This window comes from Ictidomys tridecemlineatus, chromosome 8 (assembly GCF_052094955.1).
Source record: "Ictidomys tridecemlineatus isolate mIctTri1 chromosome 8, mIctTri1.hap1, whole genome shotgun sequence".
Taxonomy (NCBI): Eukaryota; Metazoa; Chordata; class Mammalia; order Rodentia; family Sciuridae; genus Ictidomys; species Ictidomys tridecemlineatus.
The window spans coordinates 137,420,702-137,492,790 of NC_135484.1; the positions used below are offsets into that span (position 1 = coordinate 137,420,702).

At 45.3% G+C, this 72,089-nt stretch overlaps 1 long non-coding RNA gene across 1 annotated transcript; it reads right to left on the minus strand.

Annotated features, from left to right (window-relative positions):
- Window positions 1-34,754: 34,754 nt before the first annotated feature.
- Window positions 34,755-51,107, minus strand: LOC144366330 (uncharacterized). The gene is made up of 6 exons (XR_013425359.1): window positions 50,855-51,107; window positions 45,616-45,877; window positions 44,481-44,611; window positions 44,253-44,399; window positions 38,130-38,672; window positions 34,755-36,523 (listed from the first exon to the last, which is right to left on the minus strand). It is a non-coding gene; the product is annotated as an uncharacterized LOC144366330 (long non-coding RNA).
- Between the last annotated feature and the right edge of the window lie 20,982 nt (window positions 51,108-72,089).

A 72,089-nucleotide genomic window follows, 5' to 3' on the forward strand; every position in this document is an offset into this window, starting at 1 on the left:
GTAGTGATGATACAGTCTGACTGAATGAGAGCTTGGCCCCAAATCTTCAAAGTCACCAAGAGAACTTTCTAAGATATGGATTTATCCTCACTCTTCTTAGCAATGAACCCTGCAGTGCAGGTATCGTGTGTCATATGATATTCGACAGTCAGTCAGATATGCACATAGGGTTGATTAGAGAGTCATTCCATTTCTAGGGACAGAAAATCCCACTAGAGTGACCTAAGACAGAAGGTTATTTTCTTCTTTTAACAAGAAATTTGGAGGTGAGCAGTCACCTGCCTGATGGATTTATCAAGAACTCAGGCCCCTTCTGTCTTCTGTGTTTCCTTTATTCACCAGGTAGTTTTGTCTCCAAGGTTGCAAGACTGCAGCTGCTGTATCCAGGATCCGTATTGCTATTAATAGACATCTCAGCTGCATTGCAAACAGAAGAAGGGCAAAGGGGAAGGATATGATGATGGCAAGATGCAATTACATGCCCCAAGCAGCTTACTTCTTCAGCGAACATCCTCAATTATTTGCTGAGTTTTTGTTTTTTTTCCATCTTCCTTGTCACGGGGGTTAGGAGCCCATGCCTCTGAGCGTATAGGCTCTAGGCTATGCATGATTGCCTTCTTTTTAAGACTCATTTAAAACATCCCAGCCATGCCCTGCTGTGAAAATCACTAGCCACTGTCAATTTGCCATGTTAATAAGATAACATTAGTTTTCTAATTCTTAATGTACCATAAAACCATACATCAACTCTCCTATTAGCAAAAAACCTATCAGCAATTGGAAGGATGTTAACATTGGTACAGCGTCGTCCTTCGGTAATCTATGATATGGCTGGTATAAAATGTGTCTTGGCTTCTTGGAGAAAGTACTGCAGGCTCTCTTCACTACAAGTCTGTCATTTTTCTGAAATCCCTGAAGATGGTATTTTTCCTTATGCTGATGGCTCAACAGCAATACTGAAATGCCTGCCCAATAGTATGGCTACCATCAAGGATTCCAAGGTGGATTGTTGGGCATTTCTCTTTCTCAAACAGGGAGAAAGATACAAATGTAATTACTGACGGGACACCTTGAACCGTGTTATTATTTTGTATGTAAATACAAATATGAAACACAAATAGTTATACCTGCCTATGTCCATGCACACATGTGGTGACAAATCATAGCCCCCATTCCCAAGTAAGTAAAAAATAGAATCTTCTTTTGTTTCTCAGTGTGTTGAATTTGCATTTGGCTACTGAGCAATTAAGACACTTTGGCCTCAGTCTTTCTGAGCTTCACAGTTGCATAATGGCTTCTGAAACCTATGCAGTGGGAAGGCTTGAGGAATTACAGGAAAATCCCTTATCTAGCCATCTGTCCACACAAGTTGCCCTGGAGAATGTCCTCATTTCAGCATGAGATCTTCTTACTTTTCCCAAGTCACATTTGGGATGCTGGAATCTCTTCAGGGTTGCCCGCCGACTTAGGATGCCCTTCCCAACCTCCTGCTCTAGAATCCTGCCACCTCCTAGCACTTGTTTCTTCCCCATTCACTTCTTTTTTTTAAATCAAGGTAAATCTTTTTCTTGCCTGGAGATGGGGAAATTCTACACCTTGTATGGATTCTGGCAAGCCTTTCTATCTATGCCCCCCAATCCTCTCCCCTACTCAGGGATTTGACTTTCAGAAACTAAAATTTAAAAAAAAAATGGAGTAACATTAGGAAGACAGCTGACTCGGAGAGCCTGGCTTGCTTCCCTCCACAACCAAGAACCAGCACCCGGAGAAACCACAGCCACCTCACTGCAGTGTCTCAGCAGAGCGCTGGGGTGCAGAGGGAGTGCGTGCGACAGACAGGCTGCAGGGCCTGGACATGCACACAGTGGTCTTATGCAGAAGAGGATTAGTCATACAGCATCTGCATCCTGTCTCTTGAGATCAATGCTGAACCAAGAGAGACTTCACTCACTGGGGAAGTAGGAAGCAGGAGACCCTTGGCAGTTCCCTCCAAACCACAGGCACCTGAAGCATCAGCTGCTGGAGAAGTCTGAGGCCTTCCAGGCTCTGATCCCAGTTTGCGAAGCCACTGTGTGACAGCACCACTGCATTACCCCAGAGGAACATCCCAGTCCATGCTGTCCCCTCCCCAACCCAAGGACCCATGTAGCACCTGGGCAACTGCATGGTGCATCATTTAGGAAGCTGTGCCCATCCTTCCACACCCCTGGAAAGCACAGGGGCAGCCCACCCTGAGTGACTTAGCCTAGGGAGGCCCAAGAAAATAGCTGGGTGGCCTTACCCTCCCTCCCGATGCTCCAGGAACACCCAGGCCGACCTGCTCAGCCACCCCTGGACCCAGAGAGCAGAAAGGTGGCCCTGCTCACCCATGCTCAACCCCAGGACATAGTTAGGAAGCCCACCCTGAGTAGCTCAGCCCACAGAGGTCCACAGAAGAGATGAGTAGCACCATGCATCTCACAGGGGCCCCCAAAGCACTTGAGCAGCCTGTTCTCAAAAAAAAAAAAAAAGAACTTGTCCTACTGAGGCTCTGAGAAATAGATGCTTGCCTCTCCCCACCTAACCTCACCTCTGGAAAGCACTTGTGTTTTCATCAGCTTTTTTGTCACTGTGATCAGCAGACCTGATGGAAACAATGTAGAGAAAGAATGATTTCTTTAGAATTTTAGCCCACAACTGGCTGACTCCCCTACAGTTCTGGGCCCAAGGTGAAACCGAACATCGTGACTTGAGGCACACCCCAGTGGTCCATTTCTTCCTGCCACACCCTACCTGTCTGCAGTTACCATCCAGTTAAATCCAGCAGTAGATTAATCCACTACCAGGTTACACCCCTCATAATCTAAGCATTTTGCCTCTGAAAATTCTTGCATTATCTCACACATGAGCTTTTGTGGGGACACCTGCTATCTAAACCATAACAGTTGGAATCACTCTGAGCAAATAAGCACCCCCTAGAAACTCTGCAAAGTCACCTATCCAGAACTCAGCCATGGACAGGTCATCTTGGCCCACTGCTGTGCCCTGGCTCCAGAGCAGTTCTTAGATACGGACATGCACCCCACTCCCACACAACCCACAGAAAGCGATGCTTGCTATAAACCTCTAGCTGGGTGAACCAAACCCAGAACTGCCAGAAAACCCACCCCACCCAAGAGAGTTGCATCTCAGAAAGTACAGAATCTCACCATCCCTGAAGCTAGGCCAGTGTCACACTCTGGATCTAGAAGATCCTCTAAAGGCTCATGCATTGAAGGCTTGGTCCCCAGCGTATGGCACTATTGGGAGGTGGTGGAAACCTTAGGACGTGGTCCTAGTTGGAGAAAGTAGAACACTGAAGTTCGTCCTTTAAGAATATATCTTTTCTTTTATCCCTTTCCCTCTCTCTCCATCTCTCTTCCTGGCTTCCACGAGGTAAGACTCTACTCCATCACACCCTTCTTCCTGCCTACCAAGATACTCTGCCTCACCACAAGCCGCCACAGTGATGGCGCCAAGTGACTGGACTGAAACCGTGAGCCAATATAAATCTCCTCCTTTAAGATGTTTTTCTCAGATACTTTGTCACAGTGATGGAAAGTTGAGCAACACAGACACTGGACCTGCACAGATACTGCCTACGTTGATGAAGCTGAAGAAGCCACACAGACATACACTAAAGCACTGATCTGAAACCAAAACCTATGCATCGTGTCCAGTCAACATCCTGGACAAATAACCAACAGAAAGAAATCCATTTCCCATGAAAGTCATCCTATAAAGTTGATAAAGGCTCCTGACCCACTTGATGCACAAATACCAATGCAGGGACCCAGGATGATGCCCACAAAGGAAAACAGTAACTCTGTAGCAAGAGGACTCAGAGTAAAGGAAGGTGACACATTTCCTGATAAATATTGGGGGGAGGGAATGATTTTAAGGAAACTTAATGGGATTCAAGAAAAAACAATTTAATGGAATTAGAAAGACAATTCATGATCAGAGTGTAAAATTCAGCAAAGAGATAGAGATCACAAAAAGGAACCAGTAAGAAATCTTAAAGCCAGCGAACCTAATAAATGAAATTTTAAAAATAGCTGAAAACACCAACAGCAGAATTAATGAGGCAGGATAAAGAATTTCTGAGCTTGAAGACAGTTTTTGTGGTTGCCATTGATGTTGTTGTTGTTGGTGGTGGTGTTTGGTCGGTTGTTTTGGTAGTGCTGTCAATCAAACCCAGGGCTTCACACATGCTGAGCATGCAATCTACAATTGAGCTGTAACCATGGCCCAAAGACAGGACTCTTAAAATAATCCAGTCATATAAAAAGGGAAAAAATAAAAAGAATGAAGAAAGCCTTGAGATCTTTGAAACACCATTAAATGAACAAACGTATGTATTATGCATAGTCCAAAGGGGGGAAGAAAAGAAATAGAAAAGGCATAAAAAACTTATTCAGCAAAATAATTGCTGAAAACTTTCCAAATCTTTTGAAAGACATGGGCATCCAAGTTCAGGAAGCTCCAAGGACACCTGATAGATGTATCCAAGAAAGATCCTTTCTAAAGCATATAGTGTTCAAACTGTCAAAAGTATAAGACAAAGACAGAATTCCAAAGGTATCTGCTGAGAGCCACAGCCAAGTAGGAATGATGCATGGCAATTTCCTTGTCAGCCTACCCCATGTTGCTTAGAGGGAGGACTCTCCATTGTGGAAATGGGCTTGCTTTGGACCCAGGTCATTTGCACCAGTACTTACAGATCCCATTAAACTATGCATAAATAAAGTCTATATACTCAGCACACTGTTTCTCAAAATACAGAGCCTCCACAGGGGCTTGAGGGATGACAGGCAGCAGCAGACGCTTAGTGCCCACCCTTTTCAAGTTTACTTGAAAAATAAAGATCTGAAATAAATATGCAAACAAAACTTTCAGTTTCTTACAGGAACATGTCATTCCAAAGAGTCACCCATTTAAAGAGTTAACTTTCAAAGTTAAAAAAAAAAAGAAAAATGAAATATCAGCAGGAATTGTTTCTACAAGTTTCCTACACTAGATAACCCCTCTCTGCACCGGGTTTGCATCAACATAGCACCTGCTCACTGGCAGCAGAGCACATGGTACCTTTTCCTCTTCCTGGAGGGCACCATCACCGAAGTAGGTAGATAATCTGAATATCATCAATCTGAACTTTCAACAGCTAGGCACATGACTTCTTGTCTGCCCCAGGGAACTTATGAGAAGGTTCTAAAACTCTGTAGCACCACTTTCAGAGAAAGGAGAGATGGGGTTCCAAAAAATAAATGCTGAACAAGTAAAAACAAAACAAAAACCAGTACTTGTCCCCTTGGGCTCATGTGTGCAAGGACAGACACTGCAGTGCTAGAGAAGCTTCAGGGATCCTGGAGGGTAGGTGAAGATCCTGCATGCCTCAAGTGACAGAAGACTTTGGATCGTTGGGTAAGAGAGGTTGGAAACTCCTCCCCCAGCAAGAGTGCCTCCAGTCTGTCCCAGTGGAGGCGGATTCCTCTGTCCTTTTCCTTCCCACCCTGTGCTCACCCCCATTTTACTTCCTGTGCTTCTCCATTTTCTCCAGGGTCTATTAGAACCTGCTGGACTCTGGTCTCCGGGGTTCATAGAGGATTTGTCTGTGACAATCAGGGCTTCTTTGATGTAGTTCTGCACCCCAGACACAAACTTGAAAAGGGTGGGCACTAAGCGTCTGCTGCTGCCTGTCATCCCTCAAGCCCCTGTGGAGGCTCTGTATTTTGAGAAACAGTGTGCTGAGTATATAGACTTTATTTATGCATAGTTTAATGGGATCTGTAAATACTGGTGCAAATGACCTGGGTCCAAGGCAAGCCCATTTCCACAATGGAGAGTCCTCCCTCTAAGCAACATGGGGTAGGCTGACAAGGAAATTGCCATGCATCATTCCTACTTGGCTATGGCTCTCAGCAGGTATCAAGAGAAAAGTACCTAGTCATTTATAAAGGAACCTCCCTTTAGAATAACGCAGACTTCTTTGCAGAAACTTTACAAACCAGGAGAGAGTGGGATAATACATTCAAAGTTCTTACGGAAACACAATTGCCAACCACAAATACTATATCCAGCAAAGCTATTCTTCAGAAATAAATAAGAATTAAAGACTTTGCAAGACAAGCAACATCATGACCAACCAACTATTCCTTCAATAAATGCTCACAGGACTCTTGAGATTGGAATCAAGAAAATGCATGAAAGTTTAAAACACAAAAGTAGGGCAGACACACACACACACACACACACACAAAGGAAATCAAACCCTATCAATTAAAAAAAAAAACACCAAATCACAAATACGCAAGAGAAGAAGAAAGAAAGAAAGGTTATACAAAACAATCAGAAAAAAATTATCAGAATGACAGTTGTACATGTGTACTTCTGAATAATAAGCTTGAATGTACATTAATTGTCTCAATTCAAAGATATAGATTGGATGGATGGATTTAAAAATTAGACCCATTAATATGCTGTCTGAAAGAAACTCACTTTTCCATTAAAGACACACATAAACTAAAAGTGGAGGGATGGAAAAAATACACCACACAAAAAGAAACCAAAAGTTAGCAAGAGTAGCTATACTTTTATCAAATAAAATAGACTTAAAAACTGTAAAAAGAGACAAAGACACAGTAGAATGGTAAAATAATCATTTGAACAAGAGGACACAACAATTGTAAATACATATCCATGCAACACTGGAGCAACCAAGGATATAAAGCAAACACTATCAGATCTAAAAGGAGAGGCAGAGATAGACTCTAATAAAATAACAGATGGGGACTTCAGCACCCCCACTTTCACCAATGGACAGATTATCCAAACAAAGACATTAACGAAGAAGCACTAGAGTAAAACAATACTACAGACCAAATGGGCCTAACAGACATTTTCAGAATATCTCATCCACAGTTGTAAAATACACATTCTTCTCATCAACATTTGGAAGAGTCTCCAGGATAGACCATATGTTGGTCGATCCAATAAACGTTTTTAAAAATCCAATATCATAACTTCTCTGACCACCATGGAATAAAAATAGAAATCAGCAAGAGAAACTTTAGAAATCGTTCTAATTTCAAATTGGAAAATTTTAACCATTCTCTTGATCAATGGGTCAGTGAAAAAAGACTAAAATGCAAAACCTCAAAATATGAAACTACTAGAAGAGAATATAGGGAGAATACTTCAGGTTAATGATCTGGCAAGGAATTTTTGGATGTAACCCCAAAAGAACAGGCAAATAAAACCCTGAAAAATGGGATTACATCAAACTGAAAAACTTTTATACAAAAATAAAACAATTATTACAGAGGGAGAGAACTTTTGCAAACAATTCATCTGACAAGGGATTAATTTCAGAATATTTAAGGAACTCAAACAACTCAACAGCCAAAAAAGCAAAGTATCCAATTAAAAAAAAGTGGGTCAATGACCTGAGTAAGCATTTCTCAAAAAAAAAGAATATACAAGTGGTCAATAAGAATATGAAAAAAAGGGCTCAATCATGAGGCAAATGCAAATTAAGAACTAGGCTGAGATATCTCACCCCAGTTAGAATGACTATCATCAAAATTACAAAAGGTAGCAAAGGCTGTGGATGAGGCAGAGAAAGGGGAACTTCCAGACACTGCTAGTGGGGATGTACATTAGCCTAGCCGTTGTGGAAAAGAGAATGGAGGTGCCTCATAAACCTAGAAATAGAGCTACCATATGATCCAGCAATCCTGCTGCTGGATTTATGTCCAGGGCAATTGAAATCAGTACATCAATGTTTATTGCAGCACTATTCACAACAGCCAAGATATAGAATCAGCCTAGGTATCCCACAATGATAAAGAAAAGGTGGTATGTATACACAACGAAATACTAGTCAGCCATAAAGGAAGAAATTAAATTGTCACTTGCCGCAAAGTGAATGGAACTGGAGGACATTATATTAAGTGAAATAAACCAGATGCGGAAAGATAAATGGTGCGTGTTCTCACTTACATATGGAAGCAAAAATATGGATTTCAAAGAAGTAGTGTAGTCACTAGAGCCTGGGAAAACTGTGGGAGAGGGAGGGATGTGCAGAGGAGGGTTAATGGGTTCAAGGTGCAGTTGAAAGAAAGAATAACTTGTAATATCCTACAGCATGAGAGCATTAACTATGGCTGACAGTCATTAGCTGAATATTTAAAAATAACCCATAGAGAGGATTTTAAATGTTCCAAGGACAAAGAAATGATAAGTGTCTGAGGTGATAGATACATGAATCACACTGCTGTGATCATCATATATTGTATACATGGATTGGAATGTCACGTTGCACCCCATACATATGTACAATGACTGTGAGACCAGTTAAAATTAAAATATAATCAATTAATTAAAATGTAAAAGGCTCGTTTCATTCAGCTTTTTCTCGCTGCTGTGACTAAAGGATCCAACCGGCACCACTGTAGAGGAGGATAGGTTTATTCAGGGGTTCATGGTTTTAGAGGTCTCCATCCATAGCCCGCAGGCTCCCTTCCTTAGGGCTCCAGGTGAGGCTGAGAATCCTGGCAGGAGAATGTGGCAGAGGGAAGCAGCTCATGATCAGAAAGCAGGGAGTCCACTCACCATATACAAATACATACCCAAAGCCATGCCACAATGCCTACCTCCTCCAGCCACACATCTCAGTTACCACTCAATCAATCCCTATCGAGGGATTAATTCACTGATTGGGTTAAGACTCTCACAACCCAATCATTTCTCCTCCGAACCTTCTTGCATCGTCTCACGAGTGAGCTTTTGGGGGACACCTCACATCCAAACTATAACAAGGCTCATAGATCATTTCTGTTCTAAATGACACATCCCTCCCCTCAAACAACAAAGTGTCAGTGAACCACCTTTCCTAAGATAAATATGTCAAACTATATTCTCCTGACACATAGTCTACAGGTATATATGTTGTGAGTAAGTATGTGCATATCCTGGTAAAAGTTTATGTCTGTTCTATCAGAAGACAAAAGGCTTTAATTATGAACTGTTTCTATTCATTGATTTTGCCTCTTACTTTGTCTTCAGAAATTGGAAAAGTAAGATATATCAAAGTAATATAAATCTTACATTAGCCTGCTCCCGAAGGTCCTAATTGAACAGAGATTTAGGTTATATTAAGAAACTCACACACAAAAAATAAACAGGAAATTGCAACAATTCAGAAGTGTCTACGGATGTACTTCAAATAGCATATGGTAATATTGAGCAGGGAGACTCATAATAATTAACATTTGTAAATTGCTTTCCATTTTACTTGCATGTATAATTTAATTTGATACAATAGCTCTGGGAAGTACGGTGTAATTATTATCTCCATTTCATAGAGGAGGAAAAAAAATGCAATACCCAAATTAAGTAATTTCTCCAAATTTACACAATTAGTCAATGGGAATTAGAGTGGAGGTGGTTCCTAGGAAAAGTCTGTCCAAATTATAGACTCCAAGAAGAAAATGAAATATAGAGAAGTTATCGAAGTATATCACATAGAGATCTACTTTACATAATTGAATGTTTTGTGTAAAGCTTTGGATTGGTAAGTTGCATTGTTTAATGTAGTGCCTCTAAATCCAATTTAATCGGGATCTCCCATGGGGTGAGTCCCAGGGATCAGTATTTTTTTTTAAAGTTCCCTCGGTGATTCCAGTAGGCAGCCAGGTTTGGAAACCACTGGGTTTTGTCCCTATAGTTGTTATTTGTTGCTATCTTGTCACTTTGCTACTTAAGCAAAAAAGGGCTATGCAGAGCGGCTGAGGGAGAGAAAATCAAACGGATTCAAGAAAAAGAAAGGAGAGGTTGAAGAGAGTAAGCATTCAGAGCTGAGGGACAGAATAAACAAAATAAAATATGTAAGGCTCAGCTGTTGTCTTAAAACCTCTAAAGAAAATTTTAGAATTTATTCCTAATATATTAATGTTGAGAAGTTCTGTTTAATTTTAAGTTTTCTATAAAAGGTTTTATTGTATGAAATAGAACTTCTAGGGCTGGGGGTGCAGCTCAGTGGTAGAGGTAGAGCGCTCTCCTGGAATGCTCTAGGCCCTGGGTTTAATCCCCAGTATCTCAAAAGTTGGGGGGGGGGGAAGATCTTTGTATTTTTCCATCTGTATAATAGTAATTATATTTATATAACATATAAGCATAACAGTATGGTGAGTAGAATTTGACATTGTCCAGAACCCTTTTTCATTTTGATTAAAAAATGTCCTATTTTTTAAAAAAATTAAGTCAATTTGGAAAGTCGTAATGCACCTCTAGTATAGGACACAGAGAAAAATCCGTGATTTTGTTTTCTATTGATAATTTAAGAAATAACTAAGCTTATAATAAACTAATGCAAACTTTTTAAATACTTCAAAATATTCTCAGCTCCTCTTGTCTCAGTTGTCCACAAGGGTAGAAGTTCGAGAGTAGTGTTCAGTGTTTGAGATGGCTGGAACAATAAGCTATTTACTTCCCACAGAAATTTATAAGCTAGAGCCAAATAAAAGTGGTTCTGACATTTAACTAAAATGCAAAGTGGACCTTTTTTCATTCTCCACAGTACGATTAATTAATTATGACTGATTAATCTCCTGAACGTGCACATTTCGGTGTAGCGATCACACTTCCCCACACTCTTAGCACACCTAGTGTTAGTGGACTTTCACTTTTTTTTTTTTCCTAATTTGATGAAGTGAACACAGAGAAACATGAAGACAAGGAAATGTCAATAAGAATTTAAGGAGATAAACTTCTTAATAGTGGGAGGATAAACTATGGAGAAAATAGCACGCCATATAGCTGTTAAATTCAGTACATCTACCAGCATCAATAAATTAAAATATTACACCTGATATGGAGCCACAAAGTTGCAAAAAGGGTATATCCAACATGATGCCATCACTGATAAGTTTTAAAACATACAAAGCACTTCCCCTTTATGAAGCAATGCATATGTAGTAAGAACACTGAACTGCGCATGGGAAAACACATTGGGACTTCCAGTGGTTTCCTAGGGTGGCAGTTGAGGGGAGTTGTGAGATTGGGACTTTAACTGTTCTCAAAGCCTCTTGTTCCCTATCACATGACAAAAGGCATGCATATAAAGTAGATTCCAAAATTTTAATATATTTAAATCTTAATGATGGGTTACATGATCTTCCATACTTCTGCCTTTGTTTCAAAACACTTCAGATTTTTTAATTATTCAAAAAGCAATGAACACACTTTGCCAGAGAGGATGAAAAAGAGTATTTTTGTTGAAAGTCGGCTCAGGAAAAATATAGAGATGCAAATAAATAGGACAAGATCCTTCTCTAATTCAGCTTTCAATGCGTGGCCAGATTAATTTTTAAAAAGTAAAGCTCCAATCATGCAGTAGTTTGAAAACACAAAGTAGATATAAATCTCTCAACATGAATTGATTTGACAACTATTGTTCTGAATTTGAAAAAAAAATAAAGATTAATGATAAAATACAGAAATATATGTATGTGTGTGTATATATATATGTATTCTAAATTTATATGTATTAAAATATATAGTAATACATATATGTACATACATATATCACCTTATCCTTTGTTTATAAAGATTTAAACAAAGGGATTCTTCATTTCCAGTTATGTTGGCGTAGGGAGGGTATGAGACTCTCCCTCTCGCTGTAACAACTAAAGCAGAGGAGTAAACATATAGAGACCAAGCAACAAATAATAGCCAGATAACTGTAAGCTCAGTACTTCCTGGAGATCACAAAGGAGTGGGAGACACTGGTGTTTCGATAATCCATGGTGGAGTGGTAACAGTTGTCTGGACATTCAGTACACACCCTGAGACGGGTAGAGACAGGCGTATCGAGCCCTAGAGGAAGAGCTACTCTAGACTTGCCCTAATGAAGCTTAAAAACAGTCCTGTAACAGTTCAAGTTGATTTGCCAATAGTTTAATGACCTGACACCACAAAACTCGATGCTCTTTGAAAGAAGACAACAAAGTTCACCCCTTTGAAAACCTAATAGCACATTGATCCACTCTAATAAAAAATACTAGACAAGTGAAGAGGCAGCAAATGAGAGCCATAACTTGGAGGGAAAAAAAATCAATAGAACCAGAACCAGAAATGGTATCAGTCATGGCAATAGCAAAGGCTTTAAAACAACAGTTATAAATATGCACAAGGATTTAAAATAAAATACAACGTGAGATGTAGAGAAATAGGATATAGAGAAGAAGAGACAAGTGGGATTTCTGAAGCTAAAAAATACAGTATCTGAGGTTAAAAAAAATACTCTATAAGCTTAACAGCGGATTAAATAGTACAAAAGAAAAGATGGATGAACTTGAAGAAATAGCAGTAGAAATTGTCCAGCACAAAGTACACAGAGAAGAAAAGACCCAATAAAAATAGCAGAGCCTCAGAGACATATGAGAGCAGAGCAAGTTATTTACTATATGTGTAATTAAATCCCAGGAAGAGGGAGGGAGAAAAGGAATTTGAAGATGAAATAGCTGACACTTTCCATATTTGGTGGAAATCATAAACGCACAGATCTAAGAAACTCAATAGACCCCAAACAGGAATCTACTCAGAAGGAGGTCCCATAATTTGTGACTCTGGCACCCGGCTTACCACCTGATCTGATTCCTCTATTGAGTAGGCAGCTAATAGGGTCACATGTGACCCCCTGGGAAAAGATGGCACCCAGAGGCCTGGCTGGGCTCACAGTGTGGGGGAGAATATTGGGACCTGGTCACAGAATTTTGCAAATAAGAAGATCATCAGAGAGATCTGGGACGACATCAAGTTGAGAAATAAAGAGTCCAAAGCATAGCTTCCCTCGTTCCCTGAGTGAGGGAAGAAAAAGCCATCAGAAAGAGCAGCCAGATTTCCTGAGCTGGTGGGTTTGTTGATTTCTATTTGGGCAAGACAGCTGCGTGGCCATTTGGGGTCAGAAGCATCACAAGGGTCTTCCCGACTTCTCACAGGAGCAAGACAGAATGGTGTTGTTTGTGACTCAGTGTGAAAGGTTCCCTTTGAATTCTGTTGCTTCAGTCAGCTCATGGGGGGCCCTCCTCTTTTTATCCACTGAAATGTAAATATTAGCCACGTAGCACTTCCCCTGCAGTAAACTTGACTCTGCCCGTCCTTTCCAAATCTGTTTCACTGATTAACAAATCACTTCTGCTTGGAAAGTCTCCCTACAGGTGTTTTCTCTCTGGGGGTTCTTGGAAAGGGAGAAGGGAATGTTCCTTGCATTTAAAACAGGTTGAGGCATTTTAAATAGCGAGGGAGTTAGACCTTCTGCAGGGATAATATTTGGATGGCCAGAGAAACGCCTGGGAAATTAACCTTTACCGAGAATCTATATTAGAGCTTAAAAAAAATCAGAACTTACTTTTTTCATAACATTATCCTGATTTCAAGACTTCATTTCTCTATCAAATATATAAAATAAATGCCAAACAAAATAAAATAAAAATCATCTATAATGTCACTTCCTGATGATCATTACTGTCAACATCTTGGTTTATATTTTTGAAGATCAATTTTGAAAATATATATAAAATTAAATTAGGATTGCAGTTAATAGACTTTTTGCAAACAAAATCTCTTCCTTAATCATGAAAATGTTCCTCATTCATTCAATAAATATTATTTCTTTTCTCCCACAAAATTACAATCTTGCTCCACACATTCTTTTAGCCACTCCATTTTTATCTTAATAATATATGACACATATTTTTCCCAGGTGACTCATTCATTCATCCATTTGCTAAAAATCTCAATAACCACTGCAAGATAACTTTGCCTTAGTTTTATTCATAATTATGTCTGGTTTTTTTTTCTCTTTTTCTTATTTTGCTGGCTAATTATAATGATGAACATGTTTGTTTTGATCATGGCTTTAATAAGAATGTCTTAAGGTTTCAGATAAATGTCTGCCAGCTTGAGGACATAATCTTTATTATGTTAGCTGTCCTTTTATGTCTCTTTTTTCTGGGAGGTTACTTAGTTATGTATTTACTATCTGTTTTTAACTAATGAGTGTTAAATTCCGTCAGGTTTCTCTTCAGCACCAATGGGGAGATGGGGGGAGGGGCGCTGGAGTTGGGAAGGTCAGCGGAGGAGCTGGGTCATTGGTCCGTAAGAGAGGCCTTGGGACTACAGCACCAGATGTCAAAAAGGAAAGAAAAGGAGCCCTGCTCCCGATACAGCAAAGGAGACGAGAGAGAGGGAGACGCAGGGATGCTGCAAGGTTGTGAGCTTGGGTTCCTGGGAGGCCAACACCAGGGGAAGCCAGCAGGAAGAGTCAGCTTGATGGGACAGATAATGCATTGAAGACCGAATTCCAGGCACGAGATGCATTCACGTACAGGTGTCCAGCTGGCCAATGAGAACCTGGTTCTTCGAGAACAAGAAAGAGGAAACTTTCCTGCATAACGGTGCATCAAGCTAACAAGAGGACATGGAATGGCTGAGGGGGACATATAGGTTAAAAAACACTGAATCTGAAAAAGGAGAGGTTCTGAAAAAGGAGTGGTCAGTGTGTTCATTCTCTGGATGCTTCCGCGCTGTTTGACAGGCACAGGGATAGGAAAAGTGGCTTGGTTTGGGAGTCGTGGGTTGAGCAGTTTAAACTCGAAAACAAAGCTTTCTGTTACAGGAGACAGAATGGTCAAGGTCCACAGGAAGAGGAGAGCGCGCACTCATGAGCCAGCTGGACCTCTGCTCTGCAGTGGGCAGTGAGCACTCTGCTGGGAGAAGGGGATGAGGCCAAGGTGAGATGGGAGGAAACCGGAAACAAGCTGCTGGGGTAGGAGAGGAGCAGGGAATTGACAAAAGAATGAAATCCAAGTCCACGGATTCTGAAAGTCCAACGCTGCAGCGCAATGGAGTCAGAAGTTCAGTTTCTACCTCTTAACTCTCTCCAGGAGGGTTTGGCAATGTGGGACTTTAGAGGGAAGGAACAGAAGGAAATCTGATGGGAAGCCACTTCATGTTGCCACTCAAGGCTCCCAGCCACCTTGTTAGTCAGGCACACGATGAAGCCCTGTTTTACAAAGGAGGCTTAGCAAGGTTGGCTTCTTCACCCTCACAACCACCTTGTTAGACGGGCACTGTGCACTCATTTCATAATAGATGGCAAAAGAGGGTGTTATGGTCGGCATGTGTCCCCCCAAAGTCTGTGTGTTAGAAATTTTACCTCCAATCCAAGAACTGGGAGGTCAGTGTGACTCTCTCCTGCCTCCTCTATCCACCGGGCTCTCCTTGCCCTTCTGCCTTCTGCCATGGGATAGCATGAGGGAGAGGACACAGAGATCTGAACCCAGTTCCTTTTGACTTCCCCAGTGCCTAGGTTGTTACTCTTACTCACTCAGTTCTCTCTTTTTTTTTTTTTTTTACTATTTTAATCACTGTTTGTGGAGTCTTTGTAGCTGCTTCAGCTAGATTAGGTTCATACACTATATTCTGGAGCAGATTGATCAGTGTGTCTTTATTTTGTTTGGACTGGAATGTTGCTAAGTGCTGTACCTAGTTCTTCTTGCAGGTGATCTCTGCCCTTGTTTACAGCAAAAGTCATTCACCTTGAGAGACTGGAAATCCTGGAACTCTTTCTTCCCTCTCAAAAATAGGTGTTGTTTTGCACATGACCCTTCTTCCTCCCACAGCACGATGAAGCTTGCCTCATTTTCCATTATAAGCTCGGCAATGGCTACCCAGGAATTCTTTGTGTCACCTGCAAGCTGGAAGATTTAAGCATATGTAATTAGAACTCAAAGGTGAGTCTCTCTTTGAGGAAGAAAATCCCAGGAGTAATAAATCCCCAGCTGTGTGGTTCCTGTGAGTCCAAATTAAAGAGCCATGAAGCCATCCTCCGGGATTGCCCAGATACACAGTGTTCAACAAAGACTTTGAAAACCCATCTGGTGGTGGACGTCACAAGTGACCAATGAGCCCAGCTGCTTGCTTTTTAGGTAACTTGAAAGAAAAATTGGATGGTCTCAGTCAGAAAGCACCAGTAACTCTGAGGAGCCAGGAACAGCCATTATAAGAGGAGAAGAATCTGGTGTCTCCTAGAGATCACCTGGAAAACAAACAAGAGATCTGCAGGGACAACCAGCTCACAGAACAAAGATCTGAGCAATGTGAATTAGCCAAGGGCAGGGTCAGAGGCCCAGACCGAAAACCTGTTTATCAGGGGCTTACACAATATCAGGTTATGTACTTGTTTCTTTTGTTTTTCACATAAAAGAAGCCCCAAGGCTAAAGTGTTGGTTTTGTGACATTGCTGGGGCCCTCACTACCTGCTCTATGGTCCAGCTGCTAGAAGGAAGGGCAGAAGGAAGACAGGACTTCTGCTTAAATCTCATTAGTCACTCGTGTCCGCAAGGGAGACTGGGAAATGTAGTTTCCAACTGAGTATATTGTTGCCTTCCATAAATTCAGATCCTGTTACTGGAGAAGAAGATGAAGATGGTGTTAGGTATCTCGTTTCCATCAGTGCCCCATATCAGGATTCCAGTAAATCTCATAAACTTGCAGCCGTATCCTGGAGACTAGTCAGTCCAGATAAGTGAATGCTCATTTTCATTGTTTGGGCTCTGGGGAGGCCGTGCGGACCTCTCCCTCAGCACACATGGCCACCAGAGCAGACATTACCACGACCCCCAATAGTCCTGACCAGTTAGCACAAGTCCAAAGACACTGAGGTCAGCTCTGTGCTGCAAAATGTCTCCTCACCCCTTTCCATTTGGATCTTTCTCTTGTACCTTGCAAAGCCAGGAAGCTCAGTCCTGGAGGGCAGCAAGGGATTCTCCTTGAGTTTGGCAGCCTGACACTCATTGATGCTGATGACAGCCAGGAAGCAGAACTCTAACAATATTCCTGGTCTCCCTCATGTACCCTTCATCAGAGACACCTTAATTGTGCTAGTCTTTTCCTGCTGCTAGCAAAACCCCTCAGAGTTAACAATGTATAAATAATGGAAGAGGCTGGGATATCCAAGAACAGGGCACCAACAGATGTGATGTCTGGTGGAGGCTTGCCCTCTGCTTCCTAGATGGTTCCTCGTATTGTGTGTTCACATGACAGAAGGGGGAAAAGGATGAGCTCACTCCATCAGTCCTTTTATAAGGGCACTAATTCATCTGGGAGTGCAGATCCCTCATGCCTAATCACCTACTAAAGGCGCTGCCTCTTATTGCTAGTGCATTGGGATTTCGACACGATCTTTGAAGGGATGCAAGTATCCAAATCCTAGCAACATCTAAACAAGCAATGATTAAACATCACCACCTACCAAGCACTGTGCTTGGTGTGGAGTCAATAGAAATGAATATTTCTCTTCTTTGGAATTCAGAGAGTAGCACAGACAGGTGGGTAAACAATAGGTTAGAGTACGAAGTGGGTGCTCCAATAGCATAGGAAAGGAGCCCAGGAACTGCAGGAGTCACTAATTGCACCCAGGTGGATCTCAATATCTTACCTGGGCATACCTGGGCATGTCATAAAAATGCAACTTCCTGGGTTTCATCACTGGGTTTCCAACATTATCCATTCAAATTTCACATCTACATCAACAGCTCCAAGTTTGTCTTAGGCATCTACCCCCTTTACACACACACACACACACACACACACACACATACACACACACACACACACATAATCCCAAGCAATGCTGATGGGGAAATGGATCCCATGCTGAGAAATCCTGCTGTAAGAGGGAGGTAGGAGTGAATGTGTGAGAGAAAAAAGGCTCAGAGGTGATGATTTGTGAGTAAATAGTGAGGGTGTTCTAGCTGGAGGGAACCTCGTGGGCACAAAGGCCCAAGAACCAAGCCATATATTCTTAGGAGTTTGTGTTGCAAAGATTAGGCTACTTTCCTGTTGGAAGACTTGACGGATTTCTACATCTAACAAGTCCTCCATCTTGTCCTGGCTGATTCCAGCAGGCTGTGTAGCCTGCTTCCCAAGCAAGGGAAGATGAGGAGTAGCCTCTCCCTGGAGCCCCAGGGAGGCATTCAGTCCCTGCCTGGGCCAGCAGCTGCCTGTCACTCCACTCACCCATCTCATATCATCACCAAGCTGGTAGACTAAGCCAACGTTCCTCCAACTGGACACACATTTTCCTGGGAAACCTCAAGACTTTCCAAATGGTGTCCACGTGAAGCTAGTTATAAGGGTACCCGTGTCCATAGATATCCTTTGCTAATATTAATATGCTTGAAATGAGCCTATGTGCACAAGACACCTTTTCTCATTCCATAAAAGAAAGGTCCACCCCTCATCCGTCTCAAGCTTGCTTCGGTGCTTGGCTTCAAGAGGGAACAAGGAACAATCAGATAAATTAAAATTAATGGCAAAGCAGGGCCCTTGAGCTCATAAGAAGAGCACATTGGCCCACAGGGCTCATCATTCAAGATTTCCAAAGCAGCACAGGGCTGTGATGCTGATCCTTTCAAATGTAACTGGAATTTCTGCAGAACAATTGGATTTTTCAAAATGCAATAAATCAGGCACACCACACACACAAAAAAAATTTTACCTGATGGCTTTCAGATATGCCATGCTTTATGGAGTAATGAAAATCTATTTTATCAAATAGTATTATGAAGTAAGTGTTCCAATTAGAGTCAATTCTCATTTATTTCATATATAAATACAATGTTTAACATTTCCCGTCTCCTATCTGTAAGAAATAAGTTTCCTTAACTTTGGATGGGAAATGTTAGATGTCAGCTTTAAAATATGTGCATGATCACACAGATTTTTAAAATTCTTTCACAAGACGCATAAGGAAGCATTTGAGAACATGGAGAGGGTAGGACACTTGCCATGAAGGATCAGAGTTGTTTTTGCAGTCGTGTGTCACTTAGCAATGGGAATATGCGCTGAGCACTGGGTCGTCTGGCAATTTCACCATCGTGTGCAGATACTGAGCGCACTTACAGACCTAGATGGCGTAGGTCAATCATGCAGCACAGTCTCTCGATGCCATCAAGAGACAGCAAACATGAGATGGACGAGGCTGCTGCCAGCATCCCAGAGCAAACTGTAAGCGTGCTTATAAGTGGGAGGATGTTCCAAAACAATAGTGAAAAGTAGAGCGTGGTAAATACATAAACCAGTAACATTGTTGTTTATTATCCTTACCAAGTGTGATGGAGGGTACATAGTTATATGTGCTGTACTTCAGAGGACTGGCGATGCAGTAGGTTTGTCTCAACCAGCATCACCACAAACATGAGGAAAGCAGGACACTATGACATCACCATGGCTGCGAGGTCACTAGGCGATAGGAATGTTTTTGCTTCATTTTGCTCTCGTGGGGCACACGGCTATTTCAATTCGACATATGTTAAGTTCCTATTCCGGGCCAGGCACAGTGGACCTTCCTTAGGATAAGTGCATCTCTCTGTGCTCAATAAAATCTTCAGTCCCCTGACAATGGGTCTCTTGTTCCCAGACGGCTCCGCCGCCAGCCTCCTACAGTAAGAAACTCATACATCAAACTCCAGGAACATAAGTTGTGACTTGCATGGGAAGTTGTCTCAAGAGGGCAGCATGCCCAGTCACACATTTTAGGCCTCGAGTTCTCTGTTGACTGGTACATGAAGAAACAGAAACGCAGGACAGGCTGCAGTCAGGGCCAAGTGGTTAGCCCAGGCTCATGGTCTCAGCGCTGGGCATGTGTTCCCTGGCAGCGGCCAGCGATCCAGAGTCAGGATACAACAGAGCAGGTAAAGTTTATACAGAGTGGAGGACACGCATGTGCTGGGAGTGCATACTCAAGCATGTCACCTCCAGAGGAACGAGAGATCCACAAAGTGTGGGTTTACACCATGAGCCCAGAGGTCAAGGTGGAGCATCATCCATGAAGCCACGTCGGAGGAAAGCTGAGTTTGAATGATGGATGAGATGTGAACGCTCGGAGAGAAGCAGAGAAGCTGCCTGATCACAGTCAATCAGTCAGACATTTATGGAGCAGCTGGTCTGTGTTCAGTGCTGCTCAGGGCTTGGAGGACTTGGGGGATGTGGGCACAAATTTGATAAAAAGGAAACCAGATGCAGACAAAGAAAAAATTCAGATGGTGATGCCAGGTAGTGTAGGTGGAGAGCTGTGTCTGCGGTACAGCGCGCATCCAGGAATTTGGAAGGCAGAAAACACAGCGGATCAGATGGGCCAGAGGTCAGGGGTCAGGGTCAGCTTTGCACAGGGAAAAAAAGCTGAGAAGGGACTAAGAAAGGTAAGAAGATGTGGACGGGAGAGCACCCTGGGTTGAAAGGACAGGAGCCCAGGCCTGGGGACAGAAAGCCTGTGTGTGTTGACAAAACAGAGTGCAGATGTGAACTGTTCAAAGGCAGAATAAGCCTGATGCTAGCAGGAGTCGCTCTCTCAGTGAGCAGAGATTTCTGAGGCCCCTCCTTACCACAGACCGCAGGGATGAAGTGAGGAAGACAGTCACTGACCCTCACGGAGCTCGTGGAAGTGGACGAGATATTGACCAAGAATCAGGACTGCAAGGAGGGCTGGGAGAAGCAGGTTCAGGCGACCACAGAGCCCATCAGGGCCTCCACCCTGACCTGGGAACCAGAGGAGTCTGGTGAGGTTAAAAGAGAGACTTTGGAAAGTCAGATTATGTCAGAGGAGGGTCTCAAAAGCCAAAGAGAAGCAATTTCTGTGTAACCCCAGTGCTTTCTGCATGGTGTACATGAAACCCTAGCATGTAGGGGAATGACTACCAGGATGCATGAACTGGCAGTTTAGAGGGAGAGGAGGCAAGAGAGCTAGTTGGGGGGATGCAAAGAGGATTTAGGAGGGACATTACACAGCCTGCATGATTGGGCTCTGAGCCCACGGGAAGGACAAATGCATGCGTGCGGTTGATTTCTTAAGGAAAGACTTGCACCCTAGTTGCATAGACCCATCTAGTTGTCACTGTTGGCATTCTTCCAAGGCCCCAGTGTGTGGTGGGGGGAAATACATGGATACACATACACACACATACATACACCTATAGTATATATATAAATATATGGAAAGCAAATATGAGACAATATTATCACTTTTTAAAGTATAATCACATTTCCCATATATTCATATATTATTACTTACTTCTTTCTCTTTCTGTTCTTGCTTTCTTTGTGCAAAGTGGTGGTACACAAGTGTACTTCCAGCTCCTCAGGAGGCTAAGTCAGGAGGATCACTTGAATCCGGGAACTTGAGGCCAGCCTGAGCAACACAGCAAGACCCCTTCTCAAAGAAGGTACTAAACTGAAATGTTCCAGTGTGAGTAGGTCTGTTGCATTCAAAGCATTCACAACCAGCCCTAAAACCACAGCCATTGGGGTCTCTCCTCATTAGGGAAGGCAGGTCCAACTGCACAGAGAGGAAGTACAAGAGCCTGGGTCGGGCCTTAAGCTGCTCAGGCATCTGACAACCCCCGGCCGTTGGGTGGCATTTATTTAGGTCAGGGCTTAGAAAACCCATGTGTTTTTAGGTAGCTGTTTCCAGGGAACATCTGGGATGTGTGAATAAGTCATCTTCAGCAAAACAAAGTACAGCTCGAGTGAGACCCTGTGTGCCAGTGGCGGGCGGCAGTGCGCTCCGGGCCAGCTGGCGGCTCTGGGCAGAGGTTCCAGCCCATTCGCGGGGATCTCGCCGAGGAGTCCGCGCGGGCGGCAGCCGCCCTGCGCTCTGAAGGATTTGTTCCTCCAGGACTTGGAGACAGTCTGTCCCCGTCAGCTCAGTCGGCCTGAGGCCGGTGCCAGGAAGACGGAGCTCGCAGGTTTGAGGCAGGAACGGGTCCACTCGCTTTGCACAGAGGGAAACTTTGTTCCCCCCTGGCCGACTGCGCCCCCAGCCTGGACGGCGTGTGTGGAACGCGAGCCAAGTGACAATCGTGGCGTTCTTCCTGGGAAAAACCGCAGTGAGTGCACCCGCCCTGCTGCACCGTGGGTCGGAATGTCCCCCCCGCCCACAGAGAACATTGAGGCGAATTTGCAAACGCGTCGGTCGTCTGCAAGGGCTGCAGTCTGCCTCCTGCAAGCCGTGCTGGGAAAAGAAAAGAAAAAGAAAATGCAATTTTACTTTCGGAAGGCCACAAGACTCACTGGTCTTGGACCCTGGGGGAGCCAAGAGTTGCTTCCCAGCTCCATGGGAGATAATCAGTGGGGTTTTTTTTTTTTTTTTTTTTTGAGAAAAAGGAAAAAAAAAAAAAGGATTATTGCTTTGCTAGCAAATGAGAAACACAGGGGACTCCTGTTCTAAGGATCTGATTCTTCCTATCAAAGGGAACGGGAGGCTTTTAAAGAGATGATATAAAGGCTACATTCAACTCTGCTGAAGTTGTAATCCACTTGTTAATTTGGAAGATAGATAATCATTTCTGAGCTCAACTGGTACCAACCCCAAAGTCTGAATTACTTCATTCCTATGGTGGGTGTGTACTCAGAACAGATAAATTTGCCTAAAATGGGGAAGAAAAGTAATTGTGTTTCACCTGAGATGAGGGCCAGGGAGAGATTAGAGAGGAAGAGAAAGAAACATGTCCGTTTTTAAAGTAAGTTGCCTGAGGGGCAGCAAAGACTGTATTCAAAGCATAAAGTCGACCACTGTTACGTTTCCCCACTGTAGATTTCTACATTCCATTTCTATGGAAAAATGAGAGACGACATCTCCAAACTGCTTCCTGCTGAAAGGGGGCAAAGTTGGGGGAAGTAACCCAAAGTCCTTGTTCTCTGTCAGGTGGCGCAATGGACAGTTAAGGGTATTCAGCATCAGAGCAGTTCAGAGGTCCACTGTGACTGATGGCAGGTGATTGGACAAAGGATACACCGTCAGGGATCATGCTAAACCAACAGTAAATAAGAGAGCAAAGCATTACTTTCTTGAGAACAATTAGCACAAAAGCAATTAATATTTCAGCTAGTGACTGAAAACCATGAGGACAGCAACTCTTACTCTTATCAGCTAAAAATAGATCAAGTTTATCAATGCAGGAGGTTAGGAAGGTGTGTGGATCCATGAGATCAGACTCAAATTAACTCAAGCCAAATTTGCAACTCTGGAGTCCTCTGAAATCATTATTATTAAGTACTCTTCACACAAGAATTCTTCCTTTATAGCCTCCAGCTTTACTTACTTTTGGTAGGGCTGACACAAGTGTACCTCTTAAGTTACATTAAGAAAACCATTGTTTTTCCTTTTAAATGTTCATGTAGGACTGCGCTTTTAAGTTGTACTCTCCTGCTAGGTGTTTAAGACCAAGTTGGTCAAAACTGACCTTGTTCCTATCTATTTTTAAGGGTCAGCTGAGGGCTAGAATTGTGGCTCAGTGATAGAGCACTCACCTTGCATGTGTGAGGCCCTAGGTTCAATCCTCAGCACCCCATAAAAAATAAATAGATAAATAAAGGTGTTGTGTCCAACTACAACTAAAAAATAAAATATGTAAAAAAAAAAAAAAAAGAGTCAACTGAGATTCTTCAGAGATCACTCTTGCAGACATGTGTGAAGCCTCTCGGCTCCTTTAGCTTTCCTCTACCAGTGGTGCCATCTTCCAGGATGGGTCAAGGTCCTGCTGACCATACATGGTTTCTCCTGGAAGCTTCCATTTCCAATGAACCTCGTCTTTGCAGAGTGTGCACTGGTTGGCTTCCTGTTTTCTAGAGTCCTCTCGATCTCCCTGATCAGCAGATGGGGATAATCAGTGTTTGATGTGAAGAGTCTACGAGTCCAAGAGGGAACCTCAGGAGCCTGCTGGATGCAGAGCGCTCCTTTCACCACGTGCACACAAGCCAACAGGAACAGCACCACGAACGAGGGTGGAGGGTCTCCACAGTGGCTACTCAAAAGCAAATGCTTATTAGTCATCTCTAAAATACTCAGGGCTCATCCAAGTCTCATTCTTCCCTGCTTACTGCGACCTTAGATTGGACCATTGAATGGAGGCTCACCATTGATAGCAGTTCTTTGTTCTTTTTAGGAAATTTAAACCCGGTGAGGTGGTGCATACCTGTAATTCCAGGGGCTGGGGAGGCTAAGGCAGGAGGATCGTGAGTTCAAAACCAGACTCTGCAAAAGCAAAGTGCTAAGCAACTCAGTGAGACCCTGTCTCTAAATAAAATACAAAATAGGGCTGAGGATGTGTCTCAGGGGTTGAGTGCCCCTGAGGTCAATCCTTGGTACCCTCCCACCACCACCTCCCCCCAAAAAGAAATTTAAAATGTGTGTGCCATGTACGGCCAGGATGATTAAATTTCAGAAGGTTCTCTGTCTACCTATGGGAAAAAGAAGACCTTTAATTGTAGTCTGGCTTTGTCTTGTTTGAGCTAAGAATGAGATACAGCTGATTCCGGGTTCTCCACTGGTGCAAAGAACTTACATCGTCACTGAGGGTACACTCATCTAAGCCAGACCACTCTCCACTTGAAGACCCTCTGTGTTGCCACAATTAAGTCTACACCTCCAAATGACATCAGGCTATGGTTTTAATTGTTTTACTAAGACAACATCAATCATGATGTAAACACATTTTCACTTGTTTTACCGGCACCTAGAATTCTTTCAATGACATTTCCTATTCTGTCTCCAAAACTCATCTATCTCATAAGATCCGACTTTCTGGACTCCAAGCTGAAGGTGTAGGGGTGAATAGGAAGAGCAAAAGGGACAAATAAAGCATAAAATCAGGAAATTTGAAGAAGAAAAAGAAGGTCCATGAAAATCCTTTGCAAACCATCTTCATTACCAAATACTTTCCAGATTCTTGGAAACATTCATATCAAAACACCAACAAAAGTATTTACAACCGATATTTAATGGTTTGGCCGAGCTGATGTTCAACAAGTTTTTGACCCACAAAAATGTTAATTTCACATGGTTCAACTTATACTAAGACCTTATCAGATTAATGGCCCTAGATTTTTAGTCAAAAATGCAAATGGCTTTAAACATAGGAAGATGCATAATTTTACCAATGATCAAATAAATTCAAATAAAAAGCAACCAAAATACCCGTTGTCATCTATCGTGAACAACAGAGATGCTTATAGAACGTGACTGTCCAATGCTTGGAAATCAAGCGTCCCCTTACAGTACAGAGGGAATGAAAATTGGCACAACCTTTTTGGAAAGCAAATAGACAGTAATGTAATAAAAATAGTAGAATTTCCAAATGTTCAATTCTTTCTTCTAGTAATTCCAGTTCTGTGGACTTATCCTAGAAAAATATAAGGGAAAACTGTTCTATCCAAAGATGTGCATTGCAATAGCCCTGACTGCAAAAACTTTGAGGCAAACTCTGCATTCAACAATAAATTAAGTCATGTTTAGAAGCAAGGAAAGTGGAGTTGAACCAACATATGTACAAATCCCTCTTTGGCCAGTTAATAATTATGTGATGTTAAACAAGTTACTAAAACTCTGAACCTCAATTTTCTTATCAATTGACACAAACGTTGAAACTAATTCGTACCTCATTGGACTGCTATGAAGATGACATGGGGCAAGCTCTAATTTTTAACAAATAACCATGGAAGGAAATATATGTAAACTATTAGAACTGTATCTGGAATGCAGAACATATCAGCTTTCCTGTGTCATTATTATTTGGTCATCCTTGATAGTATACAGCTAGTTAATGAACATTTAATAACATAAAAATATCTATTATACAGTGTAAAAATCTAAATAAATCTAGGTTGTATGTAATTACATAGAGATCATGGTCTAGATTCTACAATCTATGAAAAAAAATAGAAGTCAAAATTTTGGTGGGTGCAGTGGCACATGCCTGTAATCCCAGCAGCTCAGGAGGTTGAGACAGGAGGATGGTGAGTTCAAAGTCAGCCTCAGCAACTTAGCCACTTAGAAGCCTAAGCAACTCAGCGAGACCCTGTCTCTAAATAAAATATTTTTTTAAAAAAAAGGGCTGGGGGTGTGGCTCAGTGGTTAAGCACCCCTGGATTCAATACCCAGTACCTAAATAAATAAATAAATAAAATTAACTGGGATTGTCTGGGTCTTAGAACTAGGGTTGGGTTTCCTATGACCTTTGTGTCATTTCCAACTTTGCTGATTTTGTATTATGAATTTGTGTTGTGCTTATCCTTGAAAAAGGATAAAGAGTGTTTTCTAAAAGACTTTACCAGCCTGTGGTGTTTGGCCTCCAGACACAGCAGGTAATTGTTCCTATCTGTGGCTTCCAACCTGGGATGGAAGAGGAAGGAGGGAAGCAGTGGAAGGAGGACCCACAAGGATCTGGAGCCCCTGGCTGTGGGTCACAGAGCTCATGCATTACCAGCTACGGTGGCCACCAGGAGTCACACAGAAATGTGGGGCGCATGAAATGAGACCAAGGCTTCACTGTGGAGGCCAAAAAGGAACACCTCCTTCCTCCCTCTAGGTCGGTACACCGTGGTTGGTTGTCTGTTGAGTTCTCTGATACTCCTCTGGACCCCTCTCCTGCTAGTGGTTGGGTGGAATCCTTTGCTGAAATACTCCGCCAGTACTTACCCTTGTTAGGGGTTGAGTTTTAGCCTCTCAGAACACCTAGGCTGGATTCCTAACTCCCAGAGACCTCATACAAAGCCACTGTAGACATAATTAGCTCAGGGGAGGTCATTAGGTTGGATCCTGACCCAATGAGACTGATGTCCTTATAGAAGAGGACATTTGGACACAGAGACATGCAGAAGGAGGATACATTCCCCACTCAGGGAGGATGCCCTGGAAAGATTGGAGTTATGCTGCCCAAGCCAAAGAGCTAGCAGCTGAGGGGCTTGCAAAAGACACCTCCCAGTGTCCTCAGAGGGACCTGGGACCCTCTCACGGCTTGATTTCCGACGTCTCTGAGACAGTAAAGTTCTGCTGCTGCATCCATTCGGTGTGTGATAGTTATTACCGCAGCTCTAACTACTATAACAAAACATACCCCTCTCTGTCATGCCTTCCTCCCACCCTCTCTTTCAATGACAAAAGTGAAAGCCTTCTAGACAAAATAGGAGCGTTCTGCTATGGTCCACGGCAGGCCAGTGCACAGCGCCCTCCCCGGGGGCCCTATGTGATCAGCGATTCACGGTCCAACGATGTTCACCTTCTGGTGGGAATGCAGTCACTCATTTGCTTAATGACAGAGGCACATTCTGAGAGATGCATCATCAGGCAATTTCATCATTGTGTGAGCATTGCAGAATGCACTAACACACAGCCCAACGGTCTAGGTCACTCCCTCACCGTGGCCTCTTGATGCAATCAGAGGGCACAGTAAACACAGGATATCTGAGGCTGCTTCCCACCTAACACAGCACACTGTTTTATGGTAACCTTTTGTTAAGTGGGAAGAGTACACTCTAAAAATACCTAGGGGCGGGTGGTATCCTAATGCACAAGCCAGCAACAGAGTCGTTCATTATCATTGTGAAGCACGAGGCACTCTGCATCATTGTGAATGCTGTCCTTTTATATACAACCAGCACTGAAGGAGGTTTGTCTCCACCAGCATCATGAACACGTGAGTTACACTTTGCAGTATAATGTCACACCAGCTGCGACATCACTAGGTGATCAGAATTTTCCAGCTCTGTTTTAACACTTGGGGAGCACCTTCCTGTATGTGGTCCACCACTAACTGAAACATGGTGTAATGCATAACTTACTCGGTCACCTGGGGACGCTCTTTGTAAACTCCCACATCTGTTGTCTAGATGCCCGTTTATAAGAATCTCCAGATACCTTCATGGAGTGGGTGTTTATCCCAGGCACCCCAAAAGCAATGACAAAAGTAAACGTCCGTGTGACATCAGTAAGAACACAATCTTAAGTTTTTATTCAGGTTAAATTATAAAATTCCCCTGGATGCCAAGTCCCATGTGTGGCCGAACGGTTTAGAAATTCACTTCTCAAATCATGTGAAAGTTTCCAAACTCACAGGAGCCCTTGCTTAGAAGGTTTGATTTTGTGATGGGCAGAATGTTGGGTCCCCTCAAAATGTATCTACTGAGACCCTAACCCACTGGGAGGTGGCATTTGGAAATGGGGTTGGGGGGAGTAATTAAGGTTAAATGAGACCATAAGGATTAGGCCAATAGGGATGGCCCTCTTATAAGAGGATAAAGAGACAACAGAGATCTCTCTCTGCCATGTAAGGGACAGGAAGAAACCAGCCATACGCAAGCCAAAAGAGAGTCCTCGCCAAAATCCAAATTAGTTGTCACTTTGACGTGGGGCCCTCTGCCCCCAGAAGTATGAGAAGCAGGACACTTTGTACCGCAACCTGAACTGAACATGTCCATCTTCCTGCCTGTCAGTCTTTGTCTTGGTGCCTTGGGGTACTCCTACTTCCAAGATGGTTCCTGTCCCATTCGTATTCCACCTGGCCAGAAGGAAGGAGGGACAGGACAGGAAGCTCTTTCCCACTAGGTAGCCGTCAGAACTGGCCCTTTTGTCTCACTGGCTAGAACCCAAGCTTATGACCACAAGGTATTATCTGGAAAAGAAGTCGTATCTTTTCCATCTTTTGTTACTACAGCAAAATACCTGAAGAGGTGGTGACTTCTAAAGAAAAGAGGTTTGTTTTGACTAACCGTTCTGGTCAAGAGCCCTTGTCTAGTGATGTCCTTCTTACTGCCAGAGTCCAAAGATGGTGCAGGGAATCACATGGCAAGAGATGGGGAGTACACACTTGTATATCTGTTCTGGTCTCTCTCTTTCTCTTCCCATAGAGCCACCAGTATTCAGTCATAGGGCCCGCTCCTGATGACCTTACCTAATCCTAATCACATCCCAAAGGCCCCACCCTGGTTGGATTAAGTGTCTACCCTTTTAATAACTCACAATGGGCATTAAATTTCAACCCATAAACCTTGAGGAACTCACTGAAACCACAGTCCAACTGTGGCAGAAGTGGAATCCTGGTTACATGGGAGGAATCGAGTTCTTTGGGAAGGACGAGCTGTTACAGCTACCATTGGCCCTCAGTGTCCAGTGGGGGATTGGTCGTAAGACCCCACCGTGACACCAAAATCCACCGATACTCAAGGCTCTTGTATAAAATGGGGTAGTCTCTGTACACAGACTACATTCACCCTCCCCAATACTTTAAAGCATCTCTGGATGATTTACGATACCGAATGCAGGGTAAATGCAATGTGAACGCACACAAAACAGTCTGCACATGTGCAGTATTGACACGATGATTTTTTTTTGATCCCTGCTTGGTTGAATCCACGGATGCAGAACCCACAGATACAGAGACCAACCGTATTTTTGTCCTCTTCCTCCCGTGTCTGCATCTAATAAGTCTTCTCTTCTTCTAGGATCAACCTCCCAATTTCCCATCCGCTGAGTGAGTGGTGGGTGGGCGTGTTGACGTCCCTTCTCCTGAGGAGAGGAGGTGGCTGTTCAAAGGTGGGTTGAGTCCCACCCAGTCAACAAGGAGAAAGCCAGCAGTTTCTGTCCAGTGCCAGCTGCTATTTGGGGCCACCAAACTAAGCCTGGGAAGGTCTGAGGAAGTAGATGCTGATGTTTTCTGTCTCCTAGAAATTTAGTGTCTCACAGAGAACTACAGAAGAGAAGCCAAGAAGGAGAGAATTTGGGGTTCTGTAGTTTTCAGGCTCGGTTTCTCTGAACCATAGAGTCCTCATCTATGAAATGAGAAATTCGGATTTGTTCTATGAACCTTTAGGTCCTTTCTCAATGCTGTAAATCATAGGCTCCAAGCATCCCCCACACAAGGAACATGACTCAGTTCATGTTAGGGGTGGCAGACAGTGAGCTTTTAGGACTGCTCTTATTTAAACTAGGAATGGGACCACCATCTGACCCAGCTACCCGACTCTTCAGTATATATCCAAAAGATTTAAAATATTCATCAACATACTACAGTGATGCAGCCACACCCATGTTTATAGGAGCACAATTCACAATAGCCAAGCTATGGAACAATCCCCTGTGCCCTTCCACAGATGTCTGGATAAAGAAAATGTGGTATAGACACAGAATGGAATATTACGCAGCAATCAGGAAGACCGACATTATGGCATTTACTGATAAATGAAGGGAACTAGAGACTATCGTGCTAAGTGAAATAAGCCAGCACCCCAAAAGTCAAAGATTCAATGTTTTCTCTGATATTCAGAAGCTAATCCAAAGTAAGGAAGGATATAAAAAAATAGAAGAAAGATCAGTGGAGTAGATAAAGGGAATTGAAGGGAAGGGAGGGGAGATGGGATAGGGAAAGAACATTGGAATGAATCTGACCTCATTTTTCTGTGTGCCTATGTACATCTACCCCTGTCAATCTGAATTGGAACAAACGATATTCCGTGCTTTTGTGATTTTGTCAAAATGAATTCTAATGTTATCTACAACTAAAAAAGAACCAATAAAAAAATAGAGAAGAAAATTCAGATACACTCAGGACATCCAGAATTTAGACGGAAAGTTTTCATGAATGGATCCATGAGGGAGATCCTCCACTCTCTACATGCTGATTGCAGGGACTGGACCCGGTTGTTAGGAAGCAAAGTTGCTTCGGCTTCTTCTTCTTCCCCTCACCTCCCCGATGCTGAGAACCAAAGCCAGGGCCTCAGGCAGGCTCAGCACACACTGTACCATGGAGTGACAGTACCTCCAGCCCAGGAAGACATAGCTTTCAATTCCCTGTCATTCCACGAACACTAAAATTATAATCATATGAAATGCAGATGCTCCCACCTAATAATTAATAATTAAATTTTAAAAAGACTTTTATGCAGAATAAATTAGGTGATGCTTTCAGAATCAATAGCCTAGGCATTTTTTTAAAAGTTTTTTTAGTTGTTGATGGACCTTTATTTAATTTATTTATTTATATATGGTGCTGAGAATCGAACTCAGTGCCTCACACGTGCTAAGCAAGGGCTCTAACCACTGAGCCACAACCCCAGCCCTCAGAGCCTAGGCATTTTTATTACCTTTCATAAAAATACACTTCACCTAAATATCCAAGGCCATAGATTTCCCTCCACTTTGTTTTTACTTCCATATTATTATTTCAACCTTGTATATGTACAAATAAGAATGTTCATCAATGTCAAATAAAAATATTGCTATGCTTTTTTTCAATTTTTTTCAATTACTTTCTTCAATGTACCTTGATTAATTTCATGATTTCCTCTCCAGATTCCTTCCTGTTTTTTTTTAAGTTCTAATCATGATTCTCCACCAATGAAGATCTGCTGACATAGAATTTTCCTTTTCATCTGTTTTAACAGTTCCATAATAAGTACTCAATAAATATTTGATGAATGAAGAAATCCATATCAATGGCTCTCAATATTTGGAATAAAGGCCCCTTTGGGGATGTGATGACTTTGATAGATTCTGTCGTCAGGTAACTGAATACACAATTTTGCATGACAATTTCGGGGGATTCACAAAGCCCATCCTCTGATCTAGGGTTCCCAAACCCCCATATATCACATTAAAGCTTTCTAAAGCACCTAAAAAGTATTGGTTATAGTTCCTGGCATAAGGGAAGATGGTATTTGAAATAAATTTAAGACTTGGCAACTCAGGACATTCTCCTTCACTACTGACCCTGCAGGCACTGTCTGTAATGAAGAAAGACTATGAGAATTGGTACCCGAACATCAGTCCATAAAACTAATTTAGCATAAACTGCCTGAAGGGAGACCATCTCCTTGAATTACAAAGTGTAAATAAGCTCAGACATTGTAGACATCTCCTATTTAAATGTGTACAGGAATTCTCTGTGGATCTTGCTACAGTATAGATCCTAACTCATGGGCCGTGCAGTGAGGCCTGGGATTCTGCATTTTTGACATGCTCCCGGGGGCTGTCATCATTGCTGATCTACTCGTGGCCCACAGTTTGAATAGCAGGTTTAGAGCATCCTTTGGGTTCCCCAAGAACAGGGTTCCTCTGCCTCCGTCTTTCGAAATTCATCACCACCTACACAAGCTTTCAAAAGAACATTTTATATCATTACTCGGTCACCTAGAGTTAGGGGTTAAAATGTGCTCCTCAGAATGATAACAAACAAGGCCTTTGAATTATCCCAGGCAAGTGCCAGCAACCTCTTGTTATCCATGGAAAAAACGGAGAATCCAAGGAGCTACAGGAAAAGGTGGATCTTCTGCTCAGAAACTCTTTTCCTTCCTTCCTTCCTTCCTTCCTTCCTTCCTTCCTTCCTTCCTTCCTTCCTTCCTTTCCCTTCCTTCCTTCCTTCCTTCCTTCCTTCCTTCCTTTCCCTTCCTTCCTTCCTTCCTTTCCCTTCCTTCCTTCCTTCCTTCCTTCCTTCCTTCCTTCCTTCCTTCCTTCCTTCCTTCCTTCCTTCCTTCCTTCCTTCCTTCCTTCCTTCCTTCCTTCCTTCCTTCCTTCCTTCCTTCCTTCCTTCCTTCCTTCCTTCCGTTTTGTTTGTTTGGTATTGGGGATTGAACCCAAGGGTGCTTTACCACTGAGCCACATCCCCAGCCCTTTTAATTTTTTCTATTATGAGCCCGGGTCTCACTAAGTCGCTTAGGGCCTTGCTAAGTTGCTGAGGCTAACCTCCAACTACTATCTTCCTGCCTCGGCCTCCTGAGCCCCAGGATTACAGGCTGCACCGTCACACCTGGCTTCCAGAAACTCTTTGACCAACTCTCTGGCTCAGATGGAAAGTCTCACTGAATGCTCCTCCGAGGGCTGGGGAGTCTTCCTATATCAATGGAGCATTCTTTCTCCAGGGTCTCTCTGGAGTCCACGGCAAGCCAGATCTTCCTTGACTTCCTGTGTCTCCTGGTTATGTAAAAGAGTCATTTAACCCTCTAGCCAGATAGATTTGGAGATTTATTTGTTTTCTCCCAAATTGGCAATATTTGAATTGTTTTGACAGATCTTGCTTTAGGGAGAACGTTGAAAAGTAGGTCAGTCCTTTCCCTAAATAGAGTCCAGGCAGATGGCTCCCAGGCAAACTTGGGTATTGATTTTGTAAACGCAGAACCCAGGCTTCCTGGTAATAGTGGTGGTGCAGTTGTCTTTAGCAGGGTTTCTCCATTTCAGCACTATTGATGTTCTTGGTTGCAGGAGGGAAACTCCTGTACACAGTAGGATATTTAGCAGGATCCCTGGCCTCCTCTATGGCCAGTAGGTGCCAGGAGCACACACGTGCATGCGCCTGCACACACGCACACACGCGCACACACACACACACACACGCACACACACACACACACATACACACACACACACACACCCTGTAAGGACCAGACACTAGAAGCAAAGTCACTTCCTGGAGATTCACCACTGTGGACAGGCCGGCAGCCAGTCGCTCCACACTCTCACGTTTGCCACTCCCGTTTAGGACCTCTTTGTACTTTAAAGGGAAAAAGAAAAATCCAGACTTCCCCTGAGAGGGCAGAGCTCTCGCTGCTGGGCTGTGAATCAGCATGAGGATCCACTCCACCAAGCCCCCCTCCTTAGCTTTGTGGGGGAGGAGGAAGGGGGCCTGGTGCTCAGAGGCCAAGGAGGCCACGCCCCCTTCCAGGGCAGTAAGAGTTTGCTCCCAGAAGAGACTCAACAACTTCACACAGCAAAACACTGGGGAGAAATGGCCGTCATTGCACCTGGAAGGAGAACCCGGGTGGCTGCCAGGATTGGCCAAAGGAGGTATGCATATGCCAACACCCAGCCTTCCAACATTGCTGTTGGCCTCGCTGCAGGGCCCCTCCGTGCAGCCAATCCCCTGTGGTCCAGCTTTCCTGCTCTTTCCTGGTCTCACGGAGCCCTCCTTCCCTCCGCCTCCCCACCAACCCACAGATCCACTTCTAGAAACTTCAGTCTGCTCTGCCAGGGCCTCCCGTTTCACAGGAGAGCTCAGGCCCAGGGCTCGGATCTGAGCCCCCAGCCCGGGGGCTCAGGTCTGCACCAGCAGACCTGTGGGGGTCACCACGGTAGCCAAAGGCCCGTGTGCTTACCATGAAGAGACGCAGTCTGCCAGCCACCGAGGTTCCACCCAAGCCCACAAAGGCAAAGATCAATGCGTTTTAAATCACTTTATGGAGCTTGTTATTTCGGGCAGCTTCCATGCCAGCCCAGGGTGGTTTACCCAGGCACCAATCTCCCAGACACAAGGCATTCATTCCCCTCTCATTTTCTCTTGGGTCATGAACCCTCTTCATCACCTTCCTCTGACTGCACCTGCCCCCACCCCCACCCCCTGTCCCCTGTGCTTTCCTTCTCGTCCCCTCCCTCCCACTCGGAACTTCTGCTCCAGGGTCATGAAGCTGCATGTATGGCCTGACCAGATCCTCGCGCTGGGTGGCTACTGCGGGAGCCTGGGTGATGTGGAACCGACGTCATCGCCCAGTTTCACAAAGCGCTGAGCCAGAGCGCCCCAGGAAGAACTTGCTTTCCCCGTAAATGCTTGTAGGGGAAAATGCACTCAAATCAAAACCATTTGGATCGTCCACATTAACTGCTCAGGTTGAGAAGGATGCTTTATATTTCTGACCGATTTTCTCATTGGCATCCAGCCCCGAGACTCTAAGAAAAATCTGTCCTCAAATCTCCAGGAGAATCATGAGCTCTGAGCGACTTCAGTGTGCTGGAGTCGATCCATCACTATTACTTGTAATAGCTAAAAATTGTAAGCGACCAAAGTGTAAGTGGGAAAAGAATAAATCGAATTGCTGTGTATTTATTGAATAAAGTGCTATGAGCCATACCCATATTAATTTTCTCAAAGAACATTTAATCTAATGGCAAAATTTTAAAAAGAATTCTAAGTGCTGCTCCCATGACGTAAAAAGACATAAGTCAGAATTACTAGGGTGATTTGCCAGCAAATACCTGTGCTTAGAAGAGGACCCTGAGCCTCCGATGAGCCCCAACCTCCCTCAACACCTTGATTGTTGCTTCGTGAGACCTGAAGCAGAGGTTTCATCGGAGCATGCCTCGCCTCCTAATCTGTAGAAACTGTGAGACAATAAATGTGTGTTATTTTGAGTTATTGTGTTTGTAACCATTTTATATACAGCAGTAGGAATTGCATATAAATACTTAAAAATCCAAAGTAAATCCAGTGTCCCACCATTACACCACTACCCACAGCCAGTGGCTGGGATCTGCCCAGGAAACCTGGGTCATGCCAAGGACTCAGGGAGGAGCCAGAGAGTGGGAGCTGGAGTCTGTCGGCCAGACTGTCTTGCAGGGAGGTGGGGCAGACTGTCTTCCAACAATACCTCTAACACCTGCAGTCCAGTCTCTTATCACTCTCTTCATAAGGATTGCTCTTGTTAAAATCACCAAAGATCTGCAAATTCCCAGCCTGGGGTGAAGCCCACAATCTCCCTTCTCTGGGCCTCAACCTGTGCCTCTAAGTCTTGATGGTGGGAAAAGTCACATCTTGCTGGTCACTCTACATAGACACGCAGCACGTCTCTAATTTCACAACACTTTCTAATACGGCAGTCCTCCTGTATCTTGGCTTCAATTTCCACAGTTTTAGTTACCCAGGGTCAACCTCAAAATATTAAATGGAAAATTCCAGAAATAAATAATTCACAAATTTTAAACTGCCCAGTGTTCTGAATAAGGGGATTAAAAAAAAATCTCAAACCACCCCACTCCATTTTGCCCCATATGTGAATCCTCTTTGTTCAGAGTATCCACACTGTATACACTACCTGCCTGTTAGTCATTTAGTAGCTGCCTCAGTGATCGGCAGTGATGTCACAGTGCTTATGTTAAAGTAGCACTGATTTTACTTCACATTGTCCCAAAAGATCAAGAGCAGTGATGTTGGCAATTCAGAGACAATGAAGAGAAGTCACAAAGTACTTTCTTTAAGTGAAAAGTTGGAAATTCTCAACTTTTTCACAGAGATGTATGAATAGGGGAAAATACCCTCACATCTATCTGGCCCCTCACTTTCATCTTGTGTCTGCTTAATTATACTTAATTGAGAATATCAAATTTACCAGCTAGATACCCTCTCATTTTCCCATAACTAATTTACAAAGCTCCTCACGCCTGTCCCTTTCTTATTCATTCACTCTGCTGAAATGAAGGGAGCATTCTCCTCCTGCCAATAGCTGGTGCCTCCCACAGTTCAGGGCCTCCATCTCCCCCGCCACCTTAATGATGATGCCCTCCCTCTTGGCCTATCACTTCTACCTCTTGCCATCTAGAACATGCCTAGTATCACAGGTGGTGGTTGGAGTGCACTCCCTGGAAGTTCCTGTGCCGGAAACTTAATCTCCAAAATCTTACGTTACTGGTATTTGGAGGTGGGGTCGTCTAGGGGGTTTACGTGAGGTCATGAGAATGGCGCTTCCATTTCCACGACAGCATGAATGGATCTTGAAGAATAGGAAGAGAGATCCCAGCTAGCATGCTTCTTCTGTCTCACCACGGGATGTCTCTGCCATGTCATGATGCAACATGAAGAGCTGTGCCAGATGTCTTTGCCATACTCTTGGGTTTCCCAGCTTCCAGAACCTTGTGCCAAATAAACATTTACTCTTTATAAAATTATCTGGCCTCAGGTATTTTGTCATAGCTATAGAAAACAGAGTAAGACAACACATAACCCTGCTTTGAAACCTTCCCAACTTATAAGACAACTCCACATCTCCCTTTAGCCACCATTTCGTCTCCTTCTTCTTCTTCAGAACCTGGCTTCTTGAAATAATTTTCTACACACATTTTCCTTATTTTTAAGTTTTCATTCACTCTTTATCACATGCTATTTGACTTCTGACCCTACTCACATGTGAAAATGTTCATGCCTGAAAATGTCAAAACCTTTCAACAGCCCATGAACCCTTTCCTCTCTGTCTTTCATTACTTTTCTCCTCTCTATTTGGCTTCCCACCATCACTGCCAACCCACGGTTCTCTCCTCCTTTTGTGCTTCCCTCTACCTCCCGGAATCTCTCTCTGTCTTTTCTCAGGTACCACCTCCACCTCCAGTCTCAGGGCTCCATCCTTGGGTGGATTGTTCTGTATGTTCTCCTCCATGTGGTTGCTTCTAGCAATGCCTCCCAAGTATCTATCTGCAGCTCAGGCTTCACCTCTGAATAATCTTTGGTACCTGCTGCTCCTCTTCCACTCATTAACATTCCCACCTCCAAAATGCATCTCACGCATTTGCCCTGACTTGGCTGGTGGTGGCCACGGTCCTAGGACACACCAGCATCGGATCACCATTGAGCCGTGACATCCACCTTCCAGATCCAGTGAGTTGCACGCTGTGGTCCGCTAGAGTAACCTGAGATGCTTTTCAAATTTCCAGGCTAATAAATTCAAGATCCTTAGAGATAGAGATGCCCAGACACCAGTATTCTTTTACAACCCCCAAAGGTTCCAATCTGAAGCCAAATTTGGGAACCCAGATTCCGACTAGGCGTGTACTTGAACAGCCTTCTCTTCTGTGTCTGTTCTTTACATGAGAGACAAGGGGGCGGTTTTTAAATGAAACTTTAAGCCCCTCTTGGTTTCTGATTTCATGGGGGAACAGAGGCCAAACTCCTAAGGTGGTGCCCAAGTCTTGCCCACCTGGACCCCGATATTACATGGCTTTTCCTTTGCTCATGATGCTCCTCCATACCCTCTCTTTCCCAGTCTTCCAACAACCTTCCTTCCCTTAAAGCCCTCACACTTGCTCCTTTCTCCACCTGAAACTCCTTCCAGGGACTACAGGTCTGCTCACTCTTCACCTCCCCAGGGAACCCTTTGTAGACCACTCCCCACCATCTCCCCCGCCCCCCCCCCGGCCCCACGCGCACACACACACCATTGTTACTCTCTCCTGTGGAGCTCTTTCCCTTGCTGGTACGGATCACCATCCCAATCACATATGTTTGTTTGTGTCCTTTTTTTTTTTTGCTGACCCATTCTTTATGAGCTCCACAAAGCTGTGTTTTGTGACCCAGTAAGTCACTTGGCACAGAGCAGGAACGCTGAACAAAAACCATGTGGCCAATACGCAGCTGAGCTAAGGAAGGAACAATGGTAGCAAATCAACCCCAATTATTGGATCCAGAATGAGATAAATCTCAGATCCACAAGGAACATTGGTATCCCCAAGAGGTTCACCCAGATACCTTCATGAACACTCGGAGTTGTGAATTTCAATCCAGCATGTGATTCCTTCAATTTCCCAGCCTGCCACACAGCTTGCTCGCAGGGTCTTGAAGACACTGAAGTCAAGCTTGATGTCGGGTGGGTCTCTGCCATGCAGAAGCTCGTGTAATGGAGAAGGGAACGTGCTCCCGGTACCTCTATTCACCTTGATTCCTCAGCAAACTGACAGGTGGTACGTGCCCAGACTCGAGTATTTTCAAAACCATGAATGTTAAATCTGAGGTTGTCAAGGACCTATCACACGCCTGAGCCATCCAGCTTCCATGCACCTGTCCTTGTCCTCTCTGTAGGAAACGTCTTTCTCTAAGCCAGTGTCACCTGCTCAGGCCTCTGTCTGCAACAGCACAGGTAGTGTCTTGAACAGCATGGCTTTGTTCTCACAGTTCTGGAAGCCGGGGAGTGCAATGTCAAGGTGTTAGTCGGTTGGCTTCCTGACTTGTTCTCTTCGCTCTGTGTCCGAACATGGTAGAGAGACAGGGTCTCTTGCTCTTTCTTACTTTTTTCTAAAAATAAAGTCATTAATATCATCATGAAGGACCACCTCATGACTTCACCTCATCCTAATTACCTTCCAAAGGTCTCATCTCCAAAGACCATGACACTGGTGGTTAGAACTTCAAAGTATAAAATTGGTGACTAAGGATATATAGCTCAGTGGTAGAATCTGTGCCTAGCGTGTGCATATACAAGGCTCTGGGTTCAATCTTCAAACACACACACACACACACACACACACACACACACACACACACATCTTCTGCAAGGACATCTGCCCCCCAACTGCCTTTTTCAAAGATTGCTGTTTCAAACTAATTTACGCAATCCTCTTCATTTTACGGTTGAAAAACTTCCCCTCGCCTCAACCTCATGGAACACACACATAGTTCACGAAGGAACAGGTATTCCCATTGCAGTGCCAATCCATTATCTTTGGAGAATCTTTATTCCTTAGGTTTTGGCACTGCGATCCCGTTGTTAATAATCTCTGACATTTCGGGGAGTGGCTGACTAATGGGTATCTATAAATAAGCATTTCTGGAAGAAAGAGTGCAGAAAATAGAAAATAGAGAACAGCCACAGAGCTCCACTGGTAGTTCAAGGACCCCCAATCCTGGAAGTCACATGGAAGAAAGAAAGGGAAGGAACGAGGCAGGTCACCCCCTGCTTTCTAGCCAGGATGGGCACAATGGTACATATGGCCTCTCCTTCTTGCATCTTACATGCCCACCAACTACCTGGGCGAGTTCACTCTATTCCTCTGTCTCCATATTTCCTCATCTGTAACCTGGGGAGAAGAAAAGCATTCAACCCATACAGTCGTCAGGCAGCTTAAACAAAATAACGCGTATAAAGTGCCTGCCACGTCACCATTCCCTCCATTCAGCCCTGATCTGCCTATCACCCTGTGGCCATCTCTAGACTTCCAACTTTCCCAGAATTAGTGAATAAAATAAATACACACATATACTGGGACGTATCTAATTAGATTTTTTTTTTCGAAATGGCATTTTTCATGCTTGATCAGATAGAAATTTTATTAGCTAACTGTGATTTAGAAATGTACTCTGCAAAGTTCTCGCTGGGGGAAAAAAATCGCTTTTAAATCCACAATAAAAGTCAAATATTAGGAAAAGAGCAAAGAAGAAAACTAATATTGAAAGCTGCTTCTCTCAACCAGTTGACCTTTCCCCGTGTACATATTCCTGTACGAGAGCCGAGGGAATGGAGTTGTTCTAAGCTTTGCTCCCCGGCCCGGCCACTGTGTGTCCCGCAAAGGCGATGCCCGGAGGTGGCTTGTTTGTTTCGATAATGGCTGTAATAAGTTGGCCAGGAAGCTTGGGTGGCCCCGATGGTCTTCTCGTACCATTGACCTGCTCTTCCTGCGTGGGTGATTTCTCCCTTTAAAATTATGACTTTCAGTGTCACGGTGATTGACAGCCTCACAGTCCTGTGACAGGAAGCCCCTGTTTTTGCTAGCATGATCACCTGTGGGGCACCCCAGGTGTGACTCAGCCTCTCATCTCAGCCCATGGATGGCGGTAAGATCCCGCCTCCCCGAGGTACAGAGGATGTGCGTGCACTGCTCAACAAGGACGTTCCAAAGGACGGTTTCTGCAGCTCTGTGGGGTCACAGTCCTTGGAAACGATGGGAAAGTTTTCCAGGGATCAAGGATGGGGGATGGGGAGGCCAGAGCTTGCAGTAAGGCCACAGAAGGCCTGACCTTTCCGGGGGACTTCACACTGATCCCCACAGACCAGCCACTCCTAGGGCCAGTTTTATTTTTCTGCCACCGACCTGCTCTTAAAGGGACAGCCCCGTGGAGGGACAAAGGGACCTGAAGGTATCCAGTCCTTCCAACTGCAGCGATGACTAAGGCTCTCGCTGTTGAAATTCCAACAACAGGGTGCCGAGGCCCAGTGGCTCGTTTTCCAGGCTCTGGAGCCAGGAAGCTCGGGAGCAAAACCCGGGTGCTCCCCGCACTGGCCCTAGGAACTTGGAGAGGGCCCCTGAAAGTGCTGCAGGCCTGTTTTCCTCCACTCCGCCACGGGATGGAAATAGAACCGACCTCACTGGATTGTGAGATTAAAATAGCGAGGCCGAAGGAGTGCATGAGGTAAAGCGTTTGGAATCTCCCGGAGCCCGGGGAAAGGGCGAGCGGGTTTCATGGCTTTGGGGCGCAGTCTTGATCTGCTCCGGCCGGCTGCCATGACAAAAGGCCACACAACTCACCCACACACGCTCACTGTCTCGCACTTCGGGAGGCTGCAAGTCCAAGATCAAGGTGGTGGCAGACTGGATGTCTGGTGAGGCTTCTCCTGCTTACAGGACAGTGACTGCTCACTGTGCGCCCACCCACACCGCAGGGTGACGGCTGGTCCTCTTATTTTTTCGAATTCAGGTCGCTCTTTTTACTTTTTATCCTTAAGGGTACACTGTGCTGTCTGGACGTGTGTACACATAGCGGAATGATCAACGCAGGCAAGCAAATCAGCATATTCACTTTCTCGCATAATTACCCTTTCTTTTTCTTTTTGCTTTTCTTTCTTTCTCTCTCTCTCTCTCTCTTCCTTCTCTTCTTTCTTCCTTCCTTTCTTTCTTTTGATGGTAAGAGCATCTGAAATCTCTCTTGACAAATTTTCAGTGTACAATGCAACACTATATTAATATTAACTATATTCTTAATGCTGTACATTATTAGTCTCTAGAACTACTCATCCAAAGTTTGTACCCTCTGACCTACATCTCCCCCATTTTCTCCCCTCCCCACCCTTGGGTTCTACTCTATTTCTATGCATTTGATTTTTTTGGATTCTATGTATGGTAGAATTTGGACCTTGTGTGTCCACGAAAGGCCCAGGTGTTAAAGTCTTGGTTCCCAGTTTAGAATAATGATGCAGCCTTTAAAAGGTGGAGCCTAGTGGGAGGTCTTTAGATCATTGGGGGTGTGCCCTTGAAGAAGACCATGGGACCCTGGCCTCTTCCTCTCTCTCTCTCTCTCTCTCTCTGTGTTTGTGTGTGTGTGGAAATACCATTGTGTATTTCCTCACCACAAGTCCCTAAGCAACTAGGCCAACTGATCATGGACTAAAGCCTCTAAATCCATGAGCTAAAATAAACATTTTCTCTTTGTAAGTTGGCCATCTCAAGGTATTTGTTATAGTAACAGAAAGATGACTGACACAAAACATGTAAGTGAGATCATGCAATAGTTTTCTTTCTGGGTCTAGCTTATTTCACTTAACCTAATGTCCTCCAAGTTCATCCATGTTATTACAATTGGCAGGATTTCCTTCTTGTTCAAAGGGTGCCTAATATTCCACTTTGTGTATACATCACAAATTCTTTATCCATGCACCCACCAATGGACAGTTAGATTGATTCTACACCCTCGCCTGTTGTGAACAGTGCTGCAAAGAACCTAGCACTACAGATAGCTCTACAACATGCGGGTTTTATTTCCTCTGGCTATATACTCAAAAGAGGGATTGATGGATAATATAGCAGACTTATTTTTGATTTTTCAAGTAGCCTCCATAACGGCTATGCACAGTCTCTCCAACAGTGTACCAAGGTTCCTTTCCTCCACGTTACGGCCAGTCCTTGTTGCCTCTTGGCTTTCTTTTTTTTTCATAATATCTGTTTCAACAAGATATCTCTCTGTGGTCTTTATGTGCATTTCCCTCGTTATCAGTGATGAACACCTTTCCACATACCTGTTGTCCATCTTTGAAAAAATGTCCATTGAGATCCATGGACCACTTTTCGATCGTTTCTTATTTGCTTTTGTGTTCTGTTTTGTTATGGAGTCGTATGGATTTCTTACACATTTCAGATATTTACCCCTCTTCATTTATGCAGTTTTCAGTATTTTTTTCCCACTCTGCAGGCTGCCTGCCCATTTCGTTGATTGTTTCCTTTATTGGGCAGAAGTTTCTAAGCTGAATACCATCCCACTTGTTTCTTTTTGCTTTCATTTTCTTAACTTTCGGTTTTATATTCAAAAACTGATCATCGTCATCACTGCCAAGGCCAAGGCCAAGGAGTTTCCCTGTGTTTTCCTCCAGGAGTTTCATGGTTTCGGGTCCCACGTGGCCTTTGGTCCTTCTTGGGTTGATTTGGGGTGTGGTGTTAAGATCAGGCCTCTCCAGTTTTCCCAGCATCACTCACTGAGGAGACTGGCCCTGTCCATCTTTCCTCTGTCGTATATTCTGGGCACTTTTTTTTAAGGGCACCAGCCCTATCAGATTAAGACCCCACTTTCTCAACCTCCATTTGCCCTTAATTTTCTCCCATAGACTCCATCTCCAGATACCATCACATGGAGAGTCACACCCAGCCTCCACGTGGGAGTTTAGGGAGGACACAGCATTGGATCCATGACAGTCACATGGTATTTCCCCCTGTTAGGGGCTTACATTCCCCAGATGGGTAGTCCCCTAGGGTGTGTAGCAGGAATGACCTTCTGTGACAGGCACATTTATGTGACTCGACTGCTAGACGTATTTTCTTGACTTTGAAAGTTTCTTAGATTCTATTTCCAGGTCTCTGCTTTGAGGTATCCCTCTCCTGTCTCATCTCTGTGGTTTCTGTCTCCTCAGCTCATCCTCGCAGTCTCTCTCTCTCTCTCTCTCTCTCTCTCTCTCTCTCTCTCTCTCTCTCTCTCTCTTTCTCTCCTTTACCCATCCCCAGGGAATGTGCTCATCTTATCCCTGGATTTAGCTTCTCCCAAGATGCTGCCTCTTGAGTGAGCCCTGCGGCCCGTCCTCTGCAGCCTGGGGACAACTTGTGTGGCTCCATGCTGAGTTGCTGCTCTCTTGGTTGGGGACTCTGAAAGTCAGAGAGCTGAGATCTGCAGGGAGTAAGGACACCAGAAGGATTTTGAAGTGATTGACAGGAAGTGAAATAGGAAAGGATGGGGGTTTGGTCCTAGGTCTGTTATGTAAAAAATAAATAAACAAATGTAGCATAAAGGAAGACGTAAAGAAATCTGATAGCACAATAAAAACAGGGGGATGTAAAATAAAGCAGAATTTTGCAGATGATTCTCCCCAAGCAGAATCAGCGGTGCTCAGAGACTTGGAGCCCTTCCTGTCAGGAAGACAAAACATCCTGCCACTTTACGGATGAGCATATGAGATCAGGCCCACGGGGCAACACTCTTCCTCCTAAAGTCAGGCTCCTATTTTACAAGAGCTCAGTAAGGGTCAAACTGTAAGGAGAAGTGCCCCCAAGGCAGTTCCACTCGCTTGTCCCTGCTCGACTTACAGCTTTGGGAATGTGCGGATCCAGGGCACACTAAGAAATGCCTGGAATCTGTTTGGAATCTGTTCAGATATCTCTCCGTCTAGTGCAGCTGATAACCACACAACCCAACCTGCTTCCCAGAGAAGCAGCAAACAGGTTGGAAGTCAGCTGGTCCTGGAGACACACAATGCACACCCGCAGGCGTGCACACACACACACACAGGTACTGTCAGTGAACTGAGTCGAGTTCTCTTGTCTCCACGTGGTTTTGACCTTGCATGCTCCCCACTCCTGACCTTGGCCATGGGTAAAGCACTCAATGGACTCCCAACTGGACTGCTTATGTCAAGGATTTTCCCTCCAGATGAAAAGAGGGGCGTGTCCCCTTCCCTGGGGCTGACCAACGCTGAGGATGCTGCGTTCTGATTCTCTTCCTCCCCCTTCTCGCTGCGGCTGCCATTCCTGGGCTTCTCCCATTTCCTTCCTATAAACAAGGATGATTCGGCTGATGAGGTGTGGGAGGGCCCCCAGAGGGCAGGGGGGACAGAGAACGTCTTATTTTTACCCCATGCGCCGCAACTTCATTCTGTAATCCCCCGATCCCTGGTTGTAAGGATCTTCTTGGAGATCGGACAACGGTTTCCAAATTCAGGGTTCTGTGATGATTAGCTCCAGAAGATGAGATTTGTCTGAGCTCTAAAAGAGAAGGAAGGAGAGGAGGGAAGGAGAAGGAGGAAAAAATAAGTAGCTCCCTTGGACGAGAAGCTCTGACGGAGACAAGTGCTGCTAGAAATCAGAACAAGGAAGACCAAGAAACAGGGGCCTCCTTCATTAATCCTGCGTTCATTCATCCATCTCTCAGTCAGGCCACACTTGTGTTTTATTTTATTTTATTTTATTTTATTTCAATTCTGGGGTTGAATCCAGGGCCTTATACACACCAGGCAAGAGCTCTCCCCACAACCCAGGCCGGGCTATTGTGATGAGCCCTAATATACATTAATACCCTTGCTCTGCCAGGAGCAAGAGCATCCACTGACAACCTCTGGCCGGTTTACAGTGGCCTGAGGAGGGGCCAGTGTGGCCGTCACCTCCCACTCATCTCTGCTAGGTGCACAAAACCTTGAGTGTCAACAGCTACTCACAGGTTTTCCCCCAGGTCTGGCCACAGCACAGATCCAGATACACTTAAGATCCACCTGGACCCTGGGCAGCAATGACCACAGACCTCTAAGTGCCCTCCAGGGTCTGGAAGGTGGGGTGAGATGGCTCACCAGGGTCTCCCCGCCTCTGAGAGGAGCAGGGACTCTGGGCGCTCCATCCACAGAGCAGGTGAGGACTAGGCTCCCCCAGGATGTGAGCATGGTCTCTGTCCCTGGGATTCCTCCCCTGGGCCACCCTCCGTGAACTGGTCTTCTCCCTTCTGTCCCAGCCATCTAAGCCCCAAGGAGAAGGGTCATAAGCAGGGCCAGTTGTTATAAAGCCAATCTTCAAATTCAACTTGGCATAAGACTTGACACTCCCCCAGGCTGGGACATTCTGAAGCCTGTCTGACCCCTGGGGAAAGAACTCTGGACTGCACACAGGTCTGAGCGCCCGACTAGCCCAGGCCAGAGTAAAGGGGCAGAGCAACACCAGCCCAGAGGCCTCCACGGGGCTGAGCCCTGGGGGTCGGGGAGCCCTGGAGGTCGGGGAGATACCTGGGGGCCGCTGAGTGTGCAGCTGTGCGGGGCAACTGGGAGACACCGCGGAGAAAGGGTGCAGGTTCCATGTGGCAGCCAGGTGGAGAGTCCAGTCCCAGGAGGGGCGGGGCGCAGGCTTCTCTGCTGCATTGTCCCTTTCACTGGGGTCACTGTGACAAGGGTGAAGGGACTGGACAGCGAGGGAGGCCTCTGTGGCTCCCGCAGATCACGTTCTTGGAAACTCGGCACATGTGCCTCAGAGGTCTTGTCTGTGCCTGGTCTGGGGTAAAAAGAGCAGAAGTTGGGGAAAATTCTACAGAGGAGGTTAGGGCACACTCTGCATCCCTCCCTCCCACTGCGACCTGTATGTAGTCCCCCCTCTCCCCCTGCCTACCTCCGCCTCCCTCACTATAGATCCCAGAGAAAGAGAGGTTGATTTTAAGGATGAAATAAATCACATGAGTGTGGGGGCTGGCAAGTTCAGAACCCACAGGGTGGAGGGGCAGCTGGGGAATCCAGCAAGTGCCGGTGCTGCAGCCCCGAGTCCCAGGGCAGTCTTCTTGCAAAAGTTCTCCCTCCTGGAGGACCCTGGCCTTTTTTCTCTGAAGACCTTCAACTGATTGGATGAGGCCCACTCACAATATGGGGGATGGTCTGCTTTACTCAGAGTCTACCCATTAAAAAGTTAATCACAACCAACAAACGCCTTTACAGCAACATCGAGACCAGTGTCTGACCAAGTATCTGGCTGCACAGCCTGGGCCCAGCAACCCCTAAAATTAAGCATCACCCCTACGTTGGCTACCCGACCCAACTGTTCACGTATTTCTACAGAATTTGGTTGATCCGAAGAGTTTCTCTGGGATCCTGACCCTTGTGAAGAAGAAATAAGCACAGCATTCAAGATAACCGTGGAATAGAAATCGTAAGTTAAATTTGAAAGATGAGCCGGGGGTGGTGGCATCTGCCTGTCATCCTGGCGGGGCTTGGGAGGCTGAGGCAGAAGGACTGCAAATTCAAAGCCAGCTTCGGCAATTTAGGGAGGCCCTAGGCAACTAATGCAAATTTTTAAAAAAATAAAAATAAAAAGGACCTGGGGGGTGTGGCTCAGTGGTTAAGTGCCCCTGAGTTCAATCCCTGGTCCAAAAAAAAAAAAAAAAAAACTTAAATGATGAGACTGGTGGTATTTTAAGCAGTAGGTTCTATGGGCAAAGACATTGTGAGGTCCCAGTAGGAGGAGATCACACACACACACAAAAGCTGAATAGTCCTTTTTATTATTACCATTCAATTCTCTTTAGCATCACCAGGCAAACGAGCAGATGCCCTTTACCCACCACAGGTAACACCTGTCCATTTATTTTCCCTTCTGTGAACTTTGGGGAAAGATTGAGAAACCAGAAACGTTTTCCTTATCAGTGTAGCTCTCGTTCCCTTTCACCTGTTCCATCACCATTTCCAGTGTCAGAGAAACCGCAGAACAGTATTTGGAACTGCATCTCGTCCGTGCGTCAGAAACCTCACAGAAATCACAGAAGGTTTACAGGTTCGGCTCAAGGGAACAAACACTTCCCGGGCAGCTGATGGGTCAGACATGGTGCTAAGGGCTGCGAGGGATAAAGAAACCAATCAAAATCTCTGCCACCCTGGCGTCCCCCTTCTTTCTTCTAAACAACTCCTAGATTAGGAGAGAGAGCACAGCTCATTTTAGGATGTATCAGGTCACATCATCCTCCCAACCACTCCTCCAACCCTGGAAGGGCTTCCCGGCCCGCTCAGGAGAAGTCCGCGTCCTGCAGAGGCTACTGTTGGCTGCCCCGGGACTTCGCCCTGGCCTCCTGGGCCGCCCGCCTGCCCGTGTCCTCTCGGCTCCCTCTGCAGCCATCCTCAGGGCCTCCTGTGCGTCCTGTGGCCAGGCACCATCTCAGAGCCCTTCCCGGCGATGACCTTGACCCAGCTTTGTGAGAATCGCTTTTCCCACAGGCCTACCCACCCAGGAAGTGGCTGATTCAGTGCTTTCCTTCATGTTTTCCTGGAAGCATGTCTTCCATATCTTCCTCAAAGGATGGCTAAGAGTCAAAGTCACTGCCTTTTTCCTTAAGGACTTCAAAAGGGCTTACCTAAGTTTCCTTCTTTAGTAGCTACGCACCCTGCCTGGTCATTGTGTTCTTTGTGAATTTACTCTGCAGATCCCTTGCTTTTGTTATCGACTGCTATATTTAAAAAAAAAATTAATGCCAACTTAGAAGCTTTGAACGACACTCATGTGTTTTGTCTCACTTTCTGATAGAGTCTGGGCATGGCCTAGCTGGGTTCTCTGTGTCAGGGTCTTGCAGGCTACAACCGAGGTCTTGCAGATGTTGGTCAGGCTGTGTTCTCATCTGAAAGTTCAACAGGAGAATCAGCTGCTTCCAAGCTCACTCGGGTTGGTGAGAGAATCCATTTCCTTAGGGCTGAAGGATTGAGAGCTTCAGATTCCGTGCTGGCTGCCACTTCAGGGCTGTCCTCAGTCCCCTGCTGTATGGCTCTCTCCATGGGCATTTCACACCATGGCAGATTGCACCCTCAAAGGCAACCCAAGGAACCAGGTATAGTGATCAATACCTATAATTCTGGCCATTTGGGAGGTTGAGTGAGGAAAATCATAAATTAGAGGCTGGCCAGATAACCTTGATATGGGATATGTTTATCAACTTTCTGTTACTAGAACAAAACACCTGAGGTAACAAAGTTATGCAAAAAAAAAAAAAAAGAAAGTTTTGTTTTGGATCACAGTTTTGGAGGTTCCAGTCTATGATCAGTTGGGATATTGATCTGGGCCTGTAGTGAGGTAGCACCTCAGGGCAGGAGCACATGGCAGAGCCAATCCACTCCCCTCATGGCCAGGAACAAAAGATAATCAGCACAAAAGTGAACCTACCGAAAAGTCAGACAACGATGTAGCGTGACACAGTCACATAACCACCGCCTTGGCCATCTTCCCTCAGAAGGACTCTACAGAGGTGAGGACACGGGGAGGTGGGAGGCCTGGCAACCCCCCTGCCACCACGTGTGTGTCTGACTCACCCCGGTCTAAATGGTAACTAGTTCCAGGTGGAGAAGAGAGAGCCCCAGGAGCTGGATCTACCCTGTTCAGCTTGTTTTGATCAGAGCCTGAGCCTTCCCAGAGCTTCCCTCCAGGCTTAGCAAGCCCTGGTTTGCAAAGTCTCTTGGGTACCGCGGGGCTGCGGCTATGACAAGGACAGGGATCTCTGTGCCCCCATAAGGAAAACAGAGCCAGGAGGACTGTAACTAGCACTTCACCAAGAAATGATTTCAGAGACCAAGTCACACCCTCTCTGCAGCTCCTGGCGGCTCTTCAGTCTGTGTCTGAGGGCGCTATCTCCCCTGCCTTCGGGGAGGCTGCCTGCCCAGCTGGGGAGCCGGGCACCAATAGTTCAGAGCCCAGCCCAGTTTCCAAAGCCCAGCCCAGTCACCTCTCTGACGTAGAAAGCCCAGGGCCCCAGAACCCTGCACTGAGGTGGACCAGATCCTTCTGTCTAAACACCCATTAAGTATGGAAAAAAACCACATCCATGGAGTCTACTGCCTGCAGTGTACTGCGCCTGACCAGAGAGCTTGGAAAGGCCCCTCTCCCCTGACCAATACCTTACCACAGAGCAAATGGAACACAGGGCTGAGGAAGGAGGACTGGCTCCCATTCTCTAAATATTCTTTCCTGGTACCAGCCACAGTTCACAGCTTGGCTAAAAGGCAAATCCTTCTGAAAACTTGATCACTAGGGCAAAGCTGTTCTTCTCCCTTAACACACACACACACACGCACACACATGCACACATGCACATGCATGCACACACGCACATGCACACACATGCACACGTGCACACACACACACACATGCACACACGCACACACATGCACACATACGCACACACACATGCACACACACGCACACACACACACATGCACACACATGCACACACATGTGCACACACACACTCACGCACGCACACACACTCACGCACGCACACACACACACACATGCACACACCGAGCTTTAATTTTAAACGCGGCCACCCTGGAACCCGTGGAAAGGCAGGCTGTGCTGACTTTCTGTTTGGCCTTGAGAAGTATCAAAAGTGAGTGCCTCCGCCACAGAAAGGGGCCTGTGTGAAGAGGGAGGGAGGCTGGGGGAGCGGGGTGGGGAGGTCCCCAAGGACGCGCACCTGTTGGGACCTCAGTCTCAGCCCACTCTGCCTCTGGGTGGGGCAGGGAGGAATCTCGAGGTTTCTTCCTGGAGGGGCCCCAGGAAGAAATGGAAAAATTGAAAATCGTACCGTCCCAGGTCCATCACTTGTGTTCTGTCTCCACACCCTGCTCTTTGAACAGTTGGGGGCAAGATATTTGCCTTTATTTTTCTCATCTACAAAATGGGAAGGATGATAATTACTGTTCTGTCTACCACAGGGGATCAGTAACAGTCATTGGTGTTGGTTATGAGCCAGAATGCATTTTGCATTTCTACTGTTGAATTTGAGTTTTTCTCTCATTTCCTCCACTTTTTCCTTGTTTTCTCCACTTTCCATGGGGCTTAAGGGGAAAAAGTCATAAAAATAGCCTTCATGCAATTTGGGAAGCCAGACCTCACGTTGCTGGGATACTGCTCAGCGAACATTCCTTCCCACCAGTCCCTTCTAAGCTTAGGACACAACAGAGACAGGAGGAGGGACAGGAGCTCTGAAAGAATAGCAAGAGGTATCTTCAAGGAATGAGTGACCCTACACAGAATGCATCCCTTGATTTCTCCAAGTCCTCTTTCCATTTCCCTCACAACCTACCATCTGGAGCATATGAGACCAGAAACATGATAACCATGATGTGTGATGTATTAATCAGCTTCTCATTACTATAACAAATCACCTGAGGTAATCAACTCATAAAGATAAAAGGTTCCTTTTGGCTCACACTTTTGGAGGTTCCAGTCCATGATCAGTTGACTCACTGCTTTGGGCCTGTGGCAAGGCAATGCATCGTGGTGGGAGGATATGGTAAAAATCACTCACTTCAGGACCAGAAAACAAATGGAATGCAGAGGAAGCTGGAGCCCCACAATGCCCTTCGAGGGCTTGCCACCATGACCTGAATGCTCCCACTAGGCTCCACCCTTTCAAGGTTCCACCAGCTCCCAATGGCAGCCCCCGGAGAACACACAGGCCGCTAGAGGACACTCAGGACCCAGGCTGCCTTAACAACGTACCACAGCAGAGTGGCCTAAGCAGCAGAAATGAACTTCCTCAGAGCTGTGGAGGCTGGAGGTCTGAGTTCCAGGTGTGGCCCGGGTTGGCTCCTCCCAAGGCTTATAGATGCTGTCTTCTCCCGTGTGTTCGCCTGATCTTCCTTCTGTGCGTGTGCCCTAATCTCCTTTTCTTATAAGCACACAGCCATAGTGGATTAGGTCCCACCCCATGTCCTTAATTACCCCTTTAAAGACCTTATCTCCAAATATAGTCACATGCTGAGATACAGTACCCGCCCTGTACCTGGGGGTATGTTCCAAGACCCCTCGTGGAGGCCTGAACCACAAATTGTACCAAATCCTTTCTATCTACCCATGTATCTATCTGTCTATCTACCATGTTTTTTCTTACTTCCCTATGATACTTAGGGTGAAGTTTAATTTATAAATTAAGCACAAGAAGAGGTCAACAACAATCACCAGTCACTGAATAGAATAATCCTACCCATATCCTGTGATACGGGTTCCGTGACTGTGGTCCCCGGTACTGTGCACACCCTCCTCATGACGGTGTGAGCTGATCTTCTGTCTGTGTGACCAGGCCACGGCAGAATGACTAAGCACTTCTCAGGCACCACGGCTGGCTGTCGTCTCTGTCCTGTGAGGTGTGACTGCCACACTAGCACGGGTTTCTTTTTTTCTTTCATCCCAGTTTCACAGATGGAAGACTCATTCCTACCACAGATCTCCTCGTTAAGTCCAACAAGGGATTTTTTTTTTCCTCTCCTTATTAAGAACATTCACCTTTTCACTAAGAGGAAGCACTTTATGGCTTCTCTGTAGCATGGCTGAATTGCCAGCATCACTACTTTTATGCTTTGGAGAGCCATGAGTAAGTAAAACAAGGGTTATCCGAACCCCAGTCTGCAAATTTATACGAGTTGATCTAATAACTCAGACAGCTACTAAGTGACTAATGAGTGGGTAGTCTATATACATCATGCATCCCCCAGAAAAAGGGATGAGTCAGATCCCAGATAAGAAGGAGCAGGGCTGCATGAGATTCCATCCACTGCACAGAATGGTGTGCAATTTAACGCTTTAAATTGTTATTTCTAGAATACTCCACTTAATATTTTCAGACCACAGTTGGCTGTGGGTCACTTAAACCGTATCGAGAGAAACCCAGACAAAGGGGAATTACTATACCAGGAGGCTGGGACTTCCACGCATAAATTTCAGGGAAAACACAATTCAGTCCATAAGACATATAAAGGCAATCACTCCATTATGGAGACAGCGTTGGGCACGGATACAGCACCTGAGTATTTTACTTCCTTCATTTCAAAAAAGTTGAAGAAGGAATAAATTAGGCCACATCAGTCAACATTCCACAAATAGCTGTTTAGTGGGAATCAGAACTCTGGAAAGTCTCCCGGCTTCCATGGTGGACAAACTGGTTTCTTCCCCTGCCCTCTCTCGACCACTGTGGCCCCAGGGAAGGGAGCCAGACACGGTTTAGCAACCAAATAAAGAGAATATTTTGCCACTGCTCTTTGAAGATTGTGACATCGGTGATCAAGATCTTCATCTCTGCAGCAAATGGAGTGAGGGCCGGAAACTTCTCACCCACACAAAGTGGGAACCTGGTAGGTGGGACAGAGGGCAGCGAGGCTAAGGAGAGAAGCGGAAGAGAAAAGGGAGTCCAGTTCTCACCGCCATCATGGAAGCTGGCAAGATGCATGCACATCCCCGGGGAGACTGCATGACCTCCGGGCACCCCTGGACAGGAGGAGATGGAGACAGGGCTTTGGGGATACCCTGGGCAGGGCCCAGAGGGCATGGGAGGGCAGGCTGACCAGGGACAGTAATGGTCTTTAAATGTCAGGGGGAGAAGCCAGAGGATGCTCTCTGTGAGAGGCTGCAGTGAGGTTGCCTTGGGTGGTGGGAGCAGGTCCTGGGAGCGTGTGAAGGTTGCCTCTGACCTCGGGAAGCACCTCTATGTCTACCCCAGGATGCTCATCTGGTGCAAGGGAAATTGAAGAGATGGGTTTGGTTCAAGACTAGGTTTTTTATGGCTGTGACAAGTGGGTGGCTCTCTGGCAGAGGCGGTTAAGGTCAGAAAGTGACGCATCTGCTTTAGATTTCTTTCTCTGCTTCGATTGTCCTCCGTTTCCTGAATGGGAAAGATTCCTCCTAAAGAGTCCAATCTTAACTAAAAAGAGAAGGGAATTTCATTTGTTTCCACGAAGGTTGGGCTGCGAAGAGGGGATCAATCCCTCCTTGGTGACTCCCTGAGATCCCCAATCAGGTCCTGAGCCAAGAGACTCGGAGAAATAAGATGTCAGAAGCCAGAAGGAGAAGCCAGGGCCTGAGAACCTCTGGGGCCTGAGAACTGTCACCTGCTGCCAAACTGTATTCAGGGACTCAAAGATTAAAACCTTCCTGCCAAAGAGCCAAAGAGAAGATCGTCCCAGAGAGGCCGGTCCCTGTCCGTCATCCCAGTCCAGTGTTCCTCCTGGGTTGGCCTGAGGTGATGGTCGGTGGTGCAGAAGGAGGAGAAGGGAGGGTGGTGATGGCGCTGCTCGGAGCACAGGCCAAATGGTGCTCAGAAGGAAGAACCCAAGGACTCACCTTGCCCCCCTAGGGAACGGCCTCAGATCTAGCAAGAAGCCCTGTGGTTCTCTTCCACTAAGTCCAAAACTGACTCACCCAGATAATGGTCTTTAATTAAAAGTGGGTCCCAGACAAGTATGACTGCAGGAACCCAGGATGGTCGGACCCATTTACCCCCATAAACACCTCAGAAAAACTTCCCAACACTCAGTCTACAGCTGGACTAGGAGATAAAATGCAGGATGCCAGGGCTGGGGACATAGCTCAGTGGGTAGCGTGCTTGCCTCACATGCACAAGGCCCTGGGTTCAATCCCCAGCACCACACACACACACACGCACACACACACACACACACACAATGAATAAATAAAGGTGCCAGTTAAACTGAATTTCAGAAAAACAAGGAACAACTGCAGTATGTCCTATGCAATACTTGGAATATCCTTATGCTCTACAAATTGTTATTTATATGAAAATCCAATTTAACTGGAAATCCTATTTACTTGCTACATCTAGTAGCCACAAACACTTGTCATTTTTTCAAGTTGGAAGAGACAGAGGTGGACTGGACAAGCTGTTCCCAGAGCTTGGCAGATGTTGTGACATCACAGAGAGTTTGCTGAGTCACTTCAAGGGCTGGTTCAGCCTTTCCTAAACGTGTCGATGCTTTTGGTGACCATTTATAGACATCTGATCCAATCAGCTTCCAAAGAATAACCTTTCTTGTCCTTGCACTGGGGGCTCCAAAGTCAAACTATGCTTCAGGGACAGTGGGATCAATGGTGTGTGCCACTAAGGACAGTCCATACGTCCCCCTTGTCATCCTCAGTGTTGGCTCCACCTTGGGCTGAAAACAAGATGGCAGCAGCAGCACCCAGCACCATTTCCACACTTGGACACGTTATTGGCATGTAGGGGATGAAGGGGGAGAATGGTACCAAGGTTGGGGAGTTCCCCAGGATCCCTCAGCATCATATGTCTTTGAATTTATAGCCATTGAAGAACACAAGAAGAAGCAGAATAGAGTCCGAGAGAGAGAAATCATGTCAGCTGGAGGAGGTTGTCTGTTAACCCATGAAAATCATGACGCAAGTGAATGAAGCAACCACATCAGAAGCTACCATCAAAACTGACTGATGGAGAACCATCAAAAGGAGCAGGATACTCATGACTATCTGGACCACAGTCCTTACATTATTTTCTAAAATGTAGTCTGACTCCTGAAGACATTCCCTTTGCTCTTCCTGCCTCTGGGAATTGACCTGTTGCTGACAGATGTACCAAGTGACAAACTCGGGATCAATTTTCTCCCTGGTTTACAAAGGAAGACATTCAGGATGATTCATGGAAATACTTCCCCGCTGGGTCATCCCAGCAAATGAGATACCACCTGAACTTGACCCCCATTCACTCCTTTATCTGAGTCCTCATATATAAGTCATTCCCACAAAGTAGAGGACTATTCATTCAGAACAAAACTACATGATTAGTATAGATGCTTTTCAAATGTCATGTAAAAGTAGGATGATTTTTTTTTAAATTTAGAAACATTGCCAAAGGGTTCGTTCTCTAACACAGTGAGAGAACATCAAGAAAATACACCCTGGGGGTTGCAGGCCGAGATTTTTCTAGACTTCCCTAAAAATGAGAAACAGATGGAAGGCCATGTTCACGTTTTGAAACATCAAATCCCAAATCAAATGTTTCAGATTCAATGTCCAATTTTCTTTGACATGTGAGGGCAGGATTAGCATAGATAATGCAGATCTTTTTTAAAATTCCTGCTATTTTGTCTCCTACTAAGTAAATATTCTTATTAGGAGCTCACATTTGGACTAGAGCATATACTATAGAAGTAAAACCCTTGCATTCATAAGCATCTCCATGGTATCCTTTGATTCCCCAATTGGTCAGAAATAGATTCTTTATCAAGTGTGTTCCAAAAACACTCGCATTTAATCTCAAAGTATGCTTGGGAGTTCTTTCAAGCTAAAATTGCTACCAATGGAAAGAAGTTGTTTTGGTCTGTTTTGTGTTGCTACAACAGAATACCGCAGACTGGCTGCCAGACAAAAGAACCGAGAATTATTTTTTATTCCTTGGGACTTACAGATCTGGAGGCTGGGAAATCCAAGGTCGAGGGGCTGCATCAGGTGAGGACCTTCTATGGTGGAAGGTGGAAACTCAAGAACGTACACAAGAGAGGGAGAGAAGTAAACCATGGGAGGAAGCAGGAGGGACCAGAGAGATCCCTTGTGATGATGAACCCACGCCCTTGACCTAGTCACCTCTTAGAGGACCCGCCTCTCAAGACAGCTGCACCTCCCGTGCTATTTGGCGGACACATTCAAACCCATAGTAGGGATGTTTTGGGAAATCAAAGTCTGGTTTAAGAAGTAGACCCAGGGCTGGTCTTTTTCTGGCCCACATAACCTTCACACCCTTAAAACATTATGGGAAAGGTTAGCATTCGGCCACATGCAACAGAAAACCCTACCACCGTGGCTTATCCCAAAAGGGTTTTATTTTCTAAAAAGTGTACCAACATCCTGCACTGATACCACAACCCCATGATCACATCAGCACCCCAGCTACGCCCCCTATTTCCTCTCTACCATCTTCAGCCTGTGACTCTTCACATTGGTTCTCTTTAGTTGGTAAGACGGCAGCTTCACCTTCAGGCTCACAGAAAACAATTAAGGGAAAGCAGGAGAGAAGAAATTCAGCTTCCCCCAAAACTCTGAGGTTATATCTGCATGTCTCATAGGCACCAACTGTCCCATGGCCACCTTCTATGGGCAAGGGGACTGGAGAGTTTGTTATTTACAAACTAGAGCATATTCTGTATGGCACACAAGGTGATGAGAGTTCAGTTGATCCAGAAGAAGGGTAAAATGTATGCCTGGTCAGCAGAGAGCAAGATCTACTATGCGTCCCGTATGAAATAAGACTTCTCTATACTCCCATTCTGTTATTTACTTTTTCTTGTACTCAACAAATAAATACTGGGGGTTGAGGTCATAGCTCAGTGATAGAGTGCGTGTTCTCTATGTGTAAGGCACTGGATTCCATCCCTAGAACAAATCCAAACACACACATATGGACTGCCTACTATCTTTAGGCAGTCTCCTAGGTACTTGGGGATGCAGCACTGAGTGCTTATGAACACAACCAGAAGAGCAAGACATATGGATTGCCTTGGACCATTAGCCAAAGTCAGTGGTCCTGAGCAAACTGAGCTGAGATACAAAGTGAAAGTTCCACTCTCCCATTCAGTGGTAATTAATGCCCAGCCAGAGAGAGCAATGGAGAAGGGCTGTCTCAAGAGTCTAATTGCAACCTGAATCGCAGATTCTTCCTGTTAGTTTCCCCTGACTTCTCAGGCTCAGTGCTTTAGAATGCACCCACTCTGCTCTAGACTCTGCGCTAGGGACCCATCTTGGAGAGGAGATGAGAGACCATGATTCTAGATAATTCAGTGACCCATGATATAGACTGCTGCCTCTTACGTGTCTTCAGAGAAGTCCTGGAGGCAACAGACCATCAGGAAACCATTCCAAGAAATCAGTTTCCATATCACCATTTAAATAGAAACACAGCTGGGAACCCTGGAACCTCCATATACTACTGCTTCCAGGGAAAATTGGTACAAACCTTTTGGAAAGCAGTTGGGATGTGCACATCCCAGCATTTACACTCAACGGATCCAGGTCTGATTTTACTGGGAACCAAGCCTAGGTAAAGTAATCCAATTGTAGAAAACCTTTATGCGCTAAGATGTTGACTGTGGCATTGGGTACAATAATACACCAGGAGAACAATCTAAATATTCATCAGTAGGAGAATATATAAAAAAAATTATGGCACACACACTCAATAAAATGTTATGTAACCACTAACTATGGTGGTCATAAAGACTGTCTCATCAAGAAAAAAAAATGCTTTGTGTGAATGTTTAAGTGAAAATTGCCAGTTACAAACTTACATGTAAACTGTCATTTCAATTTTTAAGTATACACACAAGCAGGAAATATTTAAAATGGCAATGATGGGTAAGTGACTGTGGGTCTATGGGTGGTCACATTCTAAGTGATTTATTTCTCCTATTCTTCAGATTTTTATGTATGTTTAAAGGACATGAATGAAAAAATAGTCATAATTTGGAAAAAGGAAAAGGAAATTAAGTGCTCTGTGAGCTGTTTTACCTTCTCTGATGTGACATATAATTCCTGGGGGGAAAAAAATAGCAACCTGTTAAGTAGGTCTTTTCCCTAGGGTGGTTTAGAAGAAAGATAGTAAGAAGAGACTATCTTCTTACTCGACACAGAACAGGGAATGCTTTTACCAGCAAGAGAGAGCAATTGGTAAAATACCCGACATAGCAATTCAGAGGAGGGAAGATTTATTCTGGTTCACACTCCATGACCGACAGGCTCCAAAGCATGGAGGAAGGGCGTGGCAGAGGAGAGCTGTTCAGGTCTCAGCAACCAAGAAGCTGAGACAGAAAGAAAAGAGCCAGGACAGATGCACACCCCCAGGCCATGCGCCCAGTGACCTGCTTCCTCCAACCACTTCCAACTTGGCTACAGTCACCAGCTCCCCGTGATCCATTCAAATTATTAATCCACCAAGTGGATTCATCCACTGATCCAGTCAGAGCCTTCATGATATGATCATCGCCTAAAAGCTCCACCTTTGGACATTGCTGCATTTGGGGATCGTATTTTCAACACGTGAGCTTTTGGGGGCACATTCCAGGTCTAAACCATAACACCAAACTTTGTGGGACTCGCTTTTTATAAACTTATTCCTAATAACTTAAAAGAATTTAAATTATTTATACTTAGATCCCTCAGTTCCCAAAACAAAAGCAAAAGATGATAGATAGATAGATGATAGATAGATAGATAGATAGATAGATAGATAGATAGATAGATGGATGATAGATAGATCGGTCCCTGAGGCAAAAATAATATTATGGCACAAGTCCAGATTTTTAGGCCAAGAAAAGCCACTGATTTTCCCTGAATCGTTTTGGCAAGCCAAGCAAAAGATTTCCCTTTGGTCCAACTACGATTTCATTCACAATGCAGAACAGGTATTACCTGCTCTCCTGTTTTCTCTCTCCATCAGAATTGCCTCAGCAGAGCTAGCCAATGCATTTGAAGGCAAACTTGTTATTTGCACATTTTACCAACTTGTCCCAACCTGTATGAGCAATTGCACTGGAGAAAGGAAACTTCTCGTACCACCAGGGAATGGAAATGAGTCCGGCCTCACACTAGGATCTGGAACCTGAGTGACTGAGGTTCTCCCAAGGTGGGCTGCAGAAAATTGGTTCCCAGTAGGCGGGGGTGGGGGGATCTTCAGCAAACCGCTCTGATGAGGCCAGACCTTTCGGTATTTTCTCAGTGTCTCCAGGTCACTTACCTGCTTTGCAGATCTTTGCTTAGCCTCCTCTTATTAGAGACAAGAGAAACATAAAATCCCTACCTTCAAAGGCTTGCGGGTCCATCAGAAAGGCGGCCAGACACGATTCACAACACGCACATACATAACCAGTAGCCATGAAGAAAAGGCATAGGGTAGGGCGGTGGATATGGACTCAGTCTCAAGTTTTCAAGCTCAAACACAGGAGGGTGAGTGTGGATGAGCTATCTTTTCGAGCCTCTTCTGGAGGTTATATCTTGTGGTCACGAGTTCTTCCTACCTAAGCATCGAGTGTTCACCTTTAGGGAGTAAAGAGATGGACTTTTTGAGATCAGATGAGCATCACGGAACTCTGGTCTCAGAAAATGTGCACATGACCTACACACAAATATCTGCAAATGATTTCCAAAGATCCCCCCCCAGAACCATATCCAGCCAAAGTCACCTATGAACTTCTTAAAGTACACACTCAGATTACAATTCATCACTTCCCACACCACTGTTTCACAGGTGAGAAAACAGAGGCCTTGGGCAGGTAAGTAGTTGAACCCAAGGTCATCTGGATCACAGATTAAGAGGACTTGACAAAGAGGCAGGACAGAGACTTCAAAATCTCAAGTGAAGTATTTTTGTGGGTTTTCCAAGGAAAACATTGAAAGCCTAGGGTAGTGGTTTCTCTCTGGTGGGATGGGACGGAGGCCACCATTGGCACCGTGCCTCCAGGCAAGAGCTAGAGAAGTCAGAGAGATCTAGAAGGTGCCCAGACCCCAGCCAAGGTAAGAGGGAGGCGGAGAAGCTCAGTGAGAACCAAGAGCCAACCGAGAAGTTCTGAAGCCAGGTCAGAGCTCAGCACCCCACCTCAAAAGAGTCAGAGAATGCAAACGACCGAGATAAAATGAGACGATCAGCACTGGCCAGGCATCTGCAAGTTCTCATCACAATAACTGTCTCCAGAGAGTCAGCACCTTCTCCTACCTGGAAGGTGATGATCAAAGGGTACAATGTTTCAGGGGGTCTGAGCTATAACATAGGGAGTGTGATTAATAACGATGAGTGCCATACTTCGATATTTGCTAAGAGAGCAGATCTTGTGTCAACTACTCTTTACCCAAAAGGAAGACGACGAACATTTAAAGGGGTCGGAGGAAACTTCTGGAGCTGGTGGACACAGTGACGATTTTAACTGTGATGATGATGGTTTTTCATGGGTGCATCCCTAGCTCCCAACCACCTGAAGTCATAGATTTGAAATTTCTACAGCTTCTGCGTGTCAGTCATATCTTAATAAAAGTGGTTAGAAATGAGTCAAGACAGAAGCTCGTCCCCAAGGATCACATATTGAATGATTCTATTTATATGAAATAGGAAGACTAGACGGATCAATAGAGACAGAAAGGAGGTCAGAGGGGACATGGGACAAGATGGAGGATTAAAGGCTGAAGGCTGAAGGGGGTTTAGTCATGAGAATGTTCTAAAATTGATTGGGATGACAGTTGCACAGATTCTATGGCTTTTACTAAAGCCGTTGTCACGTACACTTCCAACGAGCAAAAAAAAAAAAAAGTATGGTACGTGAATTCTATCTCCACAAGGCTGTTTTTAATGAGATGAAATATCTCTAAATGTCTCCTTTGGACACATTTTCAAGCGGGTTGAGTCTCACTACACTGTAGGTTGGAAGTGGTATTCACCAGGCGTGGTGCCAAGGACAACGAGCTGGTTTCAGAAGCCAAGTTCATTGTCAAAGGATGCACGTCTGCCAACATTAAGGACTGTCAAAAAAAAATGTGCTGGGGAGAGCAGGAGGTTCCTTCTGATAGGATGGTTCAGAAGGCTTCGTTTTTATTTGTGTGCAAATAAAACATCTCCCGTATTAAAACTAAAGGATAGAGGATAGGGCAGATATTTTGACGGCAAAATTCCCTGCCCAGCCTCGGGCTAGTAAAGTGACCTTGAACTCGCTCTTCACATGTTCTTATAGACCCATTTTATGAAGTGATTACTATTATTTCAAAAGGGGTATCGGGAGGAGTGAATAAAATGATGTGTACGAAGTGTGGCACGGGATAAGCCCTCCACGAAATGGCACCTCATATTGCTCTCTTAAAAATTTGACAAGGACCTCTACATCCTCAGAATATAGGCAAAATGGAAATAAATCATTTCATAACCATGTGCAGCAATTTCTCTCCAAAAGGCTTTCCATGGGCATATCCCGGTTAGCAGCAGTCCAGCATTTAACTAATCAGATTTTATTTTTCAGGTCAGAGAAAACCATGAAACTCTGAGAGCATTATTCCCTGAGCTTGTTATTAGTAGGACTCTGTGCCGCTCGAAACTGGCAATCATTTCTACTGAAAAGGGAAATAAAACCAAGTTCTTTCCTAGAAGCAGAAAAGAACACCCGGAGACATCGCTGCCCGACCTTCTTGGTCTCATTTTGATCTCATAAAAAAAAACAGAGAAAAGAAAAACAAACCAATATAAAGCCCAAATGTTCTACTGCAGGAAACCCCAACGACATTGAAGAACTGAGAGGAGGACGAATTATCTTGTTTGTCCAGCAAATAACTCAGAAGTGAGAATCAGGGAGCTCCTGTGACTTATGATGCCCAGCATACGACCTGGCACATAGTAGGTTTCAGAAAGCGATTGTTGGTAGACCCTTGTCATTATTTAATAGCAACTTGTAAAGAAAGCAATGATTTTGCTGGGCAAGGTAGCACACACCTGTAATCCCAGTGGCTCGGGAGGCTGAGGCAGGAGGATCAAAGCCAGCCTCAGCAACCGCAAGGCGTTAAGCAACTCAATGAGCCCCTGTCTCTAAATAAAATACAAAATAGGGCAGGGGATGTGGTTCAGTGGTCGAGTGTCCCTGAATTCATGTCCTGGTCATCTCCACACCTCTCCCCGACAATAAAAGAAAGCAATGTTTTGCCATTGTGTGCAAAATGCCAGAGCAGGCAGTTTTAGCTCACCCGGCCTCCTCCTCCCCGGAGTTCTTTATACCCAGAGCTGGGGCAGCTGACAATCACCACCACCTCATGAGTCCCACCTGGGAGAACAGGCAGAACTTTTTTCTTGAAGACTCCTCGCTCCAGTTATCCAAAATGCCCGTCTTCAACCAGGCGGAGTTGAAGTCATCTCCAGCACGTCAGTAGGTCTCCAAAAGACCAGCCTGGTATGTGGCACCATGAAAGGGATCCAGCCTAAGTCAGAAGTAGATGGTACCATCTGGAAGCTTGGGTTCACTGTTGATCTTTTTTTTTTTTATCTTTATTTTATATGAAAAGGTCAGGTGATTGACAGGCTGATATTGCAAGACGCGGCTAGGAAGTTGCAGCTACCCTGTTTGCCATCCCAAGTGAAAAACCATCATAGATTCTCCAGAGAACACGGTTATTTATTTGGGAAGAGCAGGGGACTATACTCCCAGAGGTTGGGCAGGGGGACGTTTTTAAAGAACAGCGAGGAGACATAACATCAACCATGACCCTAGGTCACAATGGTTAGTAGCGAGAGTGGTGTCAGGCCAAGGTGGGCCCGGCTCTTCCTGGGCAGATGTCTTGCGGAAATCCCTTTTGTATGAGAATTGGCCTCTGTGCCAGCTTGGCTTTCGGACAGAGTGCCGGATACTTACTAACAGCTCTTCCTTCATAACCAGCCTGCTTTTAGGATTGACACAAGAGACTCCATATTTGGTTTTGATGATTTTCACATTTCGATCCCAAGTTAATTCCTGGAAGCCTCTATTTTTTTTTTTTGGTAATTCTTCTAATTAATAAAAGTCACACAGTAGAACTGCCTGTAGTTGTGGCCCTGGGGGGCAAGGTAAAGTCCCCGTACTGTTCCAGGCACTGTCTCACAAGTTACGGATCAGTTCTTAGTTCCAATTGGAGGTGTCAGTCTTGTAACCTGTAGACCAAATCCAGACACCGCTGGGTGTGCTTGGCCTCTCGGGGGTTGGCCAACACCACAGGGATTTTTAGGATTTGTTTTATTTGCCAACACATTTTTTTTCCAGTTTTTGAACTGCTGCGTTGAAGTATGATTGACATACAAAAGCCAGCCACTATCTAATGTATGCAACTTGTTACTTTTAAAGAAAAGCATCCGTCCATGAAGCCATCTTCACAGTCAAGATCAACATCATGAACTTATCCCTCACCTCCAAAGATTCTCCCCTTCCCCTTTGGGGGTTTTTGTTTGATTTTGTGGTTGGAGCACATAAGAATATCTGCCAGGACCCTCTTAGCTAATGCTGAAGTATACAATATGGTGTAGTTCATCGCAGGTCCTGTACTGTACAGTGGATCTCTAGAACTTGGTTATTTGGCATAATTGAAACTTTTTAGCCTTTGACAAAATGTCCCCATTTCTCCCTCTTCTGAGCTCCCAGAAACTACCCTTCTGTCTCTTGAGACAGGTTATCCCTAAGTTGCTTAGAGCCTTGCCAAGTTGCTGAGGCTGGCTTTGAACTTGTGATCCTCTGCCTCAGCCTCCCGAGCCCCTGAGCTCATAACCACGGGCCACTGTGCCCGGCAATCTGAACCATGTGTAAATGTGAAGTTCTGTGGCATTAAGTCTATTAGCACTGTTGTGGAATACACCAGTCTTCTCCAGAACTTTCCATCTTGCAAAACTGGAACTGGAACTTATTAAATAAAATTCCCCCCACCCACACACACACACCAGTCCCTGGCCACCACCATTCTTCTTTCCAACTCTGTGACTTTATGTGTGGTATAAGGAGGATCATAGGCACTTATCCTTCTCTCCCTGATTACTTCCCTGAGCAAACTGTCTTCGAGATTCCTCTGTGTTGTAGAATATCTCAGGGTTTCCTTCCTTTACAAGATTGAAAGTCATCCACTGTTTGGATCTGCCACCTTTTGCTTGTCCCTTCAGCCGTCGGCGGGCACTTGCCATGACATTTCTAAAGTTGGAAGGTGTCTGTTAAAAACCCAGATGTCGGCCTTGAAAGGGGCTCAGAGGATGCAGGGTCCTCCTGCTGAGTGGCAGCAACCAGTTGGGCCTAAGCTGCTGTCGTCTCCTCTAGAATGAGCTCTCCTTTCTGTACCAAACCTGTTGTTTTGTTTTTTTCCTCCCACCTGAGAATATCACCTGTGTGTGTTGCCTGTGGGACTTTTGTATAAAAAGGAATTATGCCCCTGCTCCATGCAAATCCTAGACGGGGATTTTTCTTTAACTCGGTTTTCCAAACCGACTGGGCACACGGGCTAGCTCTGCTCCTCTAGTGTGCGTTTTCACAGGATCTGAGGAAGGAGAGCAGGAAGAGAAGGTGTGCAGCAGCTGGCATCTCCTGTGGGCCCTGCCGCGCGCACACACACACACACACACACACACACACACACACACACACACCCGTTGCCCACTGCAGAGGATGGGCTCAGCGCTCTCAGCCATGACACCTCTAAGTGATCCCCTGGCTCTGGGGCCTTCAGAGAGCCCCCGACACCCTGAGAAAGGAAAGGGACCCATCTTCCTTTATCGAATTTAGCCCAGGGTGGCGCCCGGGGACAGTGCTCGTGATTTTATCGATGCCCTTGCTTTGTCTTCAAGTCGGCTCCACTTCATAGGGAAAGCCCTCCAGCAGAAAGACTTCATGAGAACTTCCCTTCGTAATAACTCCCCCAGCTTCACAGCCCTCTTCACTGAGAACTTTTCTCAAATCCAATCAAAATCCCCCTTGGAGCCGTCTAAAGGCATCTCAAAGAAATATTCGCTCTTCCCCATCCCCTGCGAAACATCCCTGGGGGGCGGGGGGGACAAACACTAGTATTCAATCGCCACGCAGCCTTTGCTAACCAGCACACCTTATTTCTCAACCTATTAGTCACTCCTGATGCCCTCACCTGAGCTTTCTTCAAATGCTGTGCGTCTCTCCGGATCCGTGTCACTCAAACCCAGACATAGAATTCTATCGAGGTGCCGAGCAGCGCTGACTATACTGAAGATTGCTTCGTTTTCTAATTGTGCAATCTGCTGTCACGCTTGATTTCCAAACCAGAGCACTGCATCGCCTGACTCACGATCAGCTCCGGGAACACGTGGTTTTTAGCTATTTTTCAGCTCCCTGTGTACCTAGCACATCGTTCGTTGCTCATGGCAGATTTGAAAGGTCGGGTTTTTCTTTGCAAGCACAGGGCCCTTTGTGGTGCATTAGTCAGCTACACACTACGTAGTGAAATCGCTGAGGCAATTAACTTATAAAGAGAAAAAATGGATGTTGGCTCACAGTTCTGGAGATCCCAGTCCAAAATCGAATGGCCCTGTGGCTTTGAGCCTCCGGTGGAGGGCAGCGCATCATGACAGGAGTGCCTGGTGGGACAAATCCGTCATTTCAGGAGCCAGGAAGCAGGAGAGTGGAAACTGGCCAGGGTCCCAAGAACCCCTGCAAGGACATGCCCCATATGATCAAAGCACCTCCCACTAAGCCCCACTCCTCAGAGTCCACAGCACCTCCCACCTGGGTGCTTTGGGGGCAATGCTTTAATCCGTGGACCTGCTGGGGACACTCATCCAGACCGGAGGAGTTTGTCCCTTCTGAACTTTACTATTATTGCTTTCTCTCCATGTCTCTAAGTTACCAAGCCATTTTAAATTCTGAATGATACCGAGTCCCGGATTCCTGTTGTCCGCACCTGGGCTTAATGAGGTGTCTGTGAAGTGCGCCCCCTCTTCCATCGCTGCCTCCTTCTCACCATTAGTGGTCACCTTGATGGCTCTTTGATAAGCCCTTCCAGTCACTTATGCAACCCAATCTTTTGCGGACCCAGACCCTTGCCACGTAGTGCAGAATACGACAGAATTTCCTTCTCTTTTAAGATTGAAAATCATTCCCTTGTTGAGGCAGGCCACCATTGGCTTATCTAATCACCCGTCAATGGCCACTTACCAATGCATTTTAAATTTAAAAGCTGTGTATTGAAAACCCAGATAGCAGTAGTGCACCAATTTCTATGTCAACTTTACTAGTTCAGCAGTCAGCTCTAGCTGCTATTTCTTTGAGACAAAGCCTTTAGAAAGCAAAGACTGGATTTTTCACATGCGAAATAATTCAGTTGAACCCCTACCTCTCATCATGTGAAAATAAATTAACATGGATAAAGGCAAAATATAAGACCCTAAATTATGAATGTGCTAGAAGAAAAGTTTCTTCTTATACACGATTTCTCTGTGACATCAGTCATCTATATAATTTTGATGAAAATATTTATCAAGTACTTAATAAGGACTGAGCATAAATATGCATAAGAACTCCCATCTTCAAATAACTTACAGTCTGGTGAGGCCCATACATCAAGAACCCTGTGTTATAATAAGGGGGTTCAACAATGTGTTCTGCAGGCAAAGACAGAAGAATGTTGGCTGATATTATTTACCAAGGATATAATAATTCTCTTTTTTCCAGGGAAGTTTCCAATAAAATATGACTGATTCTTCAGCCGTCATGAGTGTGCTATATGACCTTGCCCCCTCCATAGATGACCGATGTCACTGAGAAATACAAGCATAAGAAGAAACGTTTCTTCTAGCACATTCATTATTTCAGGTCTTATATTTTGTCTTCATCCACACTAAGTTAATTTTTTTTATATGATGAGAAGTAGGGGCTCAACTGAATCATTTCACATGTAAAAATCTAGTTTTCCCAGAACCTTTATTAAAGATGTTTTTCTTTTCTGATTGTAGTAGTCATTCCCAGTGGAATAGTATGCAACTATACAAAGGATGTAACTTTTGGGAGGGTGGGTTACTGGAGATTTAACCTAGGGTGCTTTAATCATGGTGCTATATCCCCAACCCCCCTTTTTATTTTTTATGAGATAGAATCTCACTAAGTTGATTAGGGCCTCGCCAACTTGTGATCATCCTGTCTCAGCCTCCAGAGCTGCTGGGATTACAGGCATACAGCACTATATGCCCAGCGCAAAGGATGAAATCTTTTATTTTCTGCAACATGAATGAAACCGGAGGACAAATTTCGCTCTCTCGCTCTCTCTCTCACTCTTTTTCTTTCTCTTCCTACAAACACACATACACACACACACACACACAGAAAAGGCCATGTGAAGGTAACATGACAAGGTAGGTGTCTGAAAGCCAAATATAAGGACCCTCACCACAACCCAACAATGCTGGTACTCTCATCTTGAACTTCTAGTCTCCAGAAGAGTAAAGAAAAAACAAAATCTGTTGTTTAAGCATTTTCCTATGGCAGCCCAAGCAGATGAACACAATCCCTATTTAAATAATAATCTTCTACAACTCAAAGGCCCACCCACTGGTGAATGGATAAACAAAATTCAACGTGTCCTTACAATAGAATATTATTCAGCAGTAAAAAGGAACAAAGGACTGATGCTGACTGCGATCCTGAATGGACTCCGTGCTAAATCCAAGAAGGCCCCCACAGAAGACCACCTAGTGGTGCCTGCGCTTACGTGACAGTCTCATGAAAGACAAATCTACAGAGACAGAAACGTCCAGGAGTGTGGGCCAGAGGCTGGGGCTGGGAACGGGATTAACTGGGTACCAGGGATTTTACTGGAGTGATAGAAAGGTTCCATGACTGGTTTAGGGTGAGGGTTGCCCAACCTGGTAAGTCGTCACACACTACCTAACGTCACTGAATGGCACAACAAATAAAGTCCACCTCACCAAAGGCATTAGAATAAAATAATTAAATTGAAATGACATCTTGTGAAAAACCTCCCCTCCCTCTTTTCTCTCCACCCCTAACCCATTTCTCAGCCCGGCCCACCCAGCGCCATGTCACTGAGCTCTCCCCATCCCCGCGGCCTGGTCTCGCCAGCCCCTCCAGACGGGCCTTTGCCTACTCACATTCGTCTCATCAAATCATGGAAACGTGGGCGTCGCCGAGTCTGTGGCCTGGTCTGTCCTCAGCATCGCGCACCAGGCTGCCCATTCTCACCTCCGTGGCCTCCTCCTCCCTCCTCCTCACTGGGGACACTAATTGAGGGCCACACCTGGGTCTCACTTCTTCCCACGGCTTTCAATACCCTCCACACCTCAAAGACCCCCAACCTCCATGCCCACTCCCCTCTCCTCCGGTGCCATCTCGTCTGCCTGGACTGGAGCAGGAGCCGCCCAAGCCACCCCCCTCCACTCTGCCCCTCAGAACCAGAGAGACACTGCGGACACGCCACCTGTTCCCCAGGAGGCTCAGCCTGGCCCCCGTGGAGCCAGTGACTGGTCCTGCGGGGCCACTTAGCTGTAGGGGACAAGAACAAAAGGGCCGTGTGACGGTGACAGGTCACAGAGGGCCACAGGGGATCCAATGTGGACACAGAGGAGGGGTCTCAAAGGGGAGGGTCAGCTGACTCTCGCTGGGGCTGAGATCAGGGGTCCCTCTGGCCAATCAGGTGACAGAGGCAGAGTGGGAAAGAGTTGCTCAGTGGCCAGGTCAGCCTCCCCGTGGGGACCCGCAGAGACGCGGTGCAGGGCGCCTTGGTGCTCGCTCCCTGCCCAGCACGGTCCCTCACTGTGCTCTGCTTTACCAGAGCAGCAAGGGAAGCCACCGAGAGGCACAGGGAGTGAGTGGGACTGGGGACATCCCCTGCCGGCCTCCTGTTCCCACTACCTGATGTCACGCCGCCTGGATCCTCAGAGGAGCTGAACGCACCCCACACGGAGGCAGCGGGCCTCCTCTTGGGGTCTGTCGGGACCTCTGCCTGTGACGGGGGGAGGCCTGAAGTTTGCCACCGGCCTGTTGCCTGCAGCCGTCCCTCGCGGCACCCGGCTGACGGCTGTGCCTACTGGGCGCCCACCTCCTGAGACCCTGGTGGAGGGCAGCAGTATCCAGAGCGCCCTGCCCAGAATTCACACCAGAAGTGGCCGATTGCCCCAGAGCCTCGGAGTCCAGGAGAAGGTCAGGGTCAGGGTCAAGGTCAAGAGGAAACTGCACAAGGTCCCTGGGGTGTCTGGGACAGCTCTTCTGAGTTCTGGGCGGGTAGAAGAAACGTGGATCCAGTGCCCCCACACACACACTGCTGCTGGGGTGCCCCGCGTCAGCCCCCAGCTCAAGCCTCTGCAGTGCCCAGGTGTGCAGGGCCTGCCCAAGGGGCCACGCAGGGGCGGAGGTGGCAGGAACTCGGCACCAAGGCTGTGGAGGCAAGGGCAGCGAGGACAGGAGCCCTGTGAGGCCCACTGTGGAAAGGGAGGCCAAGAGGTCCCCAGGGCGGCCCACCTGAAGGGCCTCTGAGGGCTGCCTCCTGGCCACGTCCCAGCCACAGGAGTGAGGGAGGGGGCAAGAGAGGCCCGGCCAGGGCTGACGCCCCCCGGGACCCGTGCCATTCACCCCCAGCCCAGCCTCCTGCTGCTCCTGGGAGACTCCGGGAGCAGCCTGGGGACCCCACCGGCCACCAAAGGGTCCTGATGCCCTTTTCATGTCTGCACAAGAAGAATTTGCAACAAAGACCTGTTCCTACCATTCTAAAAGCTCGTTTTCCTTTTGTTTTTTCTCATTTACGGGTTCGTTTACAATTGTTTTTATTTGTTCTTTCTAGAGACACGTGACAGTGGAGTGCATTTTGACCTATTTCACACACACAGAGCATGGCCTGTTCTAATCAGGATCCCATTCCCGTGGTTGTGCGTGGCGTGGGGTTTCACTGATGGTGTATTTACATATGAACACAGGACAGTTACGACCAGTGCATGCCACTGTCTGTCCTATCCCCATTCCTCCCCCCTTCCCGCATTCCCCTTGGTCTAATCCAATGAACTTCTATTCTTCCTTCCCCACCCCGGAACTGTGTGTCAGCATCCACATATCAGAGAGAAATTCAGACTTTGGTTTTTGGGCATTGGCTTATTTCACTTAGCACTGATAGTCTCCAGATCCATCCATTTACTGGCAAAAGTCATTCTTTTTTTCCTGGCTGAGTACTATTCCATTGTGTCTATGTACCACATTTTCTTTATCCATTTATCTGTTGAAGGGCATTTAGGTTGGTTCCATAGCTCAGCTATTGTGAATTGAGCTGCTATGAACATTGATGTGGCTGCGTCACTATAGTATGCTGATTTAAAGTCCTTTGCGTATAAACTGAGGAGTGGGATAGCTGGGTCAAGTGGTGGCTCCATTCCCAGTTTTCTGAGGAATCTCTATACTGCTTTCCAGAGTGGTTGCATCAATTTGCAGTCCCACCAGCAATGTATGAGTGTGCCTTTTCCCCCACATCCTCACCAATATTTTATCATTACTTATATTCTTGATGACTGCCATTCTGACTGGAGTGAGATGGAATCTTAGAGTAGTTTTGATTTGCATTTCTCTAATTGCTAGAGATGTTGAACACTTTTTCATATATTTGTTGACCATTTTGAATTTCTTCTTCTATGAAGTGCCTGTTCAGTTCCTTTGCCCATTTATCGATTGGGTTGTTTGTTGTTTGGTTCTTTTTTGTTATATATGACAGCAGAATCCATTTTGATGGAATTATACATGCATGGAAGAGATCTTCACAATGGAGTATTACTCAGCCATAAAAGAATGTTTCCCTAAGTGTAAACAGGTTCTAAGTGACAAGAAAACAAAATGTAAGTCAGATCGTCACCTCTTGCTCAGAAACTCCTCATTCTCATCATCGACCTTCAGAATCAGCTCTCTGCCTCCTCTCGCCCCCCGTCCCTGGTCCTCTCCCCAGCTGATGGGGTTCTATCTCAGCTGTGCTCCACCTCAGAGCCTTGGCCTTGCTGTTCCCTTTCCTGGAATAGACCTTTCCCTGAATATCCTGTGACTCACTCCCTTACTTCCACTTACAAAGACACTCTGTGAGTCACAGTCCCCTGACGTGGATGCCCACTTCTCCAACGGGGGGAAACCCTAGAAAGGAGAAGCGGATGGATTCGTGTCAGTGGAAAAATCCCAGGATCTGCTTGTCCCTGATCCAAATTGATTTTCAAAACGGATTTCTCCATCAGACTCAGCATCAACCAGAAAGAGAGACTCTGACCTCGTGAGCCTTCCCGGGGTGACGCAGCGGCATTCACAGCGTCACCTCCCGGGTGCCCTTGCACAAAAGTATTGCACCATAGAGCCATCGAGAGGAAATCGTCAGAAAAAATTCAGATTGTGAGGGATTTTACCCCCCCCAACCCCCCCCAAAAAAATAAAAAAAGAAAGAAAAAGTTGGCCTGAAGTTGGCAAAAATATTAGCATCATCCATAACAGCAACAAAAGTACAGGAGACCTAGATCAAAGGCCAGGGAAGAAACAGAATAACCCAATACAGTGAGTGAGACGTGACGGACCTGGGAGGGTTATAAAGGACGATTTGGGGGGAAATTAGGAAAAATTGAATATGAACCAGAAAGTTAGATCACGCTGAGTTAGTGAATTTCTTAGATGTGATAATGGCACCGAGAACTCATAGGAGGATGTCTTTCTTAGCATTCACACACGGAAACATGTAGACGGAGCCTCAGAGTCTCTACGATTTTCAAATAGTTCAACAACAAGCATTTGAGGGGAGCCCCCCTAGCAAGATGTTAAAAGACAGGGGCCAGAGACTTTGGGCGCTCATTGAATCAGTCCTTCAACCTCTACCTGTGTTTGATATTTCAAGATTAAAACATTAAAAATCTGTTTCTTTTATGAATGAATTAATGGAGACAGTCTTCTCGATTGTCCTGGGCAACTTCAAACTCACAATCCCCCTGCCTCAGCCTCCCAAGGAACTAGGATGACAGTCAGGGGCCACTGTGCCTGGCTTTCGTTTCTTTTACGTTGTAAATAAAACATCATAACAAAAGGAGAGTTTATTAAACCTTTTCTACTGTTTTAAATAATATAATTGGAAGAATAACAATACAAGAGCTATACAAAGCTTTATCATTGAAATTTACCTATGAATATATTGAAGAGTGAAGCTCTGGATAGAACTTTGTCTCTCTCTCTCTCTCTCTCTCTCTCTCTCTCTCTCTCTCTCTCTCTCTCTCTCTCTTTCTCTGGCTCTGATGATACTTATGTGCATATAACATTTTATCATTTAAAATTTACTATTGATGCGGTTACTAATAAGTAACTACTTTTTAAAATTGATTTTATTTTTTTAAATACATGACAGCAGAATGCATTACTAATCTTATTACACATAAAGAGCACAATTCTCTTTTCTTTCTTTCTCTCTCTCTTTCATTTTTTTTTAAATTTTAATT